This window comes from Bubalus kerabau, chromosome 1 (genome assembly GCF_029407905.1).
Source record: "Bubalus kerabau isolate K-KA32 ecotype Philippines breed swamp buffalo chromosome 1, PCC_UOA_SB_1v2, whole genome shotgun sequence".
Taxonomy (NCBI): Eukaryota; Metazoa; Chordata; class Mammalia; order Artiodactyla; family Bovidae; genus Bubalus; species Bubalus kerabau.
In genome coordinates this window covers 231872993-231945081 of record NC_073624.1, presented here as the reverse complement: position 1 = coordinate 231945081, position 72089 = coordinate 231872993, and the positions used below count along the sequence as shown (strand labels likewise).

At 44.9% G+C, this 72089-nt stretch overlaps 1 protein-coding gene and 1 long non-coding RNA gene across 2 annotated transcripts; both read left to right on the top strand.

Moving 5' to 3' along the window:
* Window positions 1-25338: 25338 nt before the first annotated feature.
* Window positions 25339-38176, top strand: LOC129636184 (uncharacterized). Its single transcript, XR_008706747.1, has 3 exons — window positions 25339-25461; window positions 25582-25649; window positions 38035-38176. It is a non-coding gene; the product is annotated as an uncharacterized LOC129636184 (long non-coding RNA).
* Window positions 38177-47851: 9675 nt separating this feature from the next.
* On the top strand, window positions 47852-70052 carry GLRA1 (glycine receptor alpha 1). The gene is made up of 7 exons (XM_055551762.1): window positions 47852-47962; window positions 48015-48238; window positions 50915-50997; window positions 52323-52460; window positions 54532-54746; window positions 62487-62633; window positions 68869-70052. Exons 1-7 carry the CDS (start codon window positions 47852-47854, stop codon window positions 69157-69159), a joined length of 1209 nt encoding a protein of 402 aa, XP_055407737.1. The 3' UTR covers window positions 69160-70052.
* The last annotated feature ends 2037 nt before the right edge of the window (window positions 70053-72089 follow it).

The window sequence follows — 72089 nt, the reverse complement described above, 5'->3', positions numbered from 1 at the left end:
AAAGAGAGTGCCCCCAACTGATTGGATATATGCTTAATCCACATGGAAGGTGCTGGGCATACAGTGGGCCCTTCACACCCATCTGATAATTGATCAATAGGGTAAAATGGTTCTAGTCTCTCTCTCAATAACATCTATATTGTTGCTTAAGATTACAGTCTAAACATACTTCATTTCATTCACTCCACTATCTACCCCTGTTCCAAAGTCCAATCTGTCATTTTCTTGAGAGGACACCTAGGTACCTGCCTCTGCAGAAGTGAGCTAGAGTACCTACTCTGCAGGTAACATCTCCAAATCTGGAAGTGACCTCCAGGAAGAAATGAACAGATAGGCTCACTCTATAAAACGAGAAGCACAGGTGCAGATAAATTTTTTAAAAACCATAGATAAGTGTTCACTTAACATATAATGAACAGATTCCTGGCTAAGCAAATTTATCTGAATGTTTTACTTTTCCAACAAACCTAAAATTAGAATTAAGTATTCCTAGTTTCTAAAGGAAGAAACTGAGGGTCAGAGAAGATAAGCAACTTTCAAGGTCATACAATAAGTAGTAAACTCGACTCTAGCTTACTCCCTGACTGGTTCATCCTTGCAGTATGATACTAAGAGTTCAGCCTGTGTGTGAACACCTCCAGAAGCAAGAAACTCACCATCTCCTTAGGGAGTCTCTTCCATTACCTGATAGCTCAAATGGTTAAAATATTCTTTCTTCACATTGGGCAGCCTCTTCCCACTCTGAAAGTCCCATCTGCCTTCCCTAGTCACTTGGAACAAGTCAATAGCCTACAGAAGGTACCTAAACTGTGGAACCAGAAGGATCAGGTTGTATTCCTACCCTACCACCTACTAGCCATGTAACTTTCAACCAAGTCATTTCTGCCATCTGTGTCTTGGTTACTTCATGTGGATGACAGGAACACAAATACGTACCTCATGTAGTGCTCTGGAGAAGACATAAACAATATCTGCAGAGGGCTTGGTTCAGTGCCTGGCAAACAGTAAATATCCAAGAATATTATTTTACTAAGTTGAGTCTCTCTTCCCCATGACAGCCCTTCAGAGATTTGTTAAAAAATGATCTCTCTGTCCATGTTTTCTCTGAGCCAAACACCCACAGAGTCTTTAATTATTCCTTACAGGTCAATTCCAAGTTTGTTTACCAGCCCAGTTGTTTCTTTCTGGACCTGCTCCAACCTGTTAATGTCCCTCTTAAGATGCAGGACCTGTGATGGAAAATAATAAATTAGCCAAGATGTGAAGTACAGTCCACATCCAGTATTTCTTGCCATATCAGCTTATTTTATCTCTAGGTTTTTCTTAATTTCTTCAGAATTGTCAGGTGTAATCTAGACTACATAAGATTTTAATGAAGAATATTTGAGTCTTACCAACAAAGATTTTTGTTTGTAATAACGGCTAAGATACTAAGTAGTTTTTATCTAGCACGATATCAACACCTGATTTTCTCCTTTAATTACAACAACCCTAGGAGCACTATTATTAACACTATTTTACTGACAAAAAATTTAAAAAACAGATTTGAAGAGGTTAAGTAACTTGCCCAAGATCATACAGCTACATGGTAGAACCAGATTTGAGTTCGCCATGATATCCTACTCCCCATTGCAAGTGTTTATGGTATACTCATTATATATAAATATTTTCAGGGATAAAAATGGAATATGACACAGGCAAAAAAACATAAGCAGGGCAGTTTAATAGCAAATGAAATGCATTGCACCAAACTACGCTGAATTGCCAAACTCCACTGTCACCAAGATCTCTCTTTCTCCCCTCCAGCACATTCCAGTGTCTAGGGCTTCTTGGGTAATATGCATTAAAACAGAAAAAGGAAAAAGCAGTGGTCACCTCTCCTCTTCAGCTTCCACTTACTCACCATTGCCTTCAGCGCTGGCCACTAGCAGACTTCCCCTTGTGAGGAATTCATCTTCAGTGAGGGGCCAAGCTGCTGGTCCTGGAGTAGGGAGGGCTCCCTTGACATTGCTAGAGGCTTTCTGCCTTAGAAACATTTATACCCTTTGACTCAGCAGTTTTGCTTCCAGGCCATGAACACAGGTTTGTGAGCACGGGGGCTTTTCACAGCATAAATTATAATAGTTCAAAATTGGAAATAATATAAATGGCCATCAAAGAGGGACAGCTAAATGAATGCTGATATAGTCACACACTGGCTCATGCAGTCACTCACAATTATCTTTCTAAAGGTTTAATAACAAAAAAAAATAAAATTCTCATTTAGAACCTTCAGTAAAAAAGCAGGAAACAGAACTGATTATAAGCTATAGAGGAGAAAAAAAAAAAAAACCTAGAGGAAATTTACTAATATGTTAACAGCAGGTATCTAGATAATAGGATTTCCAGGTAGGTTTTACTTTTTCTTTGAACCTTGTTGTATTTTTCTAATATGCATTCATTGCTTTTATCATCAGAGGAAAATGTTATTTTTTTAAAGGATGGAAAGAACCTGGTCTGAGGGCTGCCAGCCAGCTTGTGAAGAACAGTTTTTGCCACTGGACAGTTTCCATCTGTGCAGCAGCAATTACTACTCCGTTACCATCAGATCATCTTAATCCTATTGATTGAAATGCCAAATTAATTCTATTAATTTACTACTTAGGAGATAAATTACTAAGAACAGAGCAGAAGAATTACCAGAGTGCTGTAGTATTCCTCTAGGTGTGAATGTGGGTGGTCTTTGTAGATTCAAGTGTAAAATGCAAAGAAGCCTCTAGAAGTTCATATATTCATTCCCTATCATACAGCCTAGAGCAACCAATGAAAATTAAAATCAATAAAACCTGTCTTGAACATTTACAATGTTCCAGGTACCAAAGTAAGCACTGCAGAAGAACTATTTGATCTCTGTCACAACTCTGTGAGTGGCAACAACAATACCCATTTTACAGATGCAGAAACAAAGATGATAAGTAACTTGTCTGAGGCCACACAGGTCATAAACAGAAGAGCATGGATTTGACAGCAGAATTTGTGTGCTTAACCCTGGACCAACTTCTGTTTCAATCCGGAAATGAATGAGCTCTTGTAAGTGCAGTATCTTACTGCACCCAGTAAGACTTCTTTTTTTTTTTTTTTTTTTTTTTGGCCACACTGTGCAGCATGAGGAATCTCAGTTCTCTGCCCAGGGATCAAACCCACACCCCCGGCAGTGGAAGCCTGGATTCTTAGCTACTGGACCACTAGTAGTGATCTGTAAGTTAGGACAGGAAGGATCTACACTCTATGGATGAGGAAAGTGATGCTTCAGTATAACAAAGGATGCATTCATGATCACGGAAGAAAGAATAGAAATGAGTAGTAGCCAAACTTAGGACTTCTGATCCTACACCCAGTCTGTTCCATTTGCCTCAGAGCCATGCAACAAGAAGCAGAGGGCAGTGGAATTTGGATCCCTATTTGGTCCTCCTATGGAGCACAGGGAGGTGACCCCGCTAGAGGATCCTGAAGGTATAGGGTGAAAAGGGAGGAAACCCTCAAAAGGAAAAGACAGTCTCAGCAATGACCCTTGCCACCCTTTCACCACCAGCCCTCCTTCCTCCTAAAACCAGGAAGGGACACTAGCCACCTAGCATCATCATCCATCTACCTTGCTTTCAGCTCATTGAGTCCCTCAGGCTTCACGGACATGTCTTCTGAATACTCCTCAGTAAATACTACTTGCAGAAGCTGGTACTAAACTGCAGAGGAGCAGGAACTTAAAACAATGCATATTCAAGTTGAGTGAGCTATATTAGCACATTTTAACAGCTGCTCCAAAACATATGGCAAAATTCCACCTCAATTAGAGTCACATATCAACTCAGCCACCAAATTACCTTGATTACGTCATTTAACCTTTCCAAGTCTCCATTTCCTCAAGTGAAAACTAGAGAAGAAAATGGTACCCACCTCACCAAGTGGTTGAGTGGATTAGAAAACATGTATGGGAAACTTCTTAACAAGGTGGGCAGCAATTAGAAAACGTTTGATCATTGGTAGCCATTGCGATTCTTGTTAGTTAATCTCTTTAGTCAATTTCCTTGTCTATAAATGGAGATGACATTCCTTCTGAATCTCATCTAAATCATTAATTTATATAAGGTGCTCAAAAAATATCTTTTTTTTAACACACAAGATGTCCCAGTTCCATAATTCTATGACTCTTCTACCCACTTCTTCCCCAAGACGTTAGAACCTGCTAAGTAAGACAAAGAAGTTCCACTCCACTAAGCATAGCTGCAGCTCTCTGTCTTAGAGGATTCAGGGGAATCAAGGAGGGCTATTTAGAGCCTTATTAGAGATTGGGAGCATCAGTAAAACTCTGTATTTACATACAAATACCCACTTCAACTAAATCCTCTCAACTCACAGTTAAGTGTGCTCTTTCTGAAGACCGTTCACTCAGTTTATTAATGGCAGATGCAGATTTGAATCCAAGTTGCTTTTTCTACAGTTTAAGGTCATTTCTTCCCCAGTGCCCACTGAAGACTGTTTACTATTTTCTCAACACCCTCCTTTGAATCATAGTCTCTTGGATGCCTGAAGACCACACACATCTAAGATTCACTCCTAGGAAAGAAAACCTGTTTTCTCTGGAACAAACAGACCCATTTTGCCAATACATTTCCTAGGGGTTCATTGCAACTTGGCTTATTTTCCACACTAGGCCTGAACCAGCACAGATCTGGGAGGGGAAAGTAATATGGTTTTCTAATAGGTTCAGACATCCAAGCACTAATTTGTCTTCACACAGGTTTCCCTCAATTAATTTGGGAGTTCTTTGAATACAAGAGCTATAGCGTATCTATTATTAAGATATTTAAAAGAGAAGTCTCTGGATTTTGTTGATCAGTAGCTCAGTCGTGTCCAACTATTTGGGACCCCATGGACTGCAGCATGCCAGGCCTCCCTGTCCTTCACCAACTCCCGGAGATTGCTCAAATTCATGTCCATTGAGTCAGTGATGCCATCCAATCATCTCAGCCTCTGTCATCCCCTTCTCCTCCTGCCTTCTATCTTTCCCAGCATCAGGGTCTTTGCCAATGAGTTAGCTCTTTGCATTAGGTGGCCAAAGTATTGGAGCTTCAGCATCAGTCCTTCCAATGAATATTCAGGACTGATTTCCTTTAGGATGGACTGCTTGGATGTCCTTGCAGTCCAAGGGACTCTCAAGAGTCTTCTTCAACACCACAGTTCAAAAACATCAATTCTTCGGCACTCACCTTTCTTTATAGTCCAACTCTCACATCCACACATGACTACTGTTTCACTAGACAGACCTTTGTTGACAAAGTAATGTCTCTGCTTTTTAATATACTGTCTAGATTTGTCATAGCTTTTCTTCCAAGGAGCAAGTGTCTTTTAATTGCACGACTGAAGTCACTATCTGCAGTGATTTTGGAGCCCACGAAAATAAAGTTTGTCACTGTTTCCACTGTTTCCCCATCCATATGCCATGAAGTAATAGAACTGGATGCCATGATCTTAGTTTTTTGAAAGTTGAGTTTTAAGCCAACTTTTTCACTCTCCTCTTTCACTTTCATCAAGAGGCTTTTTAGTTCCTCTTCACTTTCTGCCATAAGGGTGGTGTTATCTGCATATCTGAGGTTATTGATATTTCTTCTGGCAATCTTGATTCCAGCTTGTGATTCATCTAGCTCAGTGTTTCTCATGATGTACTCTGCATAGAAGTTAAATAAACAGGGTGACAATATACAGCCTTGATGTACTCCTTTTCCTATTTGGAACCAGTTTGTTTTTCCATGTCCAGTTCTAACTGTTGCTTCTTGACCTGCATAGAGGTTTCTCAGGAGGAAGGTCAGGTGGTCTGGTATTTCCATCTCCTTAAGAATTTTCCACAGTTTGTTGTGATCCACACACAACAAACTCTGGGGTTAGGTGTACCTAAATAGGGCTTCCCAGGCGCTGCTAGTGGTAAAGAACCTGCCTGCCAATGCAGGAGACAAGAGATGAGGATTAGATCCCTAGGTTGGAAAGATCCTTTGGAGGAGGGCATGTCAACCCCCTCCAGTATTCTTGCCTGGAGAATCCCATGGACAGAAGAGCCTGGCAGGCTGCGGTGCAAAGTATGGCAAAGAATCAAACCCGACTGCAGTGACTTAGCACAAATAACTTATTTAACCTCTATAAATCTCAGTTTCCTCATAAGTAAAATGGGGGTAATTAATCTAACCCAAAGGATTATTACTGAACTGACTGACTGAAAGGATTAGATTCAGGATTCACTATCATAAATAAAGCTCTTTGTGTAAGGCCTGGTCCTTTATAACCACTCAATGCTGCTGCTGCTAAATCGCTTCAGTCGTGTCCGACTCTGTGTGACCCCATAGACAGCAGCCCACCAGACTCCTCTGTCCATGGGATTATCCAGGCAAGAACACTGGAGTGGGTTGCCATTTCCTCCTCCAATGCATGAAAGTGAAAAGTCGAAATGAAGTCACTCAGTCCTGTCCAACTCCTAGTGACCCCCTGGACTGCAGCCCACCAGGCTCCTCCGTCCATGGGATTTTCCAGGCAAGAGTACTGGAGTGGGGTGCCATTGCCTTCTCCATAACCACTCAATAAGGGCTGTTATATTTTTATTATTTATATTCTGCTCAGTCACCTAGTACAACCTTTGACATACAGTAGGCACTTCATAATTATTTCAGATAAATAAGTAAATAAGTGAAGTAATAAATTAATGCCATCTCAAATGAGATGATAATGATCTCAAAGTACTTAGTGAATGCAAAAAGTTGACTGACCTAAGAAAGGAATTTATTCCTACAGCATCTTTAAGCATCATGTCCTTTTACCACTCAAATGATACCTAAAGTTGATAAAGGAAGGTGGTATTTCAAAGATGGGTGAACTGAGACAGAGAAAAATAAAATGAAAGACAAGTTGACTACAGAGAAATTCTGAGTGACAATTTAATAAATAGTCAAGAAGGATTTATTCACTCCCTTCCCATCTGTTGGGTCTGGCCAAATAGTCAAGCAGAAGATGCCCCAGACCCTGGTCACGTTAGGGCTCTGCCATCTGAGATGCTGAGATGAGAGCTTAACCTTTCAGTTGATCCTCAATATCATCAGCTGTACATGGAGATGCTGTCATGCAGGTGGCAGGAAGGTCAAATGAATTGGAAGTGCCAAGTATACCAAAAGTGTTATTTGTGTGAAAGTGATCATCATATTCTTCCCAACCCATAATTTCCAATTCTCAGAGCTCCATGAATTCTCACTCACAGTTCCAAAGAGTCATACAAACATTTCTACTATAAACCAGAGCAGCACCTCAGAGGGACTCTGGAAATCTCTATCACTTGGGATAGTCAATAAAACAGTGTGGGCTTTAGATACCAACTAACTATTGACTGTAAGTGGGGTCTGCCACCTACAAGTTATATGACCTCTGCTAAATTTCAGAAAATGCAAGCATCAGTTTCCCCATCTAAAAAATGGGGGTAATGCTGTCATCATCATAGGATTGAAAGTGCCCAGCACATAGTAAGTTCTCAGTGAATGGTAGCTATTACTATCATTAGCTAATAACACATCTTTCTGTTTTTATCATATTACTATTAATATTTCTCAATATTCATACTCCCAGAACTTTGCCACATCAAATGACCATTCCCTGCTGATCAATGCAGTCTTTTTTCCCCACATTTTTGGATAGAATCCCTGAGCTGCATTCTCTACAAAGACATACTTTTCCAGTGGGATTTATCTGATTAAAAAGAAAACTGCATTGAAGGTAATGAGAGCCATTTGCTCTCCTGTCCAACTTGTGGGATGCATGCTAATTGCACAGGGCCTGCTAAGAGCTTTGACTCAAGCAGAGTAACCCCCATAGGCCTGTTCAGCAATCAAGCCTCTGAAGAATAGCCCCCGACCCGAATTCCTAACATTGTGACTCATCTAGGTGGTTTCTTGAAGCTAACAGGCTTAAGCCAATAATTCTTTGTGGAACCAGACCACTGAATGACACTGAAGATCAGAGGCACAGGAAAACTTCCTTAAGTGAGATACACAGGGACAGTTAGGGCAAAGTGAGACGGTGGTTGCGGAATTATAGTTAGTGACCTAGGAGGGAGAAACGAAAGGCATAGGTTTGACCTAGGACATTAATCTCAGTCATTCTGTAGGATGGCTATACATGCTCCTGAAAGAAAAAGGGATGGTTTCTCCTTTTATTTTCCTGCCTTGGACTTTCCCAGAGGACATCAGGTATTTTCCCCCAGAGACTGATTAAAGCTATCAGGGCCAGAATTCAGGGCTTTTTGACTCCAGTCAAATCACATCATTGATGCTAAGTACCTGCACAGCTAAATTCTGCTTCCTCTGAAGTACCAGGTGTATACAAGCCATTTAACAAATACCTATTGAGCCCTGACCAGGTGCCAGGCTTCGTACTTCATGAAAACCATATGGAAGAAGTTTGCCAAAGTCATGTTTTAGGGGTCTTGTCCACATAACACATAACTGTCCCAATTTGGGGAAAAGGAAGGTTGGAAACATGAAGGTTGAGCTTGAACCAGAAAACATTAAGGACTGCCATGATTCTGTTCCTGAAACAAGCAGATGAGGTAAGAAGAAGGGAGATGAGAAGAAAGAAAACATTGGCACGGTTTAAGCAAATGCAGTGTGGTATGCCAGAGTTAGACAATCAAGCCACAAGCTCCTTAAGCCTTAATTTTCTTACTTTAAAATGGGGGCAGACATCCCTTCCTCTCAGGTTGTTTAAAGGATAAATTGTGATAAAATATTTAATGTTAGGGGATTTTTGCCACCAAACAAGAAAAACTAAAATGAAGCTTTCTGAAAATGAAATGAGATGCTGTGAGAGGCAGACATCCATCTTTAGGTGACCACACTTGATTATCTACAGGAAACTCTACCTTTGATTGACTGGGTTTGAGGACCTAGGATGCTCTAGGAGGACAAGGACTGGGGTAAAGCAAGTGAGGCCACAAACTTTAAGGAGGCGCTCACTTTCAGGGCTCTGCACGTGCAGGGTTGGTACCTACACAGACCTCAAAGTAAGCGCCTCTTTGAATTTTGCTAGGCGCCTCATTCTTCTCACCCTACTTCATGAGGATACTTAAATAAAAGCAACAGAAGAATTAATGGAGGGAAACCTATCTAGAAGAACAGACTGGAAGCAATGCTAAGGAATGTGAGATATCCCGAGAGAATCTGACTTCCCTAAGGGCAGGGGAAGAACCAGATGGAATCTCAAGGTTCCTTTCAGCTCCAAGGATCCAAGGTTTGGTTTTTTTTGTTTTGTTTTTTTAAATCTTTGGCTGCACCACTGAAGCACATGAGACCTTAGTTTCCTGACCAGTGATCGAACCCCCATCCCTTGTATTGGAAGGCAGAGTCTCAACCACTGGACCACTGGGTACGCCCCCAAGATTTCATCTCACTGCAGACAAGAACCCTGTTCAAATACTTGCACTTCTTATCCAGATAATGGTTCCTTATAAGAGGCAGATCTAGCTGCAGAAGGTAAGACAGAAAAGGAAAGGGAGTCTTGCTTCATAAGACCTGGAGAAGCGGGCTCAGGGCATGCCAACTGCGCCATTCTGCTCCCTAAGGGGTGCTTAGCAGATCATGAAGTGAAACTAATAAAATGTCAGGCACTCCAGGCCAACCTAAGCCCCTTACTGCAATCAAATAAAACCGGAATTGCACAGCTGGCCAAAGCCAGCCAGCTGTTGACCTGAGGGTGCAACCCAGGCAAAGCTGACAGTGACCAGCAAGGCCCATACTGTGCAACAACCCCGAGCCCCTGGTGTCATGGTCACAGACAGGGAACTGGTTCAGCCCACAAGGTCAGAGAGTGCCAGCCTTACTCGGCCTCATCCCTTCCTAGGACCTAGGATACCTACCCCTCACACCATCCCTCCATTCCTTTCTAAGGACAGCCCCACAGGCAGAAGAAAGCTTTCTCCCCAAAAATATACAACACGGACATCGACAAATGTCAGGTCTTCCCAAACGGGTACAGAGGCGAAAGTTCACAAAACTCAGAAAAATTCTGATTTCTGTCCCCATCTGCCTCCAAATACTGCCTTCCTCCTCTGAACCACCAGAGTACTCCAGTTATGCTCCTTAGGCTGAGGGCAACCTCTTATAGTTGTTTATATGTACCTACTCTAGTCTATCTGCTGAACTATAAACAATAAGACGGCAAAAGCTACTCATCGACAAATGATCATTGGAAATTCCCTGGCAGTCCAGTAGTTAGGACTCTGTGCTTTCATGGCTGAGGGCTGGGTTCAATCCCTGATCAGGGAACTAAAATCCCACAAGCTGTGCGGTATGGACAAGAAAAAAAAAGAAAAGAAAAGATCATTGATTGCTACTACCTGTCAGGCACTGTAGACAAACACAAACTCAGTCCACACAAAAGGCTTCTTCTGTAGACAGCAACATTATTTATCCGCCTCTCCTCCACAGTGCCTTATTCTTGTAGTAGGTGCTTAATAAATTAGAAGGATCAGAGGACTGTAGAGCAAGAGAACCCATAAAAATCTGACAAGCCCCCACTCAACAATCTAGTCTCTTGACAGAGACTGATTATCCACCCTGTTCCCCTTTCCTGCTGGGTCAGGCTCCAGACCCATCTTCCAAGCAGCTGCTCAAAGTAAAGTGTTTACCATGGCTGACCTAATCCAAAACTTCCATTTCCCAGATGGAGAAACTGGGGACCATCTGAGAAAAAGAATTAGCCCAAGAATTAGACCAAGAAAAATTTAGACACAGAGCCAAAACTATATCTCAGTTTCCCAGCCCCACCTTCATATTTCTCCTTCTATTCCACAATGACTTTTATAATTGTGTATGAAGTAAAGGGAAAAAGTGGAAACAGTGTCAGATTTCATTTTCTTGGGCTCCAAAATTAATGCAGGTGGTGACTGCAGCCACAAAATAAAAAGATGCTTGTTCCTTGGAAGAATAGCTATGACAAACCTAGACAGTGTATTAAAAGTGGAGACATCACTTTGTTGACAAAGGTCCATATAGTCAAACTATGGTTTTTCCAGCAGTCATGTATGGATATGAGAGTTGGACCATAAAGAAGGTTGAGTGCCAAAGAATTGATGCTTTCAAACTGTGGAGATGGAGAAGACTCTTGAGAGTCCCTTGGACAGCAAAGAGATCAAACTAGTCAATCCTAAAGGAAATCAACCCTGAATATTCACTGGAAGGATGAAGCTGACGCTCCAATACTTTGGCCACCTGATGTGAAGAGCTGACTCATTGGAAAAGACCCTGATGCTGGGAAAGATTGAGAGGGCAAGAGAAGAAGGGGGTGACAGAGAATGAGATGGTTGGATGGTATCACTGAGTCAATGGACATGAGTTTGAGCAAACTCTGGGAGACAATGAAAAACAGGGAAGTCTGGCATGCTGCAATTCATGGGGTCGCGAAGAGTCTGACATGACTTAGTGACTGAACAAAAACAACAACATGAAGTAAACGCTCCTGGAAACATAGACAGACCTTCTGTCAACACCTGACTAAGTTGACCTGGTACTTTCTATAAGGAATAAACACCAGTTCATTAGATTACCTCCCTGCCAAGGCAAAGGGGATGTTCTGGCCCAAGTCAGAGGACACATCTGCCTGGAAACCAAGTTGGACACCCACCATTTGGAGGGGTCTTTTGGAGACTGCATTTCCCAACCTTGGCCAGGCTACAATTTAATTTAACCAGACAACAGCTGAGAAATCCAGATGGATTATTTGTACTAACAAGGCATCGAGGAGGGACAATCTTCCTTAATTTCCAGACCCACCACAAGGACACAGAACAGGGGGTGCATTCCTGGCTACTCCCAACTTTGAAGACTCAGTGCTCCATTCTCAATTCTTCATCCTTTCCCTTTTTCTGTGTCCCTCCCACTCTCTCTCTCTCCCCTCTTCATTTCCCTCCTTCACTCCCACACATGCTCACTAAACTTCTCTTTAATTCTCCAAGTCCTCTCTCACCTCTAGACTTTACACATGCTGTTCCTTCTACCCAAAACACTCTCCTTCTCTGTTTCTTCCAGGTCAATTCCATACTCAACCTTCATGTTTTACTGTTAAAAACACTCTCTCCACAAAGCCTCTTGGAAGCCACCTCCTCCCCCCAGGTGCAGTTGGTACACACCCTCTGTGCTCACTGACTTCCTCGTTTGTGGCACTGGCCACACCTCAGACACCTCCACTTTCCTCTTCCTCTCTCTCCCACCCCCACTTCTCTTCTTACTCTGTGTCTCCAGCTTCCTCCTCCAGCTCCCTGCATCCCTCCCTTGGCTGTCCTCAGCCTCTGAATCTCTCTTCTGCCCCTCATTTTGCCCTTCCTCCCTTTTCCCCCCAATCCCTGACCTCCTGACTTCCCTCCCCATGATGAACTCAGGACATGGAATCTGTTGGTGTCAAGATGGAGGGACCCCCCCCCCACTGCTACCCTCACCCACCGTGGTCCTTGGGCATGTGGTACCATGAACGGTCTAATTGAAATAGCTTCTCCCCAGGCTAACTGCCAAGCCCAACTCATTTGAAATTCAGATTGACAACTGCACATTGATTCCCTATTTCCAATTGATGCTGCAACCAGGGAATGAGAATCTGAGCATTGATCGGGCCTGGCTTCCAACAAATCCCTCAGAAATGAGCTGTTCCACTGAAGAAAAATGAGGGGACTGAATGGGAAGGCAGCAAGACACACACACACTCATCCTCCCCTGAGGGCTCCAGATAAATTCAGGTCCCAAGACCAGATGAGTAAAGAAGAAAATTTTAAAAAGAGGGAATATTATAGATTATTAAAATGATGGTTTAGAACCAGAAGGACTCTTAGAGATTATTCTAATCCCCTCATTTTATAGCTTGGGAAACTGAAAGCTCAAAAGGGAAGTGATTCATCAAAGGTCACAAAGCCCCCTCTTTACTCTGTCACCCTCCCTCCAATGCCACTGTAGAACAGACTCCTGGACTTTTGCTTAATCTCTGTCATTAGGAGTCAAAACTGAGGTCCTTTAAGTACCAAAGTCTCCTAATGCGACAAATGCCCTAAGAGGCGCTGGACAGTTCAAGGCTCTGTCCAGTCAGTGCAGCTATCGCCATAAGTCTTCTCAACGAGGGACAGAACCCTTGGTCCCAGGAGACCTTACGGACATTCTGAAAATGACTATTAATCAAATCTGTCTAAATCAAGTCTGATTCACCACATTACATCTCAGTAATCCCTGAAACAATTTGCATCATTTCCAAATACTTTCATAGGGTCAACAAATCCTAACAATCAAGTATTTCATTTCTCGGACTCACTCCCAGGCTCTGCGTCCAGTCCCTCACTATCTATAAGCAAAGGCTTAAGCGCACCAGAGGCAGTGGCTGCAAACGTGCATGAAGGGCCCCTGGACGCCTATTTTCTCCGCACAGAGGCGCAAAGCACAGATTTACTTGAGGGGGCCCTAGAAATAATTCTGTGCAAAACGTGCTCTCTAAATATAGCCAGAAATGTACAATGATCATCAAGTGGAAAGGCATGGCTATTTGACATTCAAATGGAAGATTTATCAGAAAAAGAATTAGAGAAATTTTGGACAAGGGCAGTAAGGGATAGGAGGTGATTTTAGGCAGTTCAAAACATAATAATAACATAGAATCATCATTTCAGTCATTTGCATTATCCCAGGAAAAAAGTCTCCATTGGGTGCTACCGTGTCTCTAACACCTTTCCAGCACTCGCTGATCTTCTTTTGGAACTGAAGGCAGGTCTCAGGTTTGGGATGTCAGCCAGCAACAGAATTTAACTAGGATTTTAAACTCTTCTCTTTCTGTTTTGTTTTCATTGTATTCACTGCTTTGGTTGTCCTCTATTACGGCAAGTAATACTGGTTTTTCATTTGTGAAGAGTGAAATACAAAGTTACCTTTCTTTTTAAAGAAGTGAGATAATTCAAGGAGAACTTTTTTCCCTAAATAACAAATATTTAAAACATATCACCTCCATATCCACTTTTAAATAAGTATAAATATTTCAACATCTGACATTACTGTGACTGAAACTATGAATTTTCAAGATGATTAGAAATATACACAGAAAACAAGATAAAGCCTTCAAAACATACATGTCAATGCAATGAAAACTTTAAAGTGACTAATAGTAGAAATGATTAAAAAAAAAAAAACTCAGAAAAAACTGTCAATGTTCCAAAAAACCATGATACATGGGAGGGGCTAGACTAGAGAATCTTAAAATTTCCAAGAATTCTACTCTGAGTCACCTGACAAAACAGAGACGCATTTGCTAAGTCACACTACTTCTTCCCCAGTTTCAAGTGTGGTAAATTCAGAGTGTGTACAGGGATTGCCAGGGGTCAGACACAGGTTTTTATTTTCTTGGCTGTAACAATACAACAGAGCTTCAAAACTTATATTCTTCATAGTTTACAAAAGTTTTTCCTATACATCGTAGCGTTTGGAAGAAGCAGGGCTTGAAAATATGAGTTCTAATCTTTTCCCTTACTCAAGGGCTGTGTGATGTGAGGCCAGTTAATTTCTCAGAGTCTCGATTCCCACCAGTTCAGTTCACCATACAAGGACTGTTGGTGAGTCAATGGCCAGGTGACCAGACTGTAAGTGCCTTGCTGCAGACGTGTGAGCTAGGATATTCAGAAGATGCTTCAGCTTGGAGAGGATTCGGATATTAAATGGCATATTTTGCTAACAGCAAATAGTAGGGAATATTTTGGGGCAAATTCATTTTCTCACTGTACTGCCTAATGGGATTCAGGCTTACGAAAGAGGCCTGAGGGCAAGAGAAGTCTTATGCTATAGTAACTGCTAGGAGAGAGGACCACGTTCCCAAACCTTATTATCTGAGGGGAGGGGCTGAGAGAGGATAGGAGCTTATGAAAGCTTCATAACTGCCACTCCTGGAGTGGTTTGAGAAGTGAATCATAGCAGCAGTGAAGTCATAAATCACCGGTTACGTGCCCGTGGTCCCCTTTGTCACACCAGAGTCACACAGAAGCCATGGGTCTGGTGCTAAATGGAGAAAAAGCTGGGACTGTGGTAAAGTAAGGCCACAGAAGGTGTTTGGCAGGACTTCCAAGTCATGCAGGGGCTACAGCTGAAAGCAGCAGTGAGACCAGGAGAAACTCCAGACTGACTCTCAACTGCCACACACACACACACACACACAGACACACACGGTAATGGAAGAGCAAGACAGTAGACTGAGTGCCGGCTGTGAACCAAGAACCATCTTTGACATTTTTCACCTGTGCTACCTCGGTGACTCCTTGTGCAACACTTCTTTTGGTGTATCAGGCAACTGCAGTTCAGAGAAGTTAGGTAATGTTCCCACGGTGACACAGCCAGTAAATGACTGAGACCGGATTGGTTCCAAATCATCTGTTCTTTTCACTCTTTATGAACCATTCTATACTACATGTGACAGTACATTTCAGTAACACACATACAATATATATACCGCACACGTACAGCCACAAAGGCATTTGACATTTTCACACCCTGTACCCCATGTCTACATACATGCCATGAAAGTGAAAGTTAAGTCGCTCAGTCATGTCCAACTCTTTGCGACCCCATGGACTATAGACCACCAGGTTCCTCCATCCATGGGATTCTCCAGGCAAGAATACTAGAGTGGGTTGCTATATGTACACACAAAAACACCCATAGTAAATATCACTCTTAACAACACACTTTGACAGGAACACTTCATATTTTTGTATATCCAAATCTATGTAACACAGTTCACTTCAGTTCAGTTGCTCAGTCGTGTCCAACTCTTTGCGACCCCATAGACTGCAGCATGCCAGGCCTCCCTGTCCATCACCAACTCCCGGAATTTACTCAAACTCATGTCCATTGAGTCAGTGATGCCATCCAACCATCTCAGCCTCTGTCATTCCCTTCTCCTCCTTCCTTCAACCATTCCCAGCATCAGGGTCTTTTCCAGTGAGTCAGTTCTTCACACCAGGTGGCGAAAGTATTGGAGTTTCAGCTTCAACATCAGTACTTCCAATGAATATTCAGGACTGATTTCCTTTAGGGTGGACTGGTTTGATCTCCTTGCAATCCAAGGGATTCTCAAGAGTCTTCTCCAACACCCAACACCACAATTCAAAATCATCAATTCTTTGGTGCTCAACCTTCTTTATAGTTCAACTCTCACATCCATACATGACTACTGGAAAAACCATAGCCTTGACTAGATGGACCTTTGTTGGCAAAGTAATGTCTCTGCTTTTAAATATGCTATCTTGGTTGGTCATAACTTTCCTTCCAAGGAGTAAGCATCTTTTAATTTCATGGCTGCAGTCACCATCTGCAGTGATTTTGGAGCCCCCAAAATAAAGTCTCTCACTGTTTTCACTTTATCCCAATCTATCTGCCATGAAATGATGGGACTGGATGCCATGATCTTTGTTTTCTGAATGTTGAGCTTTAAGCCAACTTTTTCACTCTCCTCTTTCACTTTCATCAAGAGGCTCTTTAGTTCTTCTTCGCTTTCTGCCATAAGGGTGGTGTCATCTGCATATCTGAGGTTATTGATATTTCTCCCAGCAATCTTGATTTCAGCTTGTGTTTCATCCAGCCCAGTGTTTCTCTGTACAGAGTTTCTAGGTAACACAATCCTCTCTATATCCACAAATGCCCTCATACACACCCTAGTCCCCACACATCCACCCATATCCATCCATTTATAAACAAAACATGCATATTCATCACACCTAGAAACCTACCCACATCACACAAACTCACAAACATCTATACTCACACTTGTAAAAACAGTATAATGCATTGTCCCTTATTCTTTCCATCAAAACAAGCCCTTTTCAGCCTAGATGTACATCAACAGATGAATGGATAAAGAAGCTGTGGTACACATATACAGTGGAATACTCAGCTCAGTTCAGTCGCTCTGTCGTGTCTGACTCTTTGCAACCCCATGAACTGCAGCACTCCAGGCCTCCCTATCTATCACCAACTCCCAGAGTTCACCCAAACCCATGTCCACTGAGTTGGTGATGCCATCCAACCATCTCATCCTCAGTCATCCCCTTCGTCTCCTGCCCTCAATCTTTCCCAGCATCAGGGTCTTTTCCAATGAGTCAGCTTTTCACATCAGGTGGCCAAAGTATTGGAGTTTCAGTTTCAACATCAGTCCTACCAATGAACACTCAAGACTGACCTCCTTTAGGATGGACTGGTTGGATCTTCTACTCAGCCATAAAAAGGAAAGCATTTGAATCCATTCTAATAAGGTAGAAGAAGCTAGAGCATATTAAACGGAGAGAAGTAAGTCAGAAAGAGAAATGTAAATATCGTATACTGACCCATATGTATGGAATCTAAAGAGATGGCACTGATGAATTTATTTTCAGGGCAGCAATGGAGAATCAGACATAGAGAACAGACTTATGTACATGGCGGGAGGAGAGGAGGGAGAAGGGGAGATGTATGGAGAGAGTACATAGAAATTTACAATACCATATATAAAATAGATAGCCAATGAGAATTTGCTGTGTGACTCAGGGAACTCAAACAGGGGCTCTGTAACAGGCTGAATAGTGGGATGGGAAGGGAGATGGGCGGGAGGCCCTGGAGGGAGGGGACATGGGTGTACCTATGGCTGATTCTTGCTGATGTATGACAGAAAACCACAAAATTCTGTAAAGCAATTATTCTTCAATTAAGAAATCTTTTAAAAAGAGCCCTTTAGGATATGAATAAGGAATCTTCAGATTACTAAGCATGAGTGCAACCATCCTAGAAAATTTTCTGAAACTTCAAAGGAATAACTGATTATTTTCACTATTTTTCATTAGTGAGTATAATAGCCTACTTATTTTAAAATTGCTAATCCATACATGAATATTTCTGAATACTTCCTACTAACCAAGATATTTGACTAATTAATTAAAATATTGTTTCATTCATTCGGCCATTATTGAGCACCAAGTAAGTGTGAGACATACCATGGTAGACACAGTAGAAGATTAAATAAACAGACAATGAAGGCACCCCACCACAATTGCTGGTCTCGGAACACAAACACGAGTAACTTCCAACAAGATAGCACAGTCATGACACCTGCATGACTGGAAAGGCCCCAGTGAGTGAGGCGACGTGGCAGGAGAAGGGACACAGAGGCAAGACACTCCTGAAGCATCTGGTCCTAGAGAACGGGAAGACGTCGGTGCCACCAGGGCAACTTTGGGAGGGAAGCTTAGGAAGGAAGCTGCAGCATCTGGTTTGGAATGCACTTGAGTCATGGCTTGGCAGGACATCCAGATGGACATGTGCCCCAGGTGTCTGCAAATGAAGAAAGGGGGCCTGTGGGAAAAGACAGGGTGGAGACAGGGCTATGAGGGCCATTCATTAGAGGGAACCACTTAGACAGCGACAACGCTGACACCAGAAAAGGAACCACGGCAAAGAACACAAGAGGCAGCGCAAATCCTTGGGGAGCACCACGTCCAGCTTGGCCAGGTGACAGAAGCTCTCGTTTTTTGCGACACCCACGTGCATCTCTACACACGCACCTCCGCCAGCATACAAGCCCCAGAGCACACACAGTGGGGCTGCAGCAGCTTCCAGCTATCTCCTGGATATAATCATTTCAGGTCAGGGAAGCTCAGTCACCCAAAGCAACAGAAATAATTGATCGTCAACCCTTCAGCTTCCAATCTTGACTGTTCTAGAAATGTGCATGCCTCAGAGAGTATGGCAGGGGAAGGGCCTTGTTCTTAGACCTCAGTCATTTGTACTACGTACTATGGTACAAAGGAACACCTAAAACTACTTTGCTGTGGGGGCAAGGTGACAGAAACAATGTGAAGCATCCCCAGTTTGATTTCAAATCCCCCACTTCTGGCTACATCCAGGCAAGTGACCCCTGATTTACCTGGAACCTACATCTCCTTCACTAGCTGTGTCTCAGTTTTTTGAAAGTGTTTTGAAACTTTTTTGAGAGTGTTTTTGAGAAAGCATTTTTGAAAGTGTTTTGAGAGAGTCCCATAAGTATAAGCATCTAAGTTTGTCAAAGGTTCTGAGAAGACCCAAGGTAAAGACGCCTGTTTCTATTTGTGTTCCCAAATGCATTTGACTTGGGCATCTTCTTTAAAAAAAAAAAAAAAAAAATAGTAGCTCATTCTGAAGAGAAACTTTGGGGAAAGACTGGACTCTTGCTGTTGTTTAGTCACTCAGTCATGCCTGACTCTTTTACAGCCCCATGGACTGTAACCTGCCAGGCTCCTGTGTCCATGGGATTTCCCAGGCAAGAATACTGGAGTGGGTGGCCATTTCCTCCTCCAGGGGATATTCCTGACCCAGGGATCAAACCCACATCTCCTGCATTGGCAGGAGGATCCTTTACCACCGAGCACCTAGGGAAGCCCAAAAAGGCTGGACTACTTGATCTCTAAGATTTTTTCTGGCTGCACTGTTCCATGGACCTCTGAAAGTACAGTCTCCCAAAACACAGGGCTGGGCCTCGTGGGAAGTTATCCCTTGAGTCTCCTCTCCCAGGGAAACCAGCAGTCAAGGGTGATTGCCCAAAACCTTAGAGATGCAGCCTTAAAAGAATCAGCAGTTTCTTAGCATCAATCAGACACTCTCGGCCACCTGCCAGGATCCCATGCAGGCTGATACCTGGGCTGGATAAACAAGGTAGCCTAGGCCTCACCTCATTAAGGACCCATATTACCTACTTCTCCAGTGGTTCTTAGAACTGGGCTGAGCAAGGCTGGGATCTGATCTCAGTGTGAGAAAAGCCCTCATTAACCATCTGCCTCCTCTCTCCTTTCTTAGTCTTGCTGCTTCCAAGGAGGCTGAAGCTGCTCGGTCTGCTTCCAAGCCCATGTCACCGTCCGATTTCCTGGATAAACTCATGGGGAGGACCTCTGGATACGACGCCAGGATCAGGCCCAATTTCAAAGGTAGATAAACTTGCCTTTCAGAGCCCCAGGGATCTGCTTTCCCAGATTGTGGCAGCAAGCCCACTGAATTGTATGCAGATGGTATGAATTCCATGAATCTTTTCTCTACCCCCAAGGCAGATACTATTAGTCTATTCACCAAGGCCAAACAAAGCCTCGGAGAGTACAACTCAACAGGATCTCTGGTTGCCTGTGTCAGTATGGGAACTAAACCCACTTGCTAGCTTTACTAATGGACAAGCAATGAACGCAGAATGTAGAGAAATGCGTTCAGGTTTCGCTTCGGGTACAAACTTATTCTCTGAGCTTAGATAAGCCTCTTCCTTTTTCTGGGTTTCAGTCTCCTGGCCTGGGCAGGGATGGAGCAGGCTATCTCTGTGGTTTTTACAGTCCTGGCGCTTCTTCCCTGTGTCCCAAAAGAGAGAAACAGAAGACATGAGCAAGTCCCCCACCTTGCTTCTCCCCCAAGCAGCTGTACTTTTATTTGTCTTAGATGAGAAGCTTCTAACTACAGTTCATCCACTGAAAGCTTCCCCTGGAATAACAAATAATTTTGGAACTCTCTCACCTAATAAGAGCCACAATTTCAAGTGCCTAGTAAGACAATAGGGAGTGGTAGAAATATGGAAAAAAATAGTGGTGCAGGCCCCTGGAAAGTAGGCAGCCCTTCCGTCCCTCCAGTCCCTGGTCACCCTACAGGACTGTGGGTCTTGTGCTGCCTGACCATCCAAAAGTCCAAGAAAAGCCACAAATCAAGATTTATGAGAAACTTCCTAAAACCTAACACATGTAAATACAAGCAAAACATGTTTGGGAGCCAGATATGCCCTATGGGTAGCCCATTTATTAACCACAAATGAAGTGATCTGAGAAGCTTCTTCTGGCTCACAGTCCTCTGAGCTCTTACGTCTTACAACAAGAGGGGCCAGTTCCTGTCATCCACTGATGCCTCAGGAAACTGTAACCACCTCTAACTGCTGGGTAGGTTTCTGAGGGGCCAGTTCCTATCATCCACTGATGCCTCAGGAAACTGTAACCATCCACTTCTAACTGCTGGGCAGGTTTCTGCATGCGCAGACTTGAGGACCTCCTTGGGAGCCTGTGCACCCTGACCTTCCTCCCAGCACCCCTGCAAAAATCTTATTTCAAAGACCCACAGCCAACCCCCTGATCAATCCTTGATTCCAGATGCCCTTCCTTGCTGTTCCTTTTGGCTCAAGTCCAAGACCAAACAAGAGATGTGACAGCTGCTAACAGCTTCCTAGTATCGGCTCCCTCAACCCCCCACCCTCCAAGTCCCCTTCTCAGAGCGCTCTGCAAATGGAAAACAGGCTGGGAGGTGCACTGAGGCTTGTTTGGGGGCCCAGTTCCCACAGCTGTTGATGTCGAGGTGTTCTTGCTCCCCAGCACCTCACTCCTGAGGCCATTCTCTTCCAGGATTGAACACCACCTTTCTTCCCTCAAAGACAGTGAGTCGGCACACAAGCCCTTCACCAGAATCACAGTCTCAAACACCCAGAGGGGCCCAGCAGGTACGGTGCACAACTGAAATAGGATGGGGGTAAGCAGAGAGAACCAGAAAGCACAGGCTCTGCTAAGAGCGGGCAGGTTCCCGCCAGGTAGGAAGCAGGCCCTGGGTGGCGTGCCTTCCCAGATGAGACTTAAGTCGGGGGGGTTATGTGAAATCTTCCAAGTTGGCAGCTAAACCGTATCGTTGGGAAATACCATTGGCCAAATCAAACACATCAGAGAAAACTGACCACCAGTTTGCATCTGCAGCTTCGCAGTTTTCAGCAATTCCGTCCCCCAGCGCCCCCTCGTGGGCTCCTTTAGAACTCCAGGTTGAGTAGAAGTGCCTTGGTCTTGTCCATCTGCTGAACATAGGGGCATCCGAGTTTCATGTGCTAGTTATCCTTTGTGCATATCACTGTACTTGGCACATAGAAGGGCCACAGTAAACCCATCATAAACGAACGCATGAGCAAATTCCCCTAAAAATATGCTGCTGCTACTGCTAAGTCGCTTCAGTCATGTTCGACTCTGTGCAACCCCATAGACGGCAGCCCACTAGGCTTCCTCGTTCCTGGGATTCTCCAGGCAAGAACACTGGAGTGGGTTGCCATTTCCTTCTCCAATGCATGAAACTGAAAAGTGAAAGTGAAGTCGCTCAGTCGTGTCGGACGACTCTAGCAACCCCATGGACTGCAGCCTACCAGGCTCCTGCATCCATGGGATTTTCCAGGCAAAAGTACTGGAGTGGGGTGCCATTGCCTTCTCCAAAAAATAGGCTATGTAGAACAATTAAGTGACTTACCCACGTCATGCTGCCAAGACTGGGGACTTTAACCCAGCTAGCTGCTCTGACTCAATTCTGTCTAATGCTAGTGATTTATTTAGTTGCTTACTGCCTGATTCATTTATTTACTTACTTACATAGCGGTGGACATAACCATTGAATCAGGGCCCTTTCCCTCCCCACCCTGAAAACATTATTCCAAACACTCGGACCCAAAACATACAGGACAAGACAATCCCTTGGGCCTTTCCCAACCCTACACTATCTCTACCCACTATAATCTCCTCTGACTTGGGCTCTGAGCAAAGCACATCTTCTTGGAACCCCACCCCAGGTGAAGAGGAGCAAGATCTCTACTTTCCCTTGTGGTGAGGGCTGAAACATTGATTGCAGGGTACCTCCTGCTTCTGAGCCCCACGGCCCCTTTCACATGTCCCAAAAGCCCCCCACAAACTACAGAGCTCCTGTAAAGGCCAGGCAGAGTAGGCCCCTATGACCCCAAGACAACAGGAAGGGGCCTGCTTTGTTTGAGGACCCCACAGAGTGATGAATCACTCAACTGTTTCGTCTGAAGATATGGGTGCTGGGGAGAGTGGGCTCTGCAGAACACAGTGGCAGTGAAAATCCTAACACTGAAGTAGAGAGCTCAAAAACTGGATTCTAACCCTCTCACTACTTACCTGATGTCTGTGACCCAGAGTAAATCACTTGACGCTTCTGGGCCTCTGTTTCTGCATCTGTGAAATGATCCAGGAGAACCAGGCCCTGCCAGCTTTGATATGCTGTATCTTCGCTAAGACTCTGTGTATCACAATGGCTCCCAGGATCAAGGGCACAGCCCAATGCAAACATACACACAAGACCAAAATTAAACTTTAATATTTAATGAAATATATACATTACACTGCTGCCAAAGGCAGCCAGATTGTAATTTTCTTGAGGATAATTTAATTTCAGATTTATTTCAATGAACCACACCTCCCCATGAGGTCCTTTTGGCTGGCGCCCTCTCGGACACATAAATCAGGATCTAATTTATATGGGAGTCACAGCACCAGATACTGGCAGGGCCTGGGTGGGAACTCTGTGCACATCATTTCAAGGCACAGGCAGTAACTCTTTGGGGCATCTTAATGGTATGAAGCTAAATGAAAAGAGAAACCTGGATCTGAGTCTAAATAAGGGGTGGGGGGGGAACCCTAATGGGCCTTTGTTCTGGTGAAAGTGACCAAGAAGGCAGATTTCTGCTCAGCATAAGGAAAAAATTTTTAGCAGGCAGAGCTATCCAACTATGGAAAGTGTTGCTCGAGACAAAATGAGTTCCCCACTGCTAGAGGTGATCAAGCACTCAGCCCTGAATGAGTAGCAGTGGTTCCTAAACCCAGCTCTGCATGAGGATCACTCAGGCCACTCATTAAACAATAAACTCTGGGCTAAATCCCTACAGATTTGGGTTCACTGGGTCTGGGGTTGGGCTGAGGAATCTGTAGTTTAACAAGTTCCCCAGGTGATTCTACGTCTGCACCTCAGTTTGAGAAACGGTTGGTTAAGTGATCCTTCAGAAACACTCCAGCCCTGCAATCCTATACAGTAACCATGTAATTCAACTGAGAGCTTCCATAAGGGAATTCCAAGCCCATGGAGCTGAGAATGACTGCCCAGATCAAAATCTACTCTCCTAAGTTGATGGGGAAGTTGCATTCCAGAAAAGGGAAGGGGCATGCCTCAGAGAAAAGAGCCAGTGAGAGTCTGGGGCTGTGTCTCAAACACAGGGATCCTGGCAAGCCCTTGGAAGGAAAGCCTGGATCCTCACAGCAGGACTGAGTCCCTTTCTATACCCTAGGATTTCTAAAAAGAAAAGAATTTTGGCTGAGTTTGGGTGAAATGCTTGGGCTAATTTTTCAAGATGAACAGAGAGGAGTGGGTATAAGAAAACTTGGATTCAAGTCCTGGCTCCACCACTTGCTGGGTACAGAAGCCCAGGTGAGCTACTAAAGTTCTCTGCTCTATTATGAAGCTGGGAATCTCATTGCTAGAGGGACCTAGCAACAATAATTTTGCCCTGCCTACCTCAGGACCTCTTGGGGATCAACCAGAAAGTGGACCTGGGAAAAATTCACAAATGGCATGTTGCCATTTTCAAGTGAAGGATTATAACCTATTATCCAAGTCTGAACCCCCTTTAAAATCAGCTCAAGGTCATCATCACCTTCACAAGGGCTTCCCTAATGCCTCGCTCTTCAGAACCTCTCTCACACCTGGACTCTTACTGCTTATATAACTTTTACCCACGGCCTCACATTCTTTCCTGGTTATTTTATGCTGGCCCTCTTGCCAGCATGAGTGGAAACCCAGTGCTTAAAATCCTGGATTTTGCCACATTATGATCTTGAGCATGCCCCTTCCTTTCTCTGAACCTCTCTCCAGAAGTATAGTCATTAAAACCACTAGCTTCAGAATTAGACCAATCTGAACTCAGGCTTGACCGTTTACTAGCTGTGTGGCTGTGGACAAACAGCCTCTCTGAGCCTGCTTCCACGTCTGTAAAATAATGGGAATAACCGTGTCTTCTCATGGAGCTACTGAGAGGATACAATGAGATAACATTAGTAACACTCTCAGCACAACAGAAAACCCTGCTCAGTTAATAGTAACTAATTGTACAAAATTAAGAGACTGGGCTTCAATTGGACAGAGGTCCTGCTAGCAACAAGATTCCAAAGGGCAAATAATCCTCCTCTTCTTTCCTACCCTTGCAGTAGGATTCAAAAAGCTTGCTTGGAAAGTATTTACCAAAGACTTATGGACTTTCCTTGAGGTTCCCTCTAGATTCCTCAGCTGGTAATTCCCATCAACGCCCTTTCAGACAATCATTCTTGGTTCAGAAGTTTAAGGCAAGGAACTTGCTGTTTCTTGCAATTCCCAAGATGGCCTCCAAATGTTGTAGCTGTAAATACATTTCGGCCACAAATTAGAAGGCAGCCGGTGGGGTTTGGGGAAGGCATTTCAACCATATGGCAGGATGATGAATCATCTCATGTTAATGAAAGTACATCTCAGCCTCTGGTGTTCTGTACCTGGTGCTCACTTGGGGACCTGGGAATCTGGCATAATGATGTGGCTACGAGTCCCTGCTGCCCAAGAGTGGGGCGGAGGACAAGTAAGGGTCTCCTCCACCAAAGGGGATCTATCCCTAAATTCAGCATTTCATGAATGGGTCTTGTCTGGGGGATTTTTTTCATGGCCATGGAGCTAAGCAAGAATCTCTTTTAATTGGCAGGTCCCCCAGTGAATGTCAGCTGCAACATTTTCATCAACAGCTTCGGTTCCATTGCTGAGACAACTATGGTGAGTGAGTCAAAACACAGGCTGCTACTTACTGCCTGGGAGATCTCTCCCCCCGAAATATTTACCCTCTGTACTGGTCTTGCTCAAAGAGGTGGGAAATCTGGTGTTTTTCAGGGCTTCATGGGATTTGGACATTTTTACTGTCCTGTTCAATGTTTTGAGTGAAGACATATATCTGAAAATGGCCAAGGAGCTAGGGGGCTGGCATATGCTAAACACTCAGGATTACAAAAGCAAAATTCTATCAAGAGGTGAAAGTTTTAGATTAAAAGAAAATATAAAGACCTGCTTGTAAGTTTAAAATTCAGCTGTAGAATAGCAAAAGACGGGTTATACAAGCTGAGATGGGTATACTTGGTTGATTCTTCTATGTTTGTATATATTTAAAAATTCCCACAGTTAAAATTTTAAAATAAATCTGTTATAGTAGAAAAAATTCTAGAAGGAAAAACAACCAAAATGTTAATAGCAGTTATCCCTGAATCATCGTCTTATGGAGGATTTCATATCCTTCAGTACTTTTATATTTTTCTAATTTCTGCAAGGAGTAAATCTTATGTTAATAATTATAAACAAATGTAATCTACTTTAAAATATTTTTCTCAATGCTTGAAAACAAAAAATCAATTGTACTTGTTTTGAAGGGTGCAATAAAGCTTGTGAGAAAATAATTAAAGCGGCCTCAAATCAACTCTTTATGAGCAGAGTGAGAAGCAGTCAGTCAATCACCAAGTCCTATAGATGTTACTGCCTTCAAATCCCCTAAACCATCCATCCCTGGATGCCCACCTGCCTCTAGTCTAGCTCAGGCTGCCACGGTGCCTTGCTCACATTACTGCAAAGTGTCCCCAACTTGCCTCCTGACCCCTCCAATCTATTCTTCCTCACACTGTGGTCTTTCTAAGATACATACCTAACCACACCAGTCCCCTGCTTTAACACCTCCCCAGAGCCCCCTCACCTTCAGCATCAAGCTTGCAAGGCCCCTCTGATTCTGGTTGGCTGCATCTCTTCCCTCTCACTTCCCATTCTGGATGAATGGAATTGCTCAGCCTTCTCCACCTGGGAGGTGCTTGCTCTCTTGTTTCCAGCCTTCTCTTGATGCTGCAGAGGCCTCTGCTCAGGGCCCCCACTCCAGCTTCCTTTCCATTGCCAACCCTCCGATTCTCTTAACTCCCTGCTTAGGATGACCGCCACAGGAAGCCTTCACACTCTTAACACGCATGTACACGTGTGTAAGTTCATATGTGCACTTGACCTAATGCTAGGATGGGTTCCTTCTACCCGTTCTCATGACGTGTGCTGCAATCCCCATTGAACGCGCTGGCCGTGCATTCTCACGCTGTCACCGTCTGCCCATGTGTCCCTCCTCTCACTGGAATGTAGTTCAGTTCTCTGGGGGCCAGAATCTTGTCTCATTTCCTGTGGTAACCTCAGCACCTGGCACAGTGATTTAATAACAGGTATTCAGTAATTTTTTTTAAATAAGTAAGCCAAATCTGATATATTGTCTGTTGATTCAAACCATTATTTGGTCTGAAATATTTATGCCAATTAGATCTAACTTTTTAGTCCCAGATTGGCAAAAACTGCTGAGTTCTATATGTCATGGGGCAAATGATCCAAAATCTATCCTTTTGCGGAGAGGTCTGTTTTAATATGGTCAAATCAAGCAATCAAAGTCCCTAAAACTAACAGGCCTTTAATCTCCATGTGGAGATTGTCCCGCCTATAGACTAGAACAAGCATGGCTGCTTTTCACTGGACCTCCAGGTCCAAAAGCCAAGTCATTCCACCCTGTGAATGGATGCCTTCTCAGAGCTCCTAGTGAACCCCTCTGCTGTTCTTCTCCCTCCAGACCAGACACGCACGGACATCTGCATCATTCATAGTGCATGTGGCAAATGTTGAAACTTCCACTCTTCTTCCAAAATGGTAGTTATCAAACCAAGTAATGGTTTCCATATGACCCCGTTACGTAAGGAACTTGGTTATTTGAGACAGGTGTACGTGTCTGCACTCCAAGCCCACCCCTGCTTTCCTATTGCAGTCGCACAGAAATCTATTTCCTTATTACAGATTACTAATGGAGTGGTGGTTTGCCCTTGTTTTGCATGATGGTTAAAAGCTGAGGCTCTGAAGGAAACCTGGATTCACTCACTTTATGTAAGAGGCTGATTTGCTTTATCTTTAAGCCTCAACTTTGTTGTCTGTAAAATCCCAGGGGTGATTAATATCATACTACTTCACCAGGTAAATTTCTTTTGCCTCCTGAAGTTATTATGGATGTAAATTACAAACAGGAAAGTGTTTCTCAGAGTAAATGCTTTGTAAGTGCTCTTACTGTTTCCAATGACGATGATGGGAACGATGGGGGCAATGATGGGGGCTCTGGGCACTGAAGCCCCAAAGTCACCCCAGATTAGTTGTGTGATCCTGAGCAATTCCTTGAGTTCTCTGAGCCTTAGTTTTTCCTTCTCCAGTATATCCTGTCTACCTCTTCAGACTTTATTCCTGCTACATATGCTTTCTACAGAGACAGTATAGCAATCAGGACATAGTCTTTCATGCCCGGACAAAATTTGAGACTCAGCTCTGTGGACATGCACAAGGTAGCCTAAGTCAGCCTCCTCCTTCGTAGAGCAGGGGACCAAGAGCATCCACCTGGGACTGTTGTGAGGACTGGGAGATGAGGCATGGAAGTGCTGAGCACAGGGTCGGACACAAAGTACACACACAATGGATGGTAGTTATTATTTCAGATGCCACTTGTAATTTTCAACAGCTTTCACATTCGTTCTCTCATTTCATTCCTTCACCAAATACTTGCTCTGAAAACCACTCTATAAAGCAGACTTGGCAGACACAATACTCCCCAGCGTACAGCTGAGAAAATGGAGATTTGGAGACACCCCCATCCCAGAACTAGTTAGTGACTGAGCAGGAATTAGGGTCCAATTCTCACAACTGCCAGGAAACCATCCCCAAGAAAAAGACATGTAAAAAGGCAAAATAGTTGAAGAGCACAGACATGGGAAATTGAGGGACCCCAGGCCCACAAACACACTTAAGCAACAACCTAAGTGTTATCCAAAGTGGAAACCCAACCTCAAATCATGCCAGGCTCAGCATCGCTCAGGAGAAAATAGTACTGAAAATGGAGGTAACCAACGAGGGGAGGAGCCCAGGGAGATGGCTGCCTGGGGCAGAGATAAATAATGTTTAGACAGACCATGAAGGACTGGCAATGAGGTACTTCTCTGGGAATGGGCCACAGCTGACACAATGTTGTCTTTATTAAGTAAAGTTAATGCAAAGTAGAGTTGTCATTTTCTGGCTTCCACGTTCAGTAGTACTGTGATTTTTTTTTCCTATGGGGTCCTTAATTATCAATATGTGTTTAATATACATTGCAGATAATTCAGGAGAAAACCTAAAATCTCAAAGGTAGAAAAACTGCTAAGCAACTAAGTCAGTCTTTATTTTACTGAAAGGGAGTCCAATGTCTAGAGTGGTGACATCGACTGAGCAAGGTCACACAGCATGCACTGGGTGCGACAGAAACCCAGGTCCAGGCCTCCTTGCAATGGCCAAGAGCTCCACTCCCCTGCAGCTTCTTTCTCCCCTAGATCCCACCAACCAAACCCTCTGGATCACTTTCCCATTCAAACCTATTTCCTTGTCACTCAGAATATGCTTAGAAAACAAGATTGCATTCAAAAGCAAGACTACAGACTTGTATTAATATGGAACACAAAAAAGGGCAACAACCCCACGTTAAATGCTACTGTGTGTCAGGCGTTACGCAGAGCACTTCCATGTGTATCATCTTATTTACACCTCACAACAACCCCCATGAGGCAGGACATGTTATCTCCATTTTTGTTGTTTAGTCACTAAGTCATGTCCAACTCTGTGATCTCATAGTCTGTAGCACACCAGGCTACTCTGTCCTCCACTATCTCCTGGAGTTTGCGCAAATTCATGTCCATTGAGTTGGCCATGCTATCTAACCATCTGATATTCTGCTGCCCCCCTTTCCTCCTGCCCTCAATCTTTCCCAGCATTAGGGTCTTTTCCAATGGGTCAACTCTTCACATCAGGTGGCCAAATTATTGGCGCTTCAGCATCAATCCTTTCAATAAATATTCAGGGTTGATTTCCTTAGGATTGACTGGTTTGATCTTCTTGTAGTCCAAGGGACTCTCCAGAGTCTTCTCCAGCACCACAACTCAAAAGCATCAATTCTTTGGCACTCAGCCTTCTTTATGGTTCAACTGTCACATCCATATATGAGTACTGGAAAAATTATAGCTTTGACTCTATGGACCTTTGTTGACAAAGTGATGTCTCTGCTTTGTAACATGCTGTCTAGGTTTGCCATAGTTTTCTTTCCAGAGCAAGTATTTTTTAATTTAATGACTGCAGTCAACCATCTGCAGTGATTCTGGAGCCCAACAAAATAAAATCTGTCACTGCTTCTACTTTTTCCCCTTCTGTTTGCCATGAAGTGATGGCACCAGATGCTATGATCCTAGTTTTTTGAATTTTGAGTTTTGAGCCAGCTTTTTAACTCTCCTCTTTCACCTTCATCAAGATGCTCTTTAGTTACTCTTCACTTTATGCCATTAGAGTGGTATCATCTGCGTATCTGAAAATGTGCGTCGCTCAGTTGTGCCTGACTCTTTGCAACCCTGTGGGCTGTAGCCTGCCAGGGAAGAATACTGGAGTGGGTAGCCATTTCCTTCTCTAGGGGATCTTCCTGACCCAGGGATCAAACCCAGGTCTCCTGCATTGCAGGCAGATTCTTTACCACTTGAGCCACTGGGGAAGCCCATATCTACATAGCTGAGGTTGTTGATATTTCTCCCACCAACCTTGATTCCAGCTTGGGATTCATCCAGCCTGGCATTTCACATGATGTACTTGGCACAGAAGTTAAATAAGTAGGGTGACAATATATAGCCGTGACATACCCCTTTCCCAATTTTGAACCAGTCTGTTGTTCCATGTCTGGTTCTACAGATTTCTCAGGAGGCAGATAAGGTTGTCTGGTATTCCCATCTCTTTAAGAATTTTTCACAGTTTGTTGTGATCCACACAATCAAAGGCTTTAGTGTAATCAATAAAGCAGATGTTTTTCTGGAATTCCCTTGTTTTCTCTACGAGCCAACAAATGTTGGAAATTTGATCTCTGCCTCCTCTGCCTTTTCTAAATCCACTTGTACATCTGGAAGTTCTCAGTTCATGTATTGCTGAAGACTAGCTGGAAGGATTTTGAGCATAATCTTGCTAGCATGTGAAATGAGTGCAATTGTGCGGTAGTTTGAACATTCTTTGACATTGCCCTTCTTTGGGATTAAAATGAAAATTGACCTTTTCCAGTCCTGTAGCCACTGCTGAGTTTTACAGATAAGAAAACTTAGGCTCACAAAGGTTAGGTCCCTTGCATAAGGACACACAGCTAATCGGTGGCAGAAGTAGGAATTGAAGTCAGATATCACCCCAAACCCCATGTTCTCCTGAGCCAAATATAAACACTTAATGTCCAGATATTTGGGATTATCCAGCCCTTGCTTTTTTTTTTTTTTTTTTTTTCATCATAAGGAAGTCAGAGCTGAAAGGGAACTTCACTGAACAGACATGCCCAGCCCCCCATACTTCCAGCCCAGGGCTCCGCCTCACCAACCACACAATGAGCTGGTCGTGTACCCTGGGTCTGTGGTAATATGGTCACAGTCCAATGTCAGAAACTTTCCAGGCTGTGTCTGTTCTCTAAGAGCAGCAGGAGTGCAGAGCAGCTCTATAACCAGCTGGAGTCCCCAGGCCTGACTGTCTGCCTCCCAGGGCCCAGCTTTATTCACCAGAGCTGAGAGTAGGCAGGCAGCCAGCAAAGCAACAGGGGTCTCCATCCATTCCTGACGGGGATAGCACTGAGGCTAGCTGACCTTCATTCAACCTTTGGAGTGATTCTGAATCCGTGCAAAAAGACGAAAGTAGAAGTTGGGACAGGAAAGTAGGAAGGAGAAAGGGAAGGAGGGCTGCTGGTCTACAGCAGTACCTCCAGCACTCTATAAGACAAAAATGTGGACCTAGGACCTCAACGGGACCAGCCAGCTTGTGTGACCACACATGCTTACGTGGGCGCATCAGTGTGTGCTCTGCAGCATCTATATGTCATTGGAGGATGTGCACGCATGTGTATATTGTGGGGCCATATGTTTGTGCAAATGCACACATAGGCCTGTGCCTGTGTACCTGTGCACACTAGTTTGAATATATTTAGACAGGTAGTGTTAGTCCCTCAGTCGTGTCTGACTCTTTTCGACACCATGGACTGTAGCCTGCCAGGCTCCTCTGTCGATAGAATTCTCCAGGCAAGAATACTGGAGGGGGGTTGCCATTTCTTTCTCCAGGGGATCTTCCTGACCCAGGGATCGAACCCAGGTCTCCTGCATTACAGGCAGATTCTTTACTGTCTGAGCCACCAAGAAAGCCCATATAGACAGGTAACCTCAGAGAGAAAAGTGTCTGATCACGTATGGATATGAACATAAGTAGGTATACTTCTATGGTTACAATCGCACATGTGAATGTGTGTAATGGGGATGTGCATGTATCTGCATGTACCTTTAAGAATATGTGAACGTGGTTAAGAGTGAAAACACATGAAGGGTATTATTTTCAGTTATGTAACTGTGTGCGGATATTTGTGAATATTGATACATGCATTTAAGTATGTATCAGCATTTGAGCCATCCCTCAAATATGAATTCTGTGTGCCTGCATGTGAGAATGTATGTACATACAAAAAGATGTGAGTACATGAAAGAATATTTAAATGTGTATCAGCGTGTGGGTATGACTACACAGAGTGCAGGTGTGCATGTGAGTGTGCACACATGGGGACACATGGACAGCTGGAATTCATGTGGAACTCAGTGTCAACAGACGTGAGAGAGAGGCAGAACGTGCGAGCGTGGCTACTGACGTCCTTTGGGCACGAATCCCGGCATTTCCACGATAAGCATGTGTGCTCCAGCCTCTCTTGCCAAGGGTTGGGCTAGCCTGGCATAGAGACAGGCACACTGTGGCCAGGACCTCTGGTGATAGGTGACAACCGAGCCAACTAGAGCCCACGTCCCTGGCCTTATTTGTAGATATTAGGGGAGAATTGGACAGAGCCCTGAACCAGGAAACAAGAGACGAGTGTTTGAGCTCTAGCTCTGCCACTGTCTAATACCACTGAGACTCACTTCTCCCTTGACACCTGGCCCTAGGAATGGAGTGTAGGAATACACAAGAAATGGATATGAGAGTCCTTTATGAATGCTACAGAAATGTAACAGATTATTAACTACTAAAATAATCAGCCACAGTCACCAATACATAAACCTAAGGGTTTTTTTCCCCCTTCTGTTCCCTATTTATTCATTGTTTCCACCCCCATTTTTAAGGTCCTATACTGAATGTCGGAGAAGGCAATGGCACCCCACTCCAGTACTCTTGCCTGGAAAATCCCATGGACGGAGGGGCCTGGTGGGCTGCAGTCCATGGGGTCGCTAGGAGTTGGACACGACTGAGCGACTTCACTTTATTTTTTCACTTTCATGCATTGGAGAAGGAAATGGCAACCCACTCCAGTGTTCTTGCCTGGAGAATCCCAGGGACGGGGGAGCCTGGTGGGCTGCCGTCTTTGGGGTCACACAGAGTCAAACACGACTGAAGCGACTTAGCAGCAGCAGCAGCAGCATACTGAATGTACTGAAGGCAACATTACATAGGCTCAAGGGATATAGATCAGCTTTACTCACATTAGGCTAGGCTTTCCTGTACCAACAACCACCACCCAAACCCTAGAGTCTTAAAACCACAAAGACTGATATATCCCTCTTCTAAAGCCTGCCACAGATCTGGGGGACCCTCCAGGACTACTGTCCTCCACGTCATGGCTGAGCCTTGCATTTCCACATTGACACATGGTTTCACACTTGCTGTGCAAAGACAGCATTAAACAGTAGCACACTGGCAAGTTAATGCTTTCCACCCAGCAGTGACATCTACCACCTCTGCTCACGTTTCACTAACCGAGGAAAGCCTCGTGGCCCTATCTGAAAATGACTGTAATCCTCCCATAAGGAAAGAGACACCAGACATTTGTGACTAGCAGGGCCCTGCTTTTAAGGAGTCTCCTAGAGAAAGGAAACCAGAGACAAGACCACAGTGTGATGAGTGAGATTACAGAGGTGTGCACAGGACACTGCTGGAACACAGAGAATGGCCGCACCAGCAGCAAAGTTAGGGCGTGCTCACTAAACAGGCACGACGTGCCAGATGCTGTGAAATGCTGTGTTGTGGTTTTGAGTAGCTTTTTTTTTTTTTTGGAGTAGAAGTCTGATCATGGTTTTCTCCATGTTAAAACCTTTCAGGAGAGAATGGCTTAGTGGAATAACCCAAAGAGAAGGGGTTTAAAAACCAGTATGTGTGTTCAACGGTGCTAAAAGAGGAGCCATGTCAACTAAGAAAAGAGAACTGTATTCAGTGGATTTGGCAATGGGATGTGAGAGGAGGGAAGCATGTATGAAGGTGGGGAATGTAATTCAGGGACATGAAGAAAGCAAAAGACAAAAATATGAGAAGACACTGGGAAGATAATTCTTTCACAAAGCTTGCTGTGGAAAAGATGAGGTGGTGGTGGTGGTCATTTATTGAGCATTTTTCTAAAAATCAGGCATTGGTAGTTAGCAAATTATGGAGATTATTTCATATAACCTAACAATTCCATTTTATAGATGAGGAAACTGAAGCTCAGAGAGGCTTAATTCACCCAAGCTTTTCCAGCCAATAAACGTCCTCCCTAGTTATGGGGTAAGAGGAGAGGCTACAGTGCCAAAGGGAGGCAGGTCATGGAAATACAACCTTGTCCTGGCCTTCTGCACTCAGATTTGGATAACAAGTAGGATTTGTGCAATTCTACAGAACAGGTATCTCAAAAGGCCTTGGCCACCCATCCTTGTGGATATTTGGAAATGAGAGTTCAAGATGTATGAAAACAGCTTCCATGTAAGGAGATTAAATGTCCTTGTCTAACCATAAAAGTTAACACATTGTTTAGGAAGCAGTCACTTCTCAATGCCAGCCTACTTCTGGGATCGATTGACTAAATTGAATCAACTGATTGAATTGAACTGGGATCAGTTGACTGAATGAATTGATTTTGAATCATACAAGATAAAACTTAGGTCCATCCACTTCTTTCCAACTCTGCTGCTGTCAGGTTTAGCTCAACCTGGCACCATCTCTCTCCTGCTTGACTAAAATGGCCTCTTAACTGGCCTCCCTGCCTCCTTTCCTCCCATCCTCACCACTTCCCATAGCGCCAAGAGGGAGCCTTTTAAACCCTAAATCAGATCACAGCACTCTGCTTCAAATTCTACAACAGTTTCTTAATCCTTTTACTACGTTCTGCTCCTTCTGTCCAGAAAAATATTTGCATGAATGACTCTCATTCTTTCAGGTCTCAGCTATCTTTTCAGAGGTCCTTCCCAACTCCCTATCTAAAAATGTCCCCCATTCCAGTCAGTCACTTCATGTTCTATTATCTTCAGTTATACCTAAAAAGTAACAGTTTGCTTGTTAGTTTGTGATTTTTGTTTGCTTTCTTATTGAGAGTGGGGCCCTGTCTCTCTCAATCATCCCTATATTTCCAGTACCCAACATGTTGCCTGAACCAGAGGAGTTCAGTCAATATTTGGGGAGAGAATTAACCTTGAAGGTTCTCCAGTTGAACCCCCATCTGTTCTCAGAATCTCTGCCACAAACATTGTGGTTTTGGCTTGCACACGCCCAGTGATGGGAACCCCTGCACCTCCCAAGGCAGCCCGTTTCATCTTGGGACACCTCTTACATCTCCGTTTGCCCAGGGCTTTCACTCTGATGCTGGGGCCACAGAGAACCAACCTATGCACCTGACAGCCCTTCCCAAAACTGAAGTCAGTCCCCTCACTCCCTCCCCACACCTGGCTCCCTGGGTCATTCTCCCTGGTTCTGTCTCTTTGCCTCCGGGGTGCTCTCCCAGTACAGCCAGCATGTCAATTTCCATCTTGGGCCAAAGGCCAAGAAGTGAACCCAGGCCCCGAGGAGTGCTCAGAGTGGAGTGCACTGGGACCATGCCCCTCCACACTCTGGGTTAGTGGGCCTCAAAGCATTGTTTTTAAGAGCAGCTACATACCACAGTTCATTTTTAAGCTGAATCTTTTTTTTCCCCACATCTCTCTTTTTTTTTTTTTTTTGAAGTATATAATTGTTTACAAAGTTGTGTTAGTTTCTTCTGTATACCATGCACACATGTATTCCCTCCCTCTCACCCCCCACCCATTCCACACCTGCAGGCCATCATGAAACACTGGGCTGAGCTACACAGCAGCCTCCCATTAGGTCTCTTTTTCACACATGGTACTGTATATATGTCAATACTACTCTCTTGATTTGTCCCACCCTCTCCTTTCCCTGCCATGTTTGCAAGTCCGTTCTGAAAATCTGAGTCTCTGTTCCTGCCCTGCAAATAGGTTCATCAGTACTATTTTTCCAGATTCCACATATATGTGTTAATATACAATATTAGTTTTTCTCTTTCTGACTTACTTTACTCTGTGTGACAGACTCTAGGTTCATCCAGATCGCTACAAATGACCAAATTCCATTCCTTTCTATGGCTGAGTAGTAGTCCATTGTATGTATGTACCACATCTTTATCTATTCTTCTGTCGAAGGACATTTAGGTTCCTTCCATGTTCTGCCTACTGTAAATAGTGCTGCAACGAACATTCAAAAGAACCCTACGGTGCAGTGGTAAAGAATCCACCTGCAATGCAGGAGACCTGGGTTCTATCCCTGGGTCAGAAAGATCCCCCGGAGGAGGAAATGGCAACTTACTCCAGTATCCTTGCCTGAAGAATCCCATGGACAGAGGAGCCTTGTGGGCCACAGTTCATGGGGTCGCAAAGAGTCAGACATGATTGAGCGAACTCACCTCTCATGTCTCCTGCATTGGCAGGAGAGTTCTTTACCACTAGCGCCACCTGGGAAGCCCACCTATAGGTCTACCTCATTCTTAATGCTCTAAGTAAGTAAAGTCGCTCAGTCGTGTCTGATTCTTTGCGACTCCATGGACTGTAGCCCACCAGGCTCCTCCTGGAATTTTCCAGGCAAGAGTACTGGAGTGGGTTGCCATTTCCTTCTCCAGGGGATCTTCCTGACCCAGGGATGGAACCCGGGTCTCCCGCATTGCAAGGCAGGTGCTTGACTGTCTGAGCCACAGGGAAGCCCTTAATGCTCTACCCACCCTCAAATTTAGAAACATTACAATGGCTTATTATTATTACATTCAAGACATGACAAAATTATTTTAATCAATATTTCCAGACTTGCAGCCTACCTATAAAATTCCACGGTCTGGACATAACATCTTTCCATGGTATTTAACCACTCCTCTCTAAGCTTATGAAGCTTTCACTACTACAAACAAGAGTCACCGTGAATAGTCCTGGACATGACTCTTTGCATGTTTCCTTAGGATATATCACTGAAGTGGAATTACTTTATCAAGGGACCTGCACTATTTTGACAAATATTATTGCCCAAATCACTTCCAAACAAGCTTCAATAATTGACTGTCCCCACAACAGTGTTTTTATCCTTGCCAACTCAAGATATTACCAAGCTTTTAAATTTTACCAAATGAGATTTAATGGTATTTCGTTGTTGTTTTTAATTTTCACTCTAGATTCTTAGTGAATTTGAGTATCTTTGCCTTTTTGTTTGCCTGTTTTTACATAGCGGGAAATTTGAATAAGGGCTTCCCAGTTGGCTCAGTGGTAAAGAATCCACCTGCAAATGCAGGAGACATAGGAGACATAGGTTCAATCCCTGGGTTGGGAAGATCAGTCCCTGGAGAAGTGAATGGCAACCACTCCAGTATTCTTGCCTGAAGAATCCCATGGACAGAGGAGCCTAGTGGGCTACAGTCCATGGGGTCACAAAGAGTTGGACATGACTGAGCAACTGAGCACGTATGCACAATTTGAATAATATCCTAAGTTCCCTCTTTTATATGTGCCTCCATAACCCATTTGGACTTTAGTTTGCTGTAGTGTTCTTGCCTGGAGAATCCCAGGGATGGGGGAGCCTGGTGGGCTGCCGCCTATGGGGTCGCACAGAGTCGGACACGACTGAAGCAACTTAGTAGCAGCAGCAGCAGCAAAGTAGTTGATTATGATTTAACTCTATTTTTCCCTGAGTAGATAATTTTCCAGCATTATTCTTAGTAGCCATTATTTCTCCACTGATTAGAAATGGTGTCTTTAAATGCCATTTCCTCCTCCAGGGGATCTTCCTGACCCAGGGATCAAACCCTCACCTCCTGTGTCTCCTGCACTGCAGGTGGATTCTTTCCCCACGGAGCCAACTGGGAAGCCTATATATACGGTGGGCTACAGAAACAGCTGTGTGTACAAATAGTCTCAGTTTATTGTCTCCTTGCTCTGTTTTCTATGTCCAGGAGAAAAAAATCCTCTGTTGTTCCTCCTTTATAAGGTTTTATTGTCGTTTCTAGTTTTCTTTTTCATATGAACTGTAGAATCAGTTTGTTGATCCCATGAAAACTGCCTCAGAGTTTAATTGGGATTGCAATGAATACATAGATTCATTTGCAGAGAGCTGACGTCTTAACAATACTGTATGAATGTGGTATGTCTCTCCATTTACAGAGATATTCCATTATGCCCCTCAGTAAGGTTTTAGAGTCATTTTGTCACATATATATATGTATAACTTCTATATATATACACACAAGTCACACATTTCTTGTCAGGTTAGTTCTGAATATTGTGTGAGGTTGGTTAGCATTGTGGATAAGATCCTTGTTTGTTGCTTTTTCCATCACACTTTCAGCCTGTCTACACAGCTAAGGCTAGGTCGCTTACACTCTGGAGTCGAGGAAATCCAAGAAAAAGTCTATTAAATATCATCCAGTTAGGCATAGCTCAACACTCCACAAAACCTGGGTAAACTGATGACTGAGAGGAAGCCAAGAAGAGAGGCCTCACATTTGCTTTTAGAGTCTGTTCAAGGCAGAAAACAGGTTATAGCTAGTCTTGGCACGGTCTGCGGGATAGCCCTCTCCAGGACTCCACCAAGGGAGGCATCACAGCCTTGAATTTACAGCAGCACAGGATTGGCACTCCAGCAGGTCAGATTCAGGAAGGCTGACTAATGACAACCAAACCCATGAAAGACTGAAGTGGGTAAAGACCACCAAGTCATTTTAATTCATGGTGGGACTTCCCATTCTAATAATAGCATGCACGTGTCCTCCATGAAAGCACTCTCTTACCCCTCTTCCAGTACCAAGAAAGCACATGAAAAGTTGCTTTTGACATACTGAACTGGAGGAAAAGAAGGTTTTGAGGAAATTTCATGTGGGCCAGAGACAGGTCTAAGATGCCATCCTTGCCTCACCGCATAGAAACCCTCTTTTCAGGGACTTCCCTGATGGTCCAGTGGTTAAGAACCTGCCTTTCAATGCAGGGGACATGGGTTTGATCCCTGGTCAGGGAGCTGAGATCCCACATGCCTTGGGGCAACCAAGCCTGCCTACCACAACTACCGAGTCCGCATGCCACAGCTAGAGAGAAGCCCGTGCACTGTAACAAAGGATTCCACGTTCCGCAACTAACACCTGACACAGCCAAACAAATAAATAAAGATTTCTCAAAAACAAAAACTTTTTAGTGATGAAAAAACTGGTGCTCCCCCAAGCAGGGTGACCCTGCCCTCCAGATGATGCTAATTTACCAATCACCAAATCCCTGATCCTCAAACTGCCCTTTCTTGTACCACTGAATGAATGTCTTCAATATGTTTATATAATAGTTCTCTAAACAAGACATGATACAATAAGTTAGGGTTCCACTGATTAAATTACAAGCAGAGGCCTGTTATAAATCACTGCGATTACACATGGGTCATTGTGATGGTGCTGAGCCTTGCTGAAGTTCTCTGCTGCATGTTCATCTCTGCTCTTAGTTTAACTTTCAGAGGTCAACCTTATTTCCTGTATTTCCAAGTTTTCTAGTGGCTCAGCTCACTTTTATGCCCTGTACTGCCAATATTGGGCTTCCCTGATGGCTCAGTGGTAAAGACTCTGCCTGTCAATGCAGGAGATGCAGGTTCGATCTCTGGGTCAGGAATATTCCTTGGAAAAGGAAATAGCAACCCACTACAGTATTCTTGCCTAGGAAATGCCATGGACAAAGGAGCCTGGTGTGCTGGCGTCCATGGGGTCACAAAGAGTCGGACACGACTTAGAGACTACAACAACTGCAATATTGTCCTCTTTCCTCTTTTCAAGTGAATAGTCACCCTTCAATCTACATCCTTTGGCAACCAGTTATGAATCCACCTCAGCTTGTATTACAATCCAAAGTTCTCCACCTGATACTGACCATGAGGATATGTCTGAGCCAACCTGTCACAGGGCTCAGTGAGGTCCCAGTACACTATGTCCACTATGTTTCTTTCACCTCCCTATCTAGGAACTTGGTTTTCAAAAAAGAAAAGAAAAGAAAATAGAGAGGCAGCATGTAATTGTCAAGAGAATATGAAATTGGGAGCCAGACATTCCTGGATTCATATTCCTGCTCTAGCACCTACAAGCTATGGGACTCTAGGCAAGTCACTTAACCTCTGTTTAACCTCTCTGAATTTCAGTTTCCTCCCCTGTGAAATGAGTATAATAATATACAGTGTTCTAGGTTGATAAAAAAGTGTAGAAACACAATGCATATTAAGTTCTAGGAAATGTTAGACACCCAATAAAAGTAGCTGCTATTAGCATTTTTATGTAATTATTAAACTCATGCTGGGCTTTAGTGATCCCCTAAAGCCAGACAAAGAGGCTCCGCTCCACTGGTTCAAACCACCTACAGCTCCTCACAACAAATGCAGTCCTGATTGTATGTTATCCAAATGAGAATTCTCCAGGCGGGGTAGTGTTAGAAGAGGGAGGAGTAAGCACCTGGAGCCCAAGAGGCAATGGCAGGCATAGGGACTCCGCCAGCTCTGAACCTGAGTGTAGGGCAGACAAAGGGTCAAATCCAAGGGGAAAGCCAGGAACAAGGCAGGAGTGCTCGCCTGCTGGACCTGGGGCAGAAGCGTTTAGACCTTTGCCCTTTTTCAATACTTTCTGCTAACTGTGAGTCTCTACAAACCCACAGGTACATAACAAAAGCCAGAGGCAGTTGCTGATGTCACTGAGGTATCACAGAACTGTGGCTCAGTACAAAACTGGGAGATCCTGGGTGGTATAGTCTAGTGGCTAAATGCTCGGGCTCTGGCATTAACATCTTGGGTTCAAATTTCAGCTCTGCCACTTACTAGCTGTGTGATGTCAGGAAAAGCACTTTAACCACAAAAAAATGTGCCTTCATTTGTCGTTGGTCACTCAGTCATGTCTGACTCTTTTGCAGCCCCAAGGACTGTAGCCTGCCAGGCTCCCTTGTCCATGAGATTTCCCAGGCAAGAATACTGGAGTGGGTTGCCATTTTCTTCTCCAGGGAATCTTCCCGACCAGAGATTGAACTCACATCTCCTGCATTGGCAGACAGATTCTTTACCACTGAGCTACCAGAGAAGCCTGTCACTAACTTTAGACAAAGCATTAAGAATTCTCAGGCTCAATTTATCCATAAAACAGTGTCCCTGTGAGAATCTGGGGAGAGGGTTCATTCAAGCACTTAGCACTGTGCCTAGCACTCAGTCGGGACTCAGTAAACTCTGCACATGCTGGTAAGTCAGCTCCACACTCTCACAGGACTATGAAGAGACTGGGGCTGACCCTCCTCACATTTGGGGGCAACATCTATGACTTCAGTTCCACAGTGCATCTCGGAGGTCTGGAAAGCTTGAAAAGCAGCAGCAGCTCATGAATGAGGCCTGGACCCTTTTTCTCTCAATGCCCCTGTTCCCCAGCTCTTAGCAGACAGGTCCAGCTCTCAGGCATCTTATCCCAAACCCAGTCAGAGCTGTCTCAGAGTTTCTCTAAGAGATCAGAGCCTACCTGATGGCAGATTCACCTTGGTTCTCCTCCTCCTGCCCTCAAAGTTCTACAAGTGGTTAGGAAAAGCAATGGAGTAGGGCAAGATTTCTGTATAAAAGTACCACACTGGATTGCTGTGTGGCCTAGGAAAAGTCTCTTTCCCTCTCTGGACAATCTGTAAAATGACGGAGCTGAGACAGAAGTCTACATGTAATATTTGAGGAAGAAGATGACAATGACGACAGAGAGCAATGATTCCTGCGTCCCTCTCCCGATCCCTGCTGTCTTAGTTTAGCTCCTCCTTCTCTCACGGCACTGTCACAGTGGCCTCAAAGCAGGTCTCCCTGGACCTGTTTCCTCTCTCTTCAACACTTCATGGTCATGCCTGCCACACTGATCTTTCTGAAGTCACACTGTGCTATTGCTCCGCTGCTTGAAACTTCAGTAGTACCCAACCGGCTACAAAAGAAGATCCAAATACTTTGGTTTGGTAGTTAGGGATTCCCACAGTCTCAAGTTAATCCTTTCTACAGCCTCAACACTGCAGAGTGATTGAGAGAATGTGCTTTATATAATCAGACAAACCAGATTTCAACCTCACTATTTGCTATGTGAATTTGGACGAAATACTTAGTCTTCCTGAGCCTTCATCTATAAAATTAAGGTGAAAATACCTATAATCATAGGAAAGTTTTAAAGATAAAATGAGGTGCAATTTATGGCATGCTTAGCAAAATGCCTGGTACATAGTAGGTCCTCAATAAGGGAGATGTTTTGTTACTTATGCAGCTGATGGTTGAGCTAAACTGCACTGTGTGAATGCCCCTGCCTACACACCTTGCTTATTCTCTTCCTTCCACGTGAAATTCCTCTGACGCTCCAACTCTACAAACCATATCCTATATACACCAAGACTGCAGCCCTCAGTCCCTCACATCCAGTCATGCCTTATGTCTGTACTCCTCAGCCCTGTCCTTCTTCCTCACACATTACTGGCCTCCTTTCCAGCAGAAATCAAGTATTGCTCTTATTTCAGAACAATATCATCTAGAGATGCTAACTTCAGGAGGATGGAACAACCTGATAGGGGCCATTCCAAATGCTACCTTCTCCCCAAAATCACTTCCAGATTCACCTGGAAGTAATCTTAACAACCTAAAAGCAATATCTAACAGCTGCTTATCTAATAGCAGCAATATCTAATAGAACCTTTTCTGACCATTATCATATTCACTTTTGTACATTAGATTTGTGTCCATTCCTTTCCTGGCTGGCTAGGTAATCTGAGCTCCATGAGGGTAGAAGCCTGAGCCTCCACACTCATTGTTTTCCTACTGGGCCTCATAAGTGTTTACTGAGTTGCATCTCATTTAGAGAAGAGACATTCCTTTGAGAGCAGGAAGACATAAGAATCTGGTTCTTCATTCTCCTCTTGGGTAATGTCTCTGGGTTCTGACCGCAGTGGGCGCATACCTTGCCCTCCATGTCCCCTTCCCACCAACACTCTCACCAGGCTTTTAGCGCTTTCCCACTAAAGTACCTCATGCTTGCCATTTCACCACAATTTACAGTTTTAGAGGAGGTTACTGGGAGAGGTTAGAGTGGGAAATTAGACATAACAGGAGTGGGGAGAGGGGTGGCACACAGGAAGCCTTCAATAAATGTTTGTTGAATGAAGGAACAGATGAATGAATGCTCTACTTCAGTCTCACAAGCATGCAAGCTGCCCAGTTTCCAGAAATCAGGCCATCTAGTATCTACCCTCCAGTCTCGACTCTCAGAGGCAAGACTGGAGGGTGGATGCTATAGCCTGCTGAGCCAGAGCTCCGGCAGCCCCGCCCCCTCGGACTTAGAAGATGGGCCACCTTGAGGGTCTGAGGACTAGAAGCCAACTACAGGAGGTAGGACCTGAGATTCTCGGGTGGAGAACCCCAGTGCTGCTCCTCCTGCCCATGAACCTGAACATGGACGCCCAGTGTGTTGAATACCAACCAATGTTGAGTGTACAGCCAAGTAAGCGAGACAGCATTTAGCTCTCAGTCAATTACAACAATTACATTGATTCCTGCTGAATGGCATTTTCCACTGCTGTTTACCAACAAGGGATGAGAAAATCAATCAATGCAGAGGGGAGGAGCCAGACCACTGGGAGGAGGAGACAAGTTGCCTGTGGGTGTCAGACACAGTCTCCACATCTCTTACCCTCACTACTTATGAAGCATTTCATAATAAAACCTTACAGTTTTTGTTTTTATTCTTTTAGGTAATGTATGTTTCTATTTTTTATAATCAACATGCATTACTTCTGTAATAAGAAAACTAAAGTATTTTTAAATATCAGTAATAAAAGGCAACTATAATAATGTCCTTCCCTACTTAGAATTCTCTGAAGACTCCACTCACTGAGTGCCTCCTCCCATTCCTGCCCTGATGCATTCACTCGCTGTTCTTTCCAAGGCATGTGCTCTTGCTTTGCTTCCAGGGCATCACAGGGGCAGTTCCAACTGCCCTAAATGCTTTTCCTTTTTGACTCTGCCATACTTGGTTTCACTTTAAATATCACATCTCCCTGGCACCTTCCCTGACCCCCACATCCAAATCTAGATGGAGAGCCTGAACTCTGACCTCCCAGTGACCTGTTTTAAGCCTCAGCAGAGCCCTGTCTCCGTGTGGTGTAAGCACCACACAGTAGGCTCTGGGACACCATAAACATGTCTTTCTTGTTCTCAGTGGATTTTCCAGTTCCTAGAACAGTACCTGGCACTTAGACACTCAGCTAAATGTCACTGGAAAAAATAAAAGTAATAATCATTACCTATGAGATTTGGAAGGATTCTTAGAGACCATCTAGGAGCTCCCCTGGTGGCTCAGAGGGTAAAGAATCTGCCTATAATGCAGGAGAACTGGGTTCATCCTTTGGGTCAGGAAGATCCCCCGGAGGAGGAAATGGCAACCCAGTCCTGTATTCTTGCCTGAAGAATTCCATAGACAGAGGAGCCTGTTGGGAGCCAGGTGGGCTACAGTCTATAGTGTCACAAAGACTCAGACACGACTGAGTGACCTTCACTCACTCACTCACTCAGAGACCATCTAGCCTAACTTTTTTTGTGAGTGGCTGCATCACCCAGCTTGAGAAATCTTAGTTTCTCAACCAGGGATTGAACCCAGGCCACAGTAGTGAGAGTGTAGAATCTAAACCACTGGACTTCCAGGAAATCCCCTCCTAACTCCTTCTTTTAACAGTGGGGCCCAGAGAAGTAAATCCAGATTCTAATCCCAGGTCTTCTGTGAACTGTTGTGTGACCTTAGAAAAGAGTCTCAGTCTCTCCAGCTGTAAAATGGGGAAAGCTCTTCATACTCCAACTTTTCCTAGCTATGTTCCTCCTCCTCCCCTGCCAGGTACACAGACTGGGTGGGTAGGCAGGAGGGTACAAGAGAACTACAAGATCAGGTCCATTGTCTCTAATTGTTTCGCATCAAGTTAAGGAGATAAGACACGGGGAGGAAGTGCTAAATTAAACATTTCTGGTGATTCGGTTTTACCAGAAGATCAGAAAAGGAAGCAATCAGGAAAGCCTGTGGGTATTAAGGCCCCTACTGGAGATACAGCTTAGGCTGAGCAGGCTGTAGGGATGAGAGAAAACGGTCCCCACAAAGAACTGGCCATCCACTGCCAGGGGACATAATCAACAAGTTCTCACTAGGAGGTTGGGCTGATGTGGATTCAGACTCCAGCTCTGCCACTTACTGGGCTTCCCTGGTGACTCAGACAGTAAAAAAAAAAATCTGCCTGCAGTGCAGGAAATGTGGGTTTGATCCCTAGGTTGGGAAGATCCCCTGGAGAAGGGATGGCTATCCACTCCAGTATTCCTGCCTGGAGAATCCCACGGACATTGGAGCCTGGAGTGCTACAGTCCATGGGGTTGCCAAGAGTCGGACACGACTGAGCAACTAACACTTTCACTTTCACACTTTCTGCTGCTTGCTAGCTCTGGGCCTTGGACAAGCCTCTCAACCTTTCCAAACCTCGGTTTCCTTAAGGTCACTGTGAGAATACGAACGTCTAGCTTGCAGGGGTTTTGTAAGGATTAAATGTATGTGACGGTATCTAGAAGAGTGCCTGGTGCCTAACAGGCCATTTTAAATGCCACTTTATTTTCCTCCTTCCAGACACATAAACCATTTGACATGTCACTGGCAAGAACATCAGAAGTGCAGCTGGGGTTTGGGGACTTGAAGGCTTTTTCTGTCCAACCGTTCATAGTCTGTTTACTCTGACATGAATTGCCCAATGCCTCATCTCGCTCTCTCTCTCTCTCTGCCACACACACACACACACACACACACTTCATGTAAAATTCACAGGACAAAAAGAGGCCATTTCTAATCCCTGATCAGATGGAACCAGATTGGGAGCTATCTATTACCGTCAGTAGGAAAAACAAAGCATCAACTTCCAGTCTGGTCTGAAGTTTTCCCTCCACCCTGGGACTTATAAGATATGAAGTTATGAGACCAAATGCCATTTTCTATGGGCCTGGAGGGAGAGGCTTCAATTAAATTATAGAACAATCTTATAAAATACCTTGGAACATTTTATGAAGCTGTTGATATTTCTATAGGAGAACAGAATGAGGGATGAGCTGAGGGGGGAAGTGGCAGGGTGAAGGTGAGGGCGGGAAGAAGGGCTGTTTGTTTCAGTTCATTTGGCTGATGACAGACCAAGAGTGATTAAGATTTAGAGGCAGCCCCCCAAAAGAAAGCAGAGCACAACCTCCCTTATCCTGCCAGAGAAAAAGCAATAGCAGGTGCTTACAAGTAGAGATTATTATTTGAAGGAGAACATTTAATGTTGGACTTGAACTGAGATTATAATATTCTAGGGAACTATAAACCCTCTTGGGAATCCAACAGAGAGAGCTAGACCCTTCTTCATAGGACAACACAAATACACCCCAATTTCTACTTGTGGTGAAATATTCATGGGCTGCAAGTTAACAATGCTTCTCTAACAAAATTTAAAACTTTCCTTAATGGAAATATTTCTTAATGTCATTACCCAATTTCCCACCATGGAGACCTACCCATGCCATGAATTGCTTCTCAGGATGTGAATACAAACTAGATGGATTCTTTAAGTTCCTCTAGGATCCAACGAACAAATCCTTAGCTAGTAGTCAAGGCACCCAGACTCCAAAATGGGCTCTGCTTTGCCTTTTCAGAGAGACACTGGCCAGTCTCAATTATTTTTTTATTTCAGTTTCCCCATCTGGAGAAAAATAAAGATGGAGAAGTGGGTAGTTTTTGACTAGGACAGCAGTTTCTAACCTACATTCTGTAGAAGACAAGTAGCCTGCACAAAATAAGAGTTCTATGGCCAAAATGAACCAGGGGAATACTGAATAGTCTAGTCCCTTCTTGGAGATACACACAACTCCTTAGTATATTAAGGTCTCTGAGAAGTCCTGCAATAAAGAAATCTGATATATTTGGTTTAATCAAACATTTCCTTACTTGGTTTGATCGTAATCTTTTTTCAGTGGAGTAACTACACTACAATCCCATCAGAGAGAGCATTTTACTTGGCACTGGGTTTAAAACTCAGTAAGGTGTGTCATCTATTAATCCTCCCCAAACAAACAAACAAGAGGTAATAGGAGGCGGGTACTAAAACAGAGTGGTATGAATTCTAAGACCAGCAGAACACTATAAAATCCCTCCACCCAACCTTCCTTCACTTCTTGGGAACTGGGCGAAATCGTGTGACTGCTCAGGCATTAGCTTTTAGTCTTTCTGTTCTTTCAATCTGTCTAGAATAGTGACTCTCAAAGCTTAGTGGTCAAGAGAATTACTGCACTGATGGGGTTGATAATCAAAGGGGGACTTTATCTGTGATGGATTATTTCTCTTATCTAATAAAAACTGATGTAAACATGACAAAATGTTAACAGGATGAAAACAGGTTAGGCTTACTATGGACTTCCTTTTTTTTTTTTCATTTTTCAAAAGAAAAACATCCAAATAATATCAGTTCAGAGTTGAATATGTTTAATAGGGCATCCAGAGAATTTTCAGGGATAATTATGACTCCCCTGATTTTTGCCTGATGCACAGACTTGACGGCTCACCCCCACATGAGATGCAGCCGCACTCTGATAACATCCTCCAGAATGGGCTTTGGGGAATGCTGACCGGAAGCACCCAGGCCCTCCACCACGTGACAGTCCAGAGCCCAACACTGAGTCCACCTCCTTGTTTCCTGGCTGTAGGACTACAGGGTCAACATCTTCCTGCGGCAGCAGTGGAATGACCCCCGGCTGGCCTACAATGAATACCCCGATGACTCGCTGGACTTGGACCCATCCATGTTGGACTCCATCTGGAAACCTGACCTGTTCTTTGCCAATGAGAAGGGGGCCCACTTCCACGAGATCACCACAGACAACAAACTGCTGAGGATCTCCCGGAACGGGAATGTCCTCTACAGCATTAGGTGAGTCCTGTCAGGCTCATCACCCCCTGAATCCTCAGAACACGCCTTCTGGGAGGAGACACCAAGAGGAGGTCCAAGCAGAGGTGAACAGGCCCTGACAACCCAATGCCTTTGCAGAACAGGCAGAGCCTGCTCTGCCACTTACAATCAGCAAGAAAGAATCAAACACCATGGGAGCTTCTAGAAGTCCATGGTTCATTATAACCAGGGAGACTAAGGAAGCAGCCAAAGAGGGAGGGTTAAAACCAGGCCCCCAAGCTTCCCCAGCATTTCAGTAAAACAAGATGGGAAAAGAGTATTCGAAGTCAATGCCCACCCCAGGAATGTTTGGTTACTCAAGATAAATAAGTTCCAGAGAGCTGCTGTATATCAGTGTGCCTAGTAATACTGGACAGTACACTAAAACATGCATTAAGAGGGTAGATCTCATGTTACATTTTTTTACATAATTAAAAAAAAATAGCAGGAGCAAAGGCACAAAGTCTGAAAAATCACAGCAACTTCAACATAAATGGCCTGCCGGGTGGACAGTGCTGCTCACAGGTATAAACCAGGGATGCTCCGTCCTGATTATAAAACCTTTCTACCCTCTATTCCTTGCATTGACTTTAAGAACCTGGGACCCTCTTTCCAGGTTGGGAGGTATCCTGCAGACACTAGTTGGGGTCAAACCTTCAGAATTTTCTGCCACACTCTGCACCCCCCATCCCACCTAATTCCCAGTCTCCTCCTGCAAGGCATGGAGGGAAGAACCAATGTCCATGTAATATTCTTACTATGCATCATTCCCTGAGAATTTACCCACTAGGCTGGGACTTACCACGTATGATTTCTAATCCTCCCAACAACTCTATGAAGCAGGTTTTGTTATGCCTATTTTACAGATTAGACAAGTGAAGATCTGAAAGTTTAAGCAACTTGCCAGAGTTCCCACAGCTATTTAGTAGCAGAACCTAAATTCTACTATGTTAGTGTGGATCTAATGCCCACTCTGAGCCTAGAAGAACATTCAACAGGCACTCAAATATTGGATGAACATATTTCTATTTCAAAGAGCTTAAAGGGGCACTGGTCCTAAATGCCTCCCTGTCTCCACCAGTTCCTCAGGGGAATATATCTTTTGAATTCTATCAGGAGACGAGCTTTAAGTGTCCAGGCCCATAGGAGAAGCCGTACAGGCCCTAATCCCAAAGTGTGACTTGACTCAGACAGGGTAGGAGGGGGACTCAAGGACCTCAGGAGAGAAAGGAGGCACTGCGGGAGGGCAGGCTGGGAGGAATCAGGGGCCCACATGGCCTTGTTAGTTTGCTGCCCACCCCACCCCATGCACATCCAGACTGGAAGAGTGACAGGCTCAGGACGGCCACCAAGGCCCTGCTGGCTAGGGATTTGCTGCAGCCAGGCTAGTTTCACATCTCCGGGAAGCTAAGCCCCAGTGCAGCATGACAGAAGGACAAATCAGCAGAAAGTGATGTTCCAAGGTCATTCAACTTCAGGAAATTAACCCAGTGTGACAGTTGCCCCACTTTAGAGCTTTTATCTGCAGAAATTCAACAGCGTGCCCTTTCCCTTCCCCATCCTCCTCCCACTCCCTCTTTTCCCTCCTTTCCCTCCCTCGCTTCTGCCTTGTACTTAAAGGGCCCACATCCACAGCCGTGGGTAAAAGCTGGAGGGGGGCATTCACCCAGGGCTGTGTGCCTCACCATGTGGGGCCAAGGTGCTGGCAGCTAAGCCCCACATGACTACCAGTTAGGGGTCTTTGGACATTGAGGTTGGCTTTTCAGGACAGCAGTGCTAGAAAGCCGTCAGCAAATACATGAGTTCAAAATCCAGAGGCCAGGAGCAACAGCTTTGAGTCCTGGCTGAGCCATCAGCTTGCTGTGAACTGACATGCGCCACTCCCTGGCCTCCTCTACACCCTGGTTTTCTCACCTGTCAAATGTGGGAGTTGGCCTGTCGACTGAAGTCTCTTTGGCCTCCACTGGTCTTTCTTCTCCACTCCCTGCAGCAGCGGCCTGGGACTTGGCAGAGCCCTTCAAGCTGAAGCCTTGCCTCTCAGCTGAGCTGCAGACCTCGGATTATGCTAAGGGGACTCCCTCTGCTTGAGACTGCAGCCCCTGCCAGGGTTGAACAACCCAAAATCAACAGCAGGTAGCCCTGGGGCAACCACTGCTTCCCAGCTGAGCCCAACAGGAGCCCGCAGATGGGAATCAGCTGCGTTTGGACACCGAGAAGGCCGGGGGCCTCTTGGAAATCACCTTTGATGAGTGTGTGAAGGGAGGAGCCAAGAACCACCTACACACCTGCTCCAGATGCACCTGGGGATGCCTAAGGCCTGGTCGCGCTCAGTTTAAAAGTCAGGCTTTGTCCGTACCCAAGAGCTCCGCAGAAGAGTAAGGATGCGGGTCTCCAGGCCTCAGGCACTTGCTAAAGGCAGGTTTCTAGAAGCCAGACAGACACCAAAGAAGCCCAGAAGTTCCACAGACTCTGTGGAACTAGAGGCAACCTCCTTTCTCTCTCTCATATGGAAACGTGCATATATTACTTCAATAAACGCTTAGTTCCATGACCTCCTTGCCCTCTCCTAGATAACTAATTCACTGGTAGTAACTAGCATGGAGGCACAACTTCCCTGGTCTGTGGATCCAGCATTATTCAACTCCTTTCTCTTCCCAGGATCACCCTGACATTGGCCTGCCCCATGGACTTGAAGAATTTCCCCATGGATGTCCAGACGTGCATTATGCAACTGGAAAGCTGTGAGTCCCTTGCATGAGGCCTCTATTTTAAAAAATCAGATCCTCCTTTACCCATGGGACCAGCAGAAATCCCCACACAGCTGCTCCTAACCCCTGGACCCCAGGAGATTACTGTGCTGTGTGCTATGTTTAGTTGCTCAGTCATGTCCAGCTGTTTGCAACCCCATGGACTGTAGCCCACCAGTCCCCTCTGTCCATGGAGATTCTCCAGGCAAGAATACTGGAGTCGGTTGCCATACTGTAACAGTCCAAAATACCAGATGAGGGGCTTTGCTCTTGGAAAGTGCATCAGAAACTTAACTTCCCTTACACTGTCTGACTCAGGTCCAGCTCTAGAGCCAGCAGCATTCTCCAAAGAGGCACTATTCCATGTCCTCTGTGAACATGCTCACCAGGAATAGAGAAGTAATAGCTTACATAAGTCAGAGTCCTTAAACTCCCAGAGTTGCTTATTCCAGCAGGAGAGAGAGATGTCTGTCCACACAAATAATTCTAATGCAGAGCAGCAAGTGGTAAGTGTGTGGTTAGATGTACAAAATGCTGTGGCCTCAAGGCAGAAAGGGCACTTCCTTCTGATTGGGAAGGAGACAGGATACAGAGAAGGCTTTATGGAGGAGATCACAGGCGAACCAAGATTTTAACCAATGTGGTAGCTCACTTACTTGACTGGAAACATAGAAACCAATCTGACGAATTTGAAGACTGGAATTAAGTGGAAGGGCACAGGGGTTCAAACTCCTCACAGATTTGAAGGAGAAGCTAAAGTACAAGAACCAGGGCAGAGCATTTAGGCAACAGGAACTAACAGACCATTCCCTGGAGCAGCACCTCCAAGGAGAGTCAGCACCAGCCAGCTCCCAACCTGCTATCACTTTACTCAGGAGTCAAGGTTCTGGGGCAGAGAGTCTGATTGGCCTAAATGAGTCACCATCTCAGACCTTGTCCCCCAACTGACAGCCCCACCATGACAGCAATCCATACAGTTATTCCCTGGGGGTTGTGGGGGGGAGAGATGTGCTTGCAAGGATGGTGCACAGGCCAAAAACAGCAGAGGTCAGCTGAACTTGACAACAGAACTGAGAGCTGGGATGCTCAGGTGGGATGCTGGGAGGAGCGAGAGAGGTAACAGGGTTGTGAAGTAAACACAAGCAATTAAGCCAGCTTTAACCTCCCATGGGAGGAGGAGGGTGGGAAATAAAGCAATGTAGTCTCATGAGTTCCACTGAGGGTCCGATGCCTCTTCACCTCTAACCCTAAACACCCCCGACATGCTTCAAATAAGAGCTTCCAGGTGGTGACTTCTCCTCCTTCTGATCCCATCCCAGTTGGATACACCATGAACGACCTCATCTTTGAGTGGCAGGAGCAGGGGGCTGTGCAGGTGGCAGACGGACTAACTCTACCCCAGTTTATCCTGAAAGAGGAGAAGGACTTGAGATACTGCACCAAGCATTACAACACAGGTAGGCGCAAGGGGCCACCCTCCTCGGGTCCCACCCTGCTGCAGCCAGGGCCAGAGGTCACTGCAAACCTTCATGCCATCACCGTTTCAGTGGGTCTTATGAGGCACCCATGGTGGATCTAGTTCTGCATTTATTACCCAGGGGTTAAGGGAACATCCCTTGAAACCAAAAGTGGCTCCCACCATTTCCTCCTGAAGTCCTGGGGCTTGAGCTTGGACCACGGCTCACGACAAGGGGAACTGGGAGACACAGTCTTTCTTCCAGGTAGCAGTGTGCTCAGCTCAGGGTAGAACCTAAGGCAGAAGGGAGAGCTGGCAGTGGCAGGACATCTAGCAGTGTCACAGAGCGGCTGGCACTTCTCAGAGGGCAAGAGCAGATGATGTTCCCACTAGATCTCGGGAGGGAGCTTCGAGCCAGCACTGAGGATTAGTAAGCAGTGAAGTTGGAAAGGGTCCCCTAGAGTGTGAGCTATGAGGGGAGAAGGGAAAAGCCCACTCTCTATCTCAGCTCTCTACCTCCCATGCCTAGCCCAGGCTTTGCTGGAAGAATGAACACAGGAATGAACTGAGGCAGGACCAAGACTGGCTTCGCCTGCCCTGTTTCAGGCAGGGAAGGAGCTTATGGAACACTGCAGACAAAAGGCAGCCAGTCAGTATGCCAGCTGTGTGTGGGGGGCAAGGGGGCTGCTGTCTGAACGCAGCCCAGTGAAGTGGAGGCACATGACAGGCTGTGACAGGGGCCAAGGAGACGAGGAGGTGAGGGCGAGGAGTTGAGGGAAACCACTGTGCGTTCTGATGCAAGTGGAAGGCCCAGAAAAAGAGCAGGCAGCCTGGGTTCTGCTCTGTTTAGGACAGGTGTCCCTTTCCAGTGACCTCGGAGATAGATATCCTAGAAACTTCAAAAATACTCTCTTCATCCCTGGGAAGCTGAGACTCAGAGAGAGAGCAGGCCAGTCATCCCTCAGTCTCCAAAGGAACTGGGTTCCAGGCCCCCCAAATTACCAATATCCGGGGATGCTCAAGGCCATGATCAGCCCTCCTCACTGGAGGATTCAGGGCCCATGGGTCCCGAGAGCCAGTGAGTCCCCAGGTATCAAATAATCACAGCCGGCTCTCATACACCACAGCGTTTTTCTCATTCATTATCTCAGTGGCCCTTCATTACCCACAAGAGCTGAGTTCCGGGCTAGTTCTGTGGATTCAATGAGAAAAGACTGGCAAGGCCCTGACCACACGGAAGGTGCAGTCCAGGGAACTGTACAAAATTCCCCTGGCAACTGTGTGTCAAGGACTGGAGCCAAGACCCACCAGGGGACGGCCTGGCCCAGTTCAAGGGACACGCAGACTGGGAGAGGAGCTGTCCACAGCCTGGTGCTGAGGACAGAGAGAGAGAGAGAGAGAGGTCGACTTGCCTGCTCAGTGTACTACGCCTTAAAGGATCCGATGCTCACGTGAACAGAGCTGAAGGGACATGGGGAAAGCCCTGCCTGGGGGAGATGTCACCATTAAACAGGAGAGGCAGGATTCCTTGGCGGGTTGTGGGGCGGAAGAAGGGCATTCCGGGCAGAGGGATTATCAGGCTCAAAAACTCAGAAGTGTGAAAGTACAGAGGATGTTCAAGGCAAGGGCTGGAGTGTAGGGGTCATGGGTGAGGTGAAGAAAGAAGGGAAGTGGAGTGGAAACAGGCTGCACGGTGAAGGGCAGACCACAGAGGCTGACCTTCTCCCTGTAGGTATCAAATAATCACATGATGAGGCTGGTGGCGAATGACATTCTGAGCACTGATGGTTTGTGAGGGCTGTGCTAAGTTCTTTACTCATTTTACCATCTCATTTGCCATCGCAGTAAACATGAGTAGCCATGTGAGGTTGGTGTCATTATTATTTACTACCATCATCATCATCCCTCATTTGCCATAGATGAGGAAACTGAGACACAGAAAGATTCAAACGCTCACCCAAGGCCACAGCTAGTGTGAGGCTGGACCAGGATTCCAGCCGAGACTGTTCTGACCTCAGAGCCTTGTTCCTATCCACTAGGCCACTTTGCCTTCCCACTCTAATTTCCTGCAGGCAAATTCACCTGCATCGAGGCCCGGTTCCACCTGGAGCGACAGATGGGCTACTACCTGATCCAGATGTACATCCCCAGCCTGCTCATTGTCATCCTCTCGTGGATCTCCTTCTGGATCAACATGGATGCTGCCCCCGCCCGTGTGGGCCTGGGCATCACCACTGTGCTCACCATGACCACCCAGAGCTCCGGCTCTCGAGCATCCCTGCCCAAGGTAAGTCCCACCGCCCAAGAGCACAGAGCACCCGGACAGACATGAAGGACACACGTCTCCCTTCCCCGCCTGAGATCAGGCCTGCACAAGGAATTAGGCACTATTTCTTGATCCTCTAAACTCAGCAGGATCCAGCATTCAGATCCACAGAAACCTTTCCTCCAGAACATTTCCTGTATAGAACATCATGTTCTGTAGAGTTGCCAGATAACCACATTTTGTTCCATTCTCTACCAACACTAGACACATATTCTGCTTCATCTGCTATTAACACTCAACTCCACTTCCTCCAGCCGCTTCACAGCAGTGCTAAGGACAACATTCCACTCCTTTCACCATCAATGGCACTTTGTGTCTGGGGTCTTCAAGACCACACCATATACAAAGATTCAAAGGACTCAGAGACTCAACAAATTGTTGAACTCACAGTTAAGATTCCTTAGAGTGATTAAGATACACATTATCCTTAATCCATAGATTAAGGATACACAGCTAGATGATAAGAGAAAAAGATACAGGCAGAGTCTAGAGGGATCCGTGTGCAAGCTTCCTCACTCTCTCCATCCCATGAGGGATCACACAGAGCTCACTCTCACCCCAGCAACAAAAATACAGCTATATGTGTGACAAGTTTCCTCCCAGAGAAAGAGAGAAATTGTTTTGAGATTTAAGATTCAATATCAAAGATTTGTATTAGGTGCTGGTTACACAAGTACCCTCTGCCCACCACATCCCCAAATTCCAGACTCCAAAGAGGAAAGCAGGTGTTCAGCTTAAACCACACTGTTTACACCAGTGGTCAAAACATGGAGGGGCACGCCTATAAGTTAGGGAAAGTGGAAGATGCCCAAAATCCAAGTTCTAGATGTCAACCAAGGGCCACCCTTGCCAGCAGGTCCTTCATAAGACAGCAGTCCGGTGCCTGCCCTGTTATACTCTTTTCTGCAGTACCTCAGTCTGATTCTGACATTTCTAAAGTTAAACACCACCTTCTGTCACATTCACTATTAACTCTTGAACCATGTTCTGCTCTGTTCACTATTAACACTCAGCACATTTCACTCCACACACTGCTAATGCCAGATACACATTCTGCTCCATGCACTCTGTGCTAGACCCAGCATTCTGTTCCATTCTTCTCACACCAGACACAGCATCCCACTGCATTCGTACCAACGCCAGACGCTAATCCTCCTCCAGTCAATTTGACGATGAAAGCAGCACTGTTCCTTTCACCGTTAACACTAGACCTCACATTCTGTTTAATTCACATTTAACACTAGACGGAATGTTCTGCTTCATTTACTATTAATGCCAGACACCATGCACTCCTCCACTCACCCACACTTGAGGTAACAACACGGCTCCATTCACTATGAGCGCGTGATGCCTCAATCCGCTTTACTCTCCTGTATCGAGTGCTAGGCGCTGTTTTCCACTGCGTTCACCACAGTCATTGAAGCCACTTTCCACATTCCTCAACACCAGATCCAACATGTGTGTGTTAAGTTGCTCAATCATGTCCACCTCTTTGTGACCTCATGGACTGTAGCCTCCAGGCTTCTCTGTCCATGGGATTCTCCAGAGAAGAATACTGGAGTGGATTGCCATTCCCTTTTCCAGAGGATCTTCCAGAACCAGGTCTGGTCTCCTGCACTGAAGGCAGATTCTTTACCATTTGAGCTACAGGGAAGACCCAACATGGTGCTCTGCCATTAACGCCAGACACCAACCATACTCTGCCCCCTTCAGCCTTATGCTAAATGCAACATTCTGCACCATGGGCAATGAATACGGCACTTCACATTCTGTTCTGATGCAGAAAAGTTGGAAGAATAAGCAACGAATACCTAGTAGCCTTCACCTCAACTCCAGTTATCATTTTCCACATTGTCTTTATCTTTCTCTCTAGGTAAGCAGGTAGATAGATGCAATTTTTACTGAAGCATTTGAAGGTTACAGACAGCATGACAATTCGCCTCTAAATAAGGACAATGATCACATGATATTATCACAACTAAAAAATTAACATTAATACAATAATATCACTGAATTAGAAATAATTTCATAATTTCACCAAAATTTAAAGAACCTTTACGTTTTCCCAATGGTCTAAAAACTGTCATCAGTAGACATGGTGAGGGATCCAATCAAAGATCCAATAAACATATACACTGCATACGGTTTACTCTTTTAATCTAGAAGAGTCTCCCCACTGTTTTCTTTCATGACACTGACTATTCCATTAACTTTTAATGTGAGACCTGACATTCTACTTCAATTGTCATCTATGCTAGACACCACTCTCTCCTCTATCCATCCTCACAAGAAAACTCAACAATGTGCCCCTTGTACCATTAAGGCTAGACTTTGCAGTCTGCTACATTTACTATAAAAGCTTGAAACCAAACTCTCTGTTTATGGTTACCAGCTGACAGCACATTCTGCTCTGTTCATTTGCAACAGCAGGAGGAATATTTTGCTTCCTGTTCCTTATGTTAGGCTCAACATGCTGCTCCTCGCTCTATGAATAGTCTACACCACAGTCCCCTTCACTTATAGCTGACTCTAGACTCAACATTCTGTTCCACCCATTGTTAACACTGACCTCGATAGTGGGCTCCGTTTGCTAATAACACTCAACCTGACATTCTTGCCTCTTTCAAAGCATAAAATTCAGTGGCATTTAGTATATTTACAAAGTTGTGTACCCTCGGCAGTGTCTAATTCCAGAACATTTTCATCACCTCACAGAGAATCCCCATCTTCATCAATAGCCACTCCTTGTTCCCCCCTCCTACCAGCCTCTGGCAACCACTCATCTACTTTCCCCTCTCTGAATCTGCCTATCCTAGATGTCTCACTTAAGAGGAATCACACAATATGTGCACTTTTATGCCTGGCTTCTTTCATTTAGCATAATATTTTCAAGGTTTACATATGTTGTAGAATGTATCGCTACTTCATTTCTTTTTATGGCTGTGTAATATTCTGTTGCATGTATAGATCACAATTCGTTTATTTATCAGTTGATGGACATTTGGGTTATTTCCATGTTTGTCTGTTTTAAATAATGCTGCTGTGAACAAGCATTTCCTGTGTATAGGTTTTTGTGCGGACATATATTTTCAACTCTTAAAGATATATTATTATATGGTACATTATAGTCATTATATTAATATATACTATATATTATATATAAGTTATAGGTATATTATATACTCAACTTTTCGAGGAATGCCAAATTATTTTCCAAAGTGGCTATACCACTTTATAATACTGCCAAGGTTCTGCTTTCTCCACATCCTCATTAATGTTTGTTATTCTACCTCTTTGATTATAAATATCTCAATAGATGTGAAGTGCTATCTCATCATAGTTTTGATTTGAATTTTCCTAATAACTAATAATGTTTAGCATCTTTTCATGTGCTTATTGACCATTTTTATATCTTCTATGGAGAATCAATTCAAATCTTTTACCCATTTTTTAATTGGGGCATTTCTCTTTATTGTTGTAATAGTTCTTTGTGTATTATCGATTTTAAACTCTTAAGAACATGATTTGCACATATTTTCTCCCATTCTACAGGTTTTCACTTGATTGAAAATGTTCCTTATGCACAAAAGTTTGTAACTTTAAGGAAATTAATTTAAATTTTCTATTGTTGTTTGTACTTTTGGTGTCATTCTTAAGAAACTAGTACCTAATCCAAGATCATAAAGATTTACACGTACATTTTTTCTAAGAATTTCATGCACTGTGCTTAGCCGCTCAGTCATGTCCAACTCTTTGCAACCCCATGGACTGTAGCCTGCTAGGAAGCTCCTCTGTCCATGGAATTCTCCATGAACAAGAATACTGGAGCGGGATGCTATACCCTCCTCCAGGGGAATCTTCCCAACCCAGGAATCAAACCCAGGTCTCCCACATTGCAGGCAGATTCTTTACCACCTGAGAGTTACATAGTTTAGCTCTAAATATAGGGTTTCAATCTATTTTGTTTATTTTTGCATATGAAATGAGGGAGGGATATCATTCTTTTGTATGTGGATATCCAGTTATCCAGGCACTGTTTGTTAAAAAGATTATTCTTTCCATCCATTGAATTCATATCCTTCTCAAAAGTATATTGGTCATAGGCTTTGACTAAGTAAACCCCAAAATATGGGTTTACTTCTGGACTCTCAATTCTATCCCATTGATATATACATACACACACACACACACACACACACACACACAAATTTATCTTTATGTCAGCATCACACTCTTGAGTATCATAGCTTTATAGTAAGTTTAGAAGTTGAGGATTGTGAGTCCTCCACCTTTGTTCTTTTTAAAGATTGTTTTGCCCATTCTGGCTCCTTAGCATTTCCATATGAACATGAATATAAATTTTAAGATCAGCTTGTCAATTTCTGCAGTGACAATAAAAACAAATTTTAGTTTTAAATGCATTGAGTCTGCATAGGAACTTGGGGAGTATTGACATCTTAACAATATTAGGTCTTCCAATCCATGAACACAGAATATCTTCCCACTTATTTAGATCATCTTTAATTTCATCCCACTGCTTTCTAGACCCCATGGTTTCTAACGAGAAATCAGCTGTTAATCTTACTGAGTATACCTTGTACATGGTGAATTATTTCTCTTTCTGCTCTTAAGATTCTTGTTTTTTTGGCTTCAAACAGTTTGATTATGGTGTGTCTAGGTGTGGAACTCTTTGCGTTTATCTTACTTGGGGTACATTTAGCTTCTTTGATGTGTACATTAGTGCTTTTCATCAAATTTAGGAAAATATTGGCCATTATTTGTTCAGATATTCTTGCTGCTTTTTTCTGTCTCTCTCTTCTTCAGAAATACCCATCAAACACAGGTTAGTCCACCTGATGATTCCCCCACACGTTTCTGAAGTGAAGTGAAGTGAAGTCACTCAGTCATGTCCGACTCTTTGCGACCCCATGGACTGCAGCCCACCAGGCTCCTCCCTCCATGGGATTCTCCAGGCAAGAGTACTGGAGTGGGTTGCCTTTTCCTTCTCCAGGGGATCTTCCAGACCCAGGGATCGAACCTGGGTCTCCCGCATTGCAGGCAGACACTTTAACCTCTGAGCCACCAGGGAAGCCCACGTTTCTGAGGCTCTGTTTATTGTTCTTCATTCTGTTCCTGAGACAAGATAACCTCAAGTTCACTGATTCTTTCTTCTGTCCACTCAGACATGTTCTTAATTCTCTCCAGTGAAAGTTTCAGTTCAATTATTTTACTTTTTAACTCTAGAATTTCTGTTTGGTTCTTTTTTGTAGCTTCTCATACTCTACGTAGTGAGACTTTGTTCCCATACTTTTCTTTAGCTGGGTAGCCAAGGTTTTTTTGGTTCTTTGAACATATTAAAAATATAACTGATTTAAAGTCTTTGTGTATGAAGTCCAATATCTGGGCACAACCTTTTTTGACTGCATTTTCTCCTTTGTATGGGCCTGACTTAATCAATCCAGGCTTCTATAACAAAGTACCATAAGCTGGGTGGCTTATAAATAGCGTAAGTTTGCCTCACAGTTCTGGAGGCTGGAAATCTGAGACCAGGGGGCCCGGGTAGTCTGGTTCTGGTGAGGATCGTCTTCCAGTTACAAACTGCTGACTTACTGTTGTATCCTCACAGGGCAGAAAGACAGCAAGCTGGCTCTCTGGACTCTTTCTATAAAGGCACTACTCCCATTCATGAAGGCTCCACTCTCGTGACCTAATTACTTCCCAGTGATCTCATCTCCAAATACCATCATATTGGGATGAGATTTCAACATACAACTTTTGGGAGGACATAAACATTCAGTACATTGCATTCACCATACTTTATTATTTCTTTGTATATCTTAAATCTTTTTGATAAAAATTATACATTTACATGGAGAAGGCAATGGCAACCCACTCCAGTACTCTTGCCTGGAAAATCCCATGGATGGAGGAGCCTGGTAGGCTGCAGTCCATGGGGTCGCAAAGAGTCAGACACGACTGAGCAACTTCACTTTCACTTTTCACTTTCATGCATTGGAGAAGGAAATGGCAACCCACTCCAGTGTTCTTGCCTGGAGAATCCCAGGGACGGAGGAGCCTGGTGGGCTGCTGTCTATGCGGTCACACAGAGTCGGACATGACTGAAGCGACTTAGCAGCAGCAGCATACATTTACATAATATAATGTGACATATCACTGAGCCAAGCAGTTTAAAACTTTGCTGTAGCCTTTACTTTCTGCTTATTCAGAGTTGACAGCTAAGAGCCTTCTCAAGTCACCCCGGACATGCACATAGGCCTAAAAATGCACATTGGTTCCCAGGAATATCTCATAGCTTTATGGACAGCTCATTCCCCAAGTTTTCCTTTTATTCTTTTTGATCAACCAATTGTTTGCCTCAACTGTTACCAACTGCCTGAGGCTGATGTAATGTTCAACACTTGCCAATGATTGTTTTCAACAAATGCCCTCAAGGAAAAAGCTGCTCACTTTGGGACAGCTCCAAGTCAGGTCAAATAAAGACAGCCTTGTGAGTGGTCTCTTTCCGAGAACCATAAAACAGGTCAAATAACAATTCCCTGAGAACACAGCTTTAAAGAAGCTCCTACTCTCTTCTGCCCCATCCAGTGGCTGTCAGGATACTGGTGTTCACTGTGCCTGCAGGCTGTTGCTTTACAAGACTAGCACAGAGCCACACATGAGGCGATGGGAACAGGGCAACTTAAAACATCACAAAGGAAATAAAAGCATACATCCACAGAAAAACTTCAGTTCACAGCAGCATTATTCCTAATAAGAGCCAAAAGCTAGAAGCAATCCAGATGTCCTTAACTGATGAATGGATCAATGATATGTGTTATACCCACACAGAGTACTATTATTTGGCCATAAAAAATAAAATACTGACATATGCTATGATATAGATGAATATCGAAAACATTATGCTAAGTGAAAGGCCACATATTGTATGATTCCATTCACATAAAATGTCCATGATTGGAGGAAGAGAATTGGGGGAATAAGGAAATGATAGATAAAAGATAGTAGATTCCTTTTGGAGGTGATGAAAATGTTCTAAAATTGACTATGATGATGATTGTATATAATTGTGAAGATATAAAATCATTGATTTCTATACTTTAAATGTGTATGATACATGAATCATATCTCAATAAAGCTGGGTTATTTCTAATGCCATGAAGCCTGCTGTTCTTACTGGGATTCAACTGATTTTCCCAAATAAATGTTTACAGGATTGCTGTTAGACTTTAATTAATTAACAGAGTTTGGAGAAAAGCTGGTTCTGACCATTTATAGAGTCCTCACTGCCTTTTTGCAGGGGGAGAGTTTTTGAAGATCTTGCTCTGCCATTCTCACTGACATCCTCCACTTACTTTTACCATTAAGTAAAAATTCTCCTATCACCTTAAATCTGAACACCACATTCTATTCCATCAATGACAGAATGATGGACACACCATCCCCCTTCTCTTTAGGGCTCTTCTAGGCACCATGTTCTTTTTTTCTCAATATTCTGTCCAGTCTTCTTGATGAATTTCCCATCTGTTTCCTTCTGTACCCTCCATACTAATATTCCAGCTGAAACAACAGAAGATGATGGGGAAGGGGGTTTCTAAGGAGCAGAAAACATTCCTCCACACTCAATATTTCACTCTGTTCTCTCCTCATCTTCCTGTGTTCTTCCCCCTACCTCCACCCCAGGTATCGTATGTGAAAGCCATTGACATTTGGATGGCCGTGTGCCTGCTTTTCGTGTTCTCAGCCCTGCTTGAGTATGCCGCCGTCAACTTTGTGTCTCGGCAGCACAAAGAGCTGCTCCGATTCAGGAGGAAGCGAAGACATCACAAGGTAGGCCTTTGGCTCAATGCTGGTGGTAAACAGAAGAGTTCCAGGAAACCTTGTCTTATGATACTTGTTTTCCTGTATCATTCTTCTCAGTGGATAAAGCATGCACAAAATACAGATCAAAGTCCCACAAGTCCTAGTTTCTCCTCCCATAAATAAAGCCCTGATTGGGTTTATGGGCACTCATTCTTCTAACACTAATAACACTAATTATCAGGTTACACTTGAAGACAGAATTGATGGAGCAAACACTGATGGGGCCAAGATAGAAACTAGCCATAAACCCAAAGCATGGAAGGCTGCAGGATGTTTGCTGGTGTTTTCTATGAGCAGGCTGCACTGTTTCAATGGGCCTGATTCCAGCAGCAATTGGTATCACAGAACATGAGATCTTAGAGTAGAATGTCCAGTTTCCAGGCCTTTGTTTCCTACCTTCAAGAAAAGACACGCTGCACAGTCTTCCCCTGGAGTGAATTCTCTTTCCTTATGAGAGACAGAATAAAGAAATGCTTTGAAATTAAATATTAAAGTAGGCATTTAAAATATGCAAATAATACCAAATTTATCTTGTCATTGCTGCTGCTGCTGCTTCTAAGTCACTTCAGTTGTGTCCAACTCTGTGCAACCCCATAGACAGCAGCCCACCAGGCTCCTCTGTCCCTAGGATTCTCCAGGCAAGAACACTGGAGTGGGTTGCCATTTCCTTCTCTGTATTTTGTCATTAGGGTTATGAAAAGAAAATATTACATTACTATATACTTGAAAAGTTTGAGTCCTAATGAAGAAAGGCAGTTAAAAAAAAAAAAAAAGGAAAAGAAATACTTGGCAGGGACTTCCTTGACAGTCCAGTGGCTAAGACTCCATACTTCTATTGCAGGGGGCTGGGGTTCAATACCCAGTCAGGGAACTAAAATCCCATATGCTTAAGATTCTACAAGCCATATGGTGAAGCAAAAAAAACACAACAAAACAAAAAAACCTGGCAGACCACCTCTGAAAAGTCACCAACCTCTGTTAACTCTGTGGGAGCAAAGTGGCTCCATACCCAAGCCTGTAACCACTCCCCCAGGAGACCTTTCTCCTAGGGATCGGAGGACTTGCTTTTCTCTCCAGTCTCATCTTCACGTCACTTTTCCCCTTGCTCTCTGAGCACCATCCACACTGGCTTTTTTCATAGTTCCTCAAACACACACACAGGACTTCAGGTGTCTTGTTCTCTCCACCCAGGTTGCTCTTCCAGTGGACCGGTTGCTCTCCAGTGTACTTTGCTTGGTATGAACCTGCTCATTTTCCAGTTCTCAGCTATGGCACCTTTCCCTGATACCCTAGTCAAGGTGCAGGCCCTGTATTGAGGTGCTGATGCCAGGCTGTTAAGTGTGATCATGCAGGTTGTATCCAAGGGCCCCCAGCCAAGGAAGCTCTCTTCTCTTAGGTCCTGCCCTGGCGTGGACTGTATCAGCCAGAGGAAGTGATCCCAATTCAGACACCCAGAGCAGGGGGGTACCGCTAGTCTGATATGCACAAAGACACTTTATTGTCAGCCAAGACGATACTCAGTTTCTTTCCTTCTATACACAAGTTATAATTACAATTCAATCAGGGGTTTGTTTCATGTGAACCATCCACTGAATGGTAAGTTCCATCAGGTCAGAGACCACATCTACTCTAGCTCAGTACTACTGATACAGCCCTGGTGTTTACCACAAGGCCTGATAGATAGTGAATGTGGAATAGGAATTTGCTGAACAAATGCACAAAGGGATAAAAAAAAAAAAAAAAACTAATGGAATAAAAAAAGGAGACCCTGCAGACGGAGAGGCTGCCTGGGAGCTTTTCCAGCTACAGATGAGGGCAACCAAGAACTCAAACACTGGCCACACCACACACCTAGGCCCTACCTGCCTTAGACTGACCTACTGAAAGCAGCTGTCTACCCAGCCACAAGAGCTGGGACAAAGGACTCTGCCTCTTGAGTTCTCTTTGCTATGTGATTTTCAGCTAGCCTCTTCTAGGGACCAGCATCCACATCTGTAAAATGGGCACAATGGGGGACTGGTGAAAGATGAAATCAGATCCCAACATAGCTTTAAGTTATGTTCCTGCCACACAAGTACCAGGAATTAAAACGATCCAAAGGCACACATTTCCCTCAGTATGTTTCTTAAACATCAGCAATCTGATTCAATTAACTTCTAGCAGTTTACCGCAGGCGGCAGGCAGACGTTCCGAGACAGAGGCTGTCCATGAGAGTTAGGATAAAAGCTGCACTGGAAGACGGAAGCAAACATCTTGGGTGCAGCTGGCCAGACAGGACTTCTTGAAAGATCCTGGTTTTAGTCTTTCCATTACTGTCCATCAGATACCTAGCCTCTGATTCTTAACACAATCTAAGCAAGGAACTGACCAAACACAACTGTCTCTGAGATTTACTTCTATTTTCCCTTTTCCCCAACCAGGGGCTAGCAGCTTTATGCATTTCCCTCTGCAAAAAGAATGTCAATATTTATCACAGAGATGCTTACATGGGAAGACTATGTCCAAAATACTTGACTGGTACCAGGTCACTAGACTGTGCCTGGCATAGCTCCAGCAGGCATTCTGTGCATGGACTAAAATATAAATGGAGCCCCTTGAAGATATGTAACGTTGTGGGACCTATAGTGTTTGCAAAGGTTGCCTCCACCCTTGCCAAATGCCTACCAGTTTTACGTATTAGAGGAAAACAAAAGCTCTGTCTCTGGCCAGGTAAAATGTGAATAAGGCCACTGTGCAGATTTGATCAGATTCCTCTGCTGGGTCCCTTCCTCATTCTCTCACAGCATGTTGGTTCTGGAAGAGCTCTCAGAGAGGGTCCCATCCAGTCCTCCTGTGCAGATGAGGACAAAGAGGAGGGGAAAGTGACCAGGATCTTGGAGGCACTGATGGGAAAGATACAGAGGCCTTCCAAGACCCACGGCTGATCTCAGAAAACACTGACCACACACCACCAGCTACTTATCTGTTCATCAGCGTCTCCATCCTGAAGCAGATAAAAATAGCCCTGCATTTATTAGATCTTAAATAGGAACGAAGATTTACCCCAAGGCAGAGGCCAAAAACTAGTAGCTAGAAGGTCAGATTTGCCATGCAAATATCTTTAAGTTCACCAGCAGTATCTTAAAAATCTGGAATGAAGTGCCAGCATTCAATGCAGTGCCAGTGATTACACTTCCAGCTTCACTCAAAACATCACAGCCTCTGGTCCCTCTGGATTCACATCCCACATGGTACAGGCTCACTGCAAATGCCTTTAGGTAAGGAACGCAGTCCACGGCCCCAGTTCCCTTCATCACTGTCTCTCCTGCCTGGCCCCTGGTGTGCATCTGAATTAGTGTGACCTTGTGCCCACAGGCTCTGAACTTGGTACAGATGTCAGAAACTGAAGGCGCAGAATCGGGCTTACCATAAAAAACAGCTTACTTTGGAGTAAGGCCCTGTGGATGTGGCTTGCAGGCTGGCCGTACATTAGCTTGGGCTGCAGAAACCTCCCTTTAGCAGAAAGTTTGCAGAGGGAGTTTTAAGCCCCAGATGGTGAGTGAAGAGGAACTAGCCACATGCCTGAGTTTCTCTGAGCCCATCATCTTGGCCAGGCTCCTCGACTCCCACCACCCTCCCATGTTACCTCATTTGCTGGGCAGAAACCATCTGGTCCTCGAATTCCCCAGCCAGCCTCATTAGTCAGATTATTAGGAAACCTCTGTGAGCCCGACTGGGCAGGCACACTACCAACCTCCCTGGCTTCGATCGGATTCCCCCTGTTCCAGTCCCGCGCAGCTCCAGATGCAGTTGGGCATTCGTTGGCTGCCATCTGCTGGCTCGAATAGGAATAGCAGGCTTTGTCCAGTTATCTCTAGGGAATTTCCTTTCTCCTGGATACAATGTAAAATTGATCACCTTCTAACCAGATGAGGCCTCCACACATCCATCCCCTCCCCACTCTTGTTTAACTGATGAAGAAGGCAGAAAATAATTTGCCCAAAGCAATACAGAAAGTTAATTTTGAGTCTCCACCTGCATAACTAGAGCCAAGCGAAAAAACATTTTCAATCACACCCTCCTCTCACCCTCCCCGCCCCCCCCACCCCCGCCCCGCATTGCTACAGTGAGTGATAAACAAGATTGTCAGACCCAACCCCGCTCCCAGGCACAGGGTCCAGTCACTTGGCCAGCTTCCCCCAGTCCTCTCCTCAGTGCTGGCACAAGCCCTCTACTGTTGTCCTTCCCACAGAAAAATACTGGTTGAGCACCCATCTGCCAGGTACTGGAGCCCACCTTCTTACCCTCACTTCCTGCAATGAGGGTGTTGGACCAGATTCACTCGTTTGTGAAATATGTCTTGAGCATTCATATGTCAAATCCTCCAGGTGCTAGGAATACAACACCATTTTAATTTAAATTAATTTAAAAAAAAAAAAAAAAAAGGAAGCTGGGACAGACTGGATATGCAAGTAAACCATTTGGTCAACAAACATTTGCAGAGTTTTGAGCTCCTTCTCAGGAAATATATTCATATGTCTAGTGTTGAGGGTGCAGTGAGCATGATGCGCTTTGCCTTTGCCTTCAGAGAGCTTACACTGTAATGAGAGAGACAGATGTTAATCAAGGAAAACAATGCGATAGGAGATTTAAAATAAAAAAGGAAAAGCCGAGAATCCTGATGTATGGATCACACATCAGGGACACTGAGCCTAACCTCAGGCTCAGGGAAGGCATCTGAGTAGGAATTAGTTCAGAAAAGAAGGGGCTGGAAGCAGGGGCAGGGTTGGGAGAGACAGACTCAGCAGAGAGAACCACCTGAGCAGAGAACAAGAGGAGTGTGGCACTTCCCAATAGATGGAAACACCACAGGGCACAGAAAGTCAAACGGAGCATCCACAGACGGGCAATCCAGGTCATCATGTAAAGCTTTTAATTATCCTCAAGTCAGTGGCAGCCTATTAAGAAAGTTCTAAGCAAAGGATGATGGATAAGATCCATGTCATAACAACCCAGAGGGGTGGCAAGGCTGGGGGAGATGAGAGGCCGAAGGGAAACGAGGCTGGAGGTCATCACAAGCCCAGATGAAGGCCCAGGCTGGGGTGGCACAGGCAGAGCTGGACAGACACCAGGGCCCCCAGACTGCCCTGCACAGGAACAAGCAGAAGACAGAGCAGCTGCCCACAAAGCGCTCACTCTCAAGTCAGCAGTGTGGGCCGATAAAGCCCCCCAGAGCCACACACTGAATCAGCAGCTCAGCAAGACTCTGAGGACCATGTCAGAGCTCACAAGGAAGAACCACAAAGCCAGATGTGATGCGAGCAGGCAAGAGTGTCTCCTCGATCCAGACGAGGGGAGGGGGAAGTGAAGTGGGTCAGGCAGCAGGCGCTTGGGTAGTGAGCATGCAGCCAGGAGGTGGGAACGCACGAGTGATGGCTGAAAAACGTGCAACGCAACAGGCAGGTGTGCAGAGCACAGGCAGGGGAGGCGGGGAGCCTGGAAAGGTAAGTTGGAGCCAAATGATGAAGGGCTTGAGAAACTCCAGATGAAAATCTTGATAAAAATCCAGAGCCTGTCTGAAGTCACACCTGCCAGGGATACAGGAACATGGAGGTAAGAGGCAGCTGTGGTCCCTGGGCTTGCAGCCCTTGCTCGCTCCTGATCCATTCACTCTCTCCCCAAACCCACACACAGAAACCTGGGGGATGGGGTGGGGGAGAGGGCAAGGAGGCAACAGAGGCAAAGCAGGGGATCTTTCCAAATTGTCCTCTGGGTTTCTGATAAAACGGCATTCAGAGTATCTGCTCGGCTACAACTTCTGATGATCGAAAAGCATCTTAAAGGAGTGGAGTGAATCTTATCCCCACTTAAAGGAAAAAAACGAAATTAAAAACCCTGAGAGTCACAGGAAGATGTCTTCTGAGGAAGTGACCTGCCCAAGGTCATACAGCCACAGGTGACTGAGCCAAGGTCACTGAGCAGGTCTCAGACACCACACCACACAACTATCCCCTGGTTTGCATCTGTTTCGGCACTTGATGGCGCCCCTCTATAAGGCATAACTCCCCAGCCAGCCACAGAGCCTTCAGGGGCCTGGAGTGGTGCCGTCTGGGAGGCAGGGCGAGCCAGATGGGCACGGCCTGGCCCCCAGGGGAGTGCCTGCAGGGAGGGTGCCCAGCCCCTGTCTTATTTTAAGTAGAGCCCCATGTTGAATCTGTTCCAGGAGGATGAGGCTGGAGAGGGCCGCTTCAACTTCTCGGCCTACGGCATGGGCCCAGCCTGCCTTCAGGCCAAGGACGGCATCTCTGTCAAGGGCGCCAACAACAGCAACACGACCAACCCCCCTCCGGCACCATCCAAGTCCCCGGAGGAGATGCGAAAACTCTTCATCCAGCGGGCCAAGAAGATCGACAAGATCTCCCGCATCGGCTTCCCCATGGCCTTCCTCATCTTCAACATGTTCTACTGGATCATCTACAAGATCGTCCGCAGGGAGGACGTCCACAACCAGTGACGGGTCTGGGCTGGGGGTCGCTGGGAGTGGGCAGAGTGGGAGGGGCACAGGAATCTGAGGGCCGGAGGAGGAGGAGGAGGGGAAGCGAGGTGCGTGTGCGCCGTCTCTCAAATGCGGCGATGCATGGCTCAGAATGTGGCACTATCTATTCAACCTCGGGTGGGGGTGGCACGGGGAAGGAGGGGTTTTTCTAATAAGGGAACTGAGAGGCGGGGAGGAAGGGGAGGGTTCGGGGTGGGCGCAGCAGTGGGGAGTGGTAAAATCCACTTTCAAAAATTTGCGTCCGTGGGCTGTGCAGTTTTCCTGTTTGGAAGGAGAATACAGTCTGCCCCAGAGCAGCAGCAAAGCCATGTAATATATATGATATATATTCATGCTTAATATTAATGCAAAACCACAAGAACAAAAGACTTGTTTCTTAACCTATCAGCCTAGTAACTGCTTAAATTTTTAAAAGTCACAGAAGTGATGGACAATTTTTCCCAGAGTGGAAAACAGTCACAAATCAGCTTGCTCTGGTGTGTCCCACATCACACCCCTTCCAACGCCATCCCTGTCTTCAAGCTGGCCCAGGTGAACTCATGCCGAAAAGCCATTTCGCCTCTGCTTCAAGGGGGCCGTGCGGCCCAGGCACGGGTGGTGGAAATGGGGGAAGGTGGAGAGAGGAGAAGGGGAGTGACTAAAGAGATGGGACGATGCAGAGGTCCAAGGACGGAGAGTCATCTTGACGCCTCCAGGCTGGGGACCTCTCTCAGCTGCCCCTCTCTAGACCCTCTCATTTCTGTGCTTCTCCACCCACCCCACTTACCCTCCACCACCCAGAAATGGCCCCCATGGTTTTTCTCATCATATTGCTAATATGCAATCTTTTTTATGGTTAAAAAAAAAGTAATAATCTCAAGAAATAATATGCAGATAGACTGGGTATAAACAGATGCACTTTTTCAGATGTCTATTTTTTTGGAGAGTGTCTTTGGAATTGCAAGCAGGGATATGTTTGGGAAGGTGGGGTTGCAGGATGAAACAGATGTATTATATTGTGGCTCTACGGAGTGGAGTTTTACGAGGTAAAAGGGCAGTAGTAGGCTGCTGCCGCTTAGATACATGGATACGGGTGGAAAGAAACACTGATGTTTATAAAGTCTGTTCATTATATTCTGACATTTCATATACCACAAAGAACATGGGGAGCTTGGCGGGGGGGAAAGAGCCCATTATATTTTTGTAAATCTTTTTTTGTTTTTCTTTTTGGTGCTTTGTTTAGCTTTAACATTTAGGAAAGTTAGACAAATTCTCTTTCCTTCTAACTCTGAAGTGCCAGAACTATCCCAAGATAGCTAGGGTACTCCAGGGGAAAAGAGGGACTAGGCAGTGGACCGCAGGAGTGGGGGAGCCTGCTCCAGGACACGGATGTTGACAGGTAGGAGGTCTGCAAGGCGGGCCGTGGGATCAGAAGGGAGCTGTGTCTGGCAGCTGTCACACCACTGCACCGGGGACGACAGCACCATTATGTGTGGCATCCTCCCTGCTATGGCCTACAACCAGAATACTGGGATTGCATTTCTTTCTTTGCACTTTTGTGGATCAGAGTGGTAGGCAGTTGACAATCAGTCTGTACTGTGACTTTGGGTTCACTTGTGTCTTTGGAACATCCCTAACTTAGGGCAGGACAGAAGTGAGACACTGGGAACCTAACCCCACCCTAAAGCACCTTCCCCAGGGGAAATGTCTCCCAGTCCCCATGGTGCAATAGCTAATTCCCACAGAGGCCCAAAGAAATGGGTCAAGATAAGGACCCAGAAGTGATTCAGGTCAAGAAAATGGACTATGCAGCCAAAAAAGGATTTGGCTTTGTGGCTTTAATGAAAAAGTTGTTTGCAACCAAGTTCCAAGGTCAATAAATCATTGCCTTCCTTTCTCTTGGCCTGTGTAGACCAGAAAATAAAGCTGTATTCTAGCTTTGGAGGGTGTGGGATGGATCCTGGAATCATTTTTTCTAAGCAGCACTGAGGGATAGGAGCCGAGTGAGTAGGAGTCTCTCATGTAAGACTGCTCATTTCCCCACCATTAACAGGTGTCTGGGAGAAGGCAATGGCACCCCACTCCAGTACTCTTGCCTGGAAAATCCCATGGATGGAGGAGCCTGGTGGGCTGCAGTCCATGGAGTCGCTAGGAGTCAGACACGACTGAAGCGACTTAGCAGCAGCAGCAGCAGGTGTCTGAAGGGGGAAAAGTTAAACAGAGGGATGTGAACAATCACTACCAATTCAAGACTAGAATATCAGACTGTGGACTGCTATTAGCACCTTTCATGAGCACTACATTCACTTTATTTAAGGGAGGTGGTGGGGAAAAACTTAATTTCCAAGTGCAACATGGGTCTCTGGAGAGGCCATCAGTCCCTTTCACTAGCACTTTATTCACTTTAAGGGGAAATCACTTTTAAATTAAAAAAAACAAAACAAAACTAAAGAACCCCTTCTCTCTACTTGACTCATTATTAGACTAAATTCAACATGTCTGAAGTCTAGGTGAATCAGGCAACAAAGCCACTAGGCCGCTATCAGCAACTAAGACAGCACCAATCACTCTAAGACATTCTGCTTCTGCTCGAACAGCAAAATCACACTGGTGTCCTTACATGAGGAGGTGTCCAGAATCTGTCTGAGACGTGGAAATCACTGGGCCATCTGCCCAACCTCTGCTGGATCCTTGAACTTGACACAATAGTGAATTTGTGTGCCCGCTGGGTGCTGCCAGGTCTAGCTGACAGTGTCCACCAGACAACAGAATTATTTCAAATACAGAGGAGGTGAAATCTTTTCTCAGGCTATTCTAAACATGGTATCCCTCACAGAAAATAAATGTGAGGTGATGCACGATAGCAATGAAAAGAATACAAATTTTAGTCTTGCCTCTAATATGCTTGG

Excerpts from the sequence above, each read along its gene's own strand:
- GLRA1 (XM_055551762.1), top strand. The coding sequence starts at position 47,852 with ATGCACAGACTTGACGGCTCACCCCCACATGAGATGCAGCCGCACTCT. Across the intron at positions 48,239-50,914 it reads AATGTCCTCTACAGCATTAG|GATCACCCTGACATTGGCCT; the intron begins GTGAGTCCTGTC and ends TTCTCTTCCCAG. Across the intron at positions 52,461-54,531 it reads CACCAAGCATTACAACACAG|GCAAATTCACCTGCATCGAG; the intron begins GTAGGCGCAAGG and ends AATTTCCTGCAG.